This window comes from Parus major, chromosome 4, assembly GCF_001522545.3.
Source record: "Parus major isolate Abel chromosome 4, Parus_major1.1, whole genome shotgun sequence".
Taxonomy (NCBI): Eukaryota; Metazoa; Chordata; class Aves; order Passeriformes; family Paridae; genus Parus; species Parus major.
The window spans coordinates 53,482,687-53,554,775 of NC_031771.1; the positions used below are offsets into that span (position 1 = coordinate 53,482,687).

The 72,089-nt window shown below is 37.4% G+C and overlaps 1 long non-coding RNA gene across 1 annotated transcript; it reads left to right on the forward strand.

Annotated features, from left to right (window-relative positions):
- The first annotated feature begins 7,113 nt into the window (after positions 1 to 7,113).
- On the forward strand, positions 7,114 to 37,231 carry LOC107203544. The gene is made up of 3 exons (XR_004497121.1): positions 7,114 to 7,272; positions 7,760 to 7,857; positions 36,638 to 37,231. It is a non-coding gene; the product is annotated as an uncharacterized LOC107203544 (long non-coding RNA).
- The last annotated feature ends 34,858 nt before the right edge of the window (positions 37,232 to 72,089 follow it).

Sequence of the window (72,089 nt, forward strand, 5' to 3'; positions counted from 1 at the left end):
CAACACCTTTTTCTGTGTATCACAAAGTTATCACAAATTAATAGGATTTCTTTACTTACTAGAAGGATGTGTTAAACTGGGATTAAGATGTGCTGTATGGAGTTATTTTATTATTTTATTATTATATTATTTATTTGTGCAGCAGCTTTTAAAGCCATTATTAGAGATAATAAGATTAATCATAAAAGGATAAGCTCCATTTTGTCAGTCACACAAGGTGTAGCTGGTCTTTATGTGTTTTCATGAGAATTAGACAAATGCTTTAAGGGTCTATAAACCAGCATTTACATGGCTACTGTACATATACAGCCCCAAAGCTCCAGAGAATTGTAACCTGGGAAGAAGTTAGTTCAAAAAATTGTCTGAATTTACTCTTTCCTGGAGGTTGCCTATACAGGAAAAATGTTCTTAGAAAACAAAGGAAAAAATATTTAAAGAACAGAAAGCTTTCAAATAATTTTCTTACATATAAAATACACAAAATATAAAAGTTATTTAAAGAAAATGGAAAGCTGAAGACAGATTTTTTTTTTTGAGGAATTTTGAAAGTTAGCTCTGATGCAACATGTACCCTTGCTATAAATATGACAAAAGGAGAATTTTTGGGCCTTATCTAGGTTTAGTATTTAATTTGTTTGTTTTTTTAAAATGTCCTTCAGCCTGCAGCAGTTTCCTGATCTAGCTCCAAACGTGGACCACAGAAGGTGGTGCAGCTCAAACTGAGATGTTCAATATGCCAGAAAGCAGGGCAAGAGTATTTTAAGTCATTCCTGCAGCTCTATTTGTGAATAACACAATATTTATAACAATAAATGCTTACCATGATAATCAATACAGGGTCTCTTACTGAAATTGTGAATTTCTTTGCAGTTCAGGTTCAGAGTATCCCTGTTCACATGGCTTCAAATACCTCAAGTCGGTAATATTTGAAATTGGCTGCTTGAGCCTCGAGGTGGCAGAAATGTTAGTGGCAAATGCAAAGGTTGATCAAGGCACAGATTAAACTCCTCTCCCACATTCCCACCATGGCTGAATAATCTGATGATATACCACTGATTTCCCTCATTATTTTCCTTTTTTAACATTACACATTGTTAGCTGCTGTACCCATGTAAGGAAAAATTTCAAACTTGAATCTGAATTGAGCTGAAGTTAAATAGAGGTCTGAAGAAAGCCTGAAATAGGAGGTCTGAGGGGAATGAATTGCCCCAGGCTTCATGGGCTTTGCCTGGAATAGCTTCACTGTCCTACTGGGATTCTTTCAGGTGTCCCTGCTCTGAGTAACACATCATGAAGGATTGACTTTTGCCTGATTTGAGAATGTTGTCAGAAACAGTGGGGAATTAAGTATCTGGCAAGGTCCTTTGTTCACCTTACATAACCCACAACAACAATTCATAACTGGTTGCAAAAGCCAACCTACAGTGTGGGTTCTTGTCTGATGTGAGAGAAACTCAGGCAGCTTTCAGGGAAGTGGGAAATAGTGAGGACTACACTATGGTATTGGATGACAAGGTGCTGAAAATTGCCAGGCTAATTAAAATTTCACAAAATTCTTTAAATATCTGATAGGACTATTTTTGTATGTCATATTAACTTAGTAACAAATTATTTGAAAATCATAAAATTAATCAAGGTTTACATTTTTAGGTTAAATTTTTTCAGATCCTTAATATTGTTTTTGTTAACATAAGAAGGCAAAGAATAGAAATGCAACTATTTTAGACTCCAAAATTAACATCACTTGATGTAGTTTATTATGGAATATTATTCTATTATTACTGCTTAGAAGTAATAATGTAATAGTACATTTACTGTTATAATGTCCCACTAGTATTAATGGGAATCTTCTTAATAAATCTTATTAGTCCAAGATGCTGTTACATTTGTTTGACTATTACTGATACAATGTGTTTATTAATTATGATGCTTTCATTTTTATTCATTTTTTGTCCAACTTGTAATGTATAGTTTTGTATTTGAGAATTAGTTATGCAAAATGTTAGGAATGCACCCAGAACAATTAACTTCTCCAACAGTTATTCACACAGGCTTTAGTCTACTAAAATGTTAGCTTTGTTCTTACACTACAATTTTTTTAATATATATTCTTGATTTGATTGCGACAGATGCTGTCACATGTATGACTGTAATAAACACCACACTCATCCTAGTTACGATGGGCTAAAATTCCTTACAGTGTCTAATCTAATTGTTTAACCAAATTTCTATTACTGACTTGTGTTTTATAAAGGTTAAATCATAACCTTTTTAATGCAGGGGTCTTAGGCTTCCTGATTGTGCAGTGACATAATTTGTTTTAGACACTAATTTGCTTTCTCCACAAAGAATCCATGATCCCCTGAGCTTTGTCTTTTACAAACTTTTCTTCAGTCTTATACAAAGCTGATTTTTATGTAGCTGTCTCTGGAGATGGTTTCATGATGTCAGCTGTCTTCTTGTAGGACATGCTATTTTATGTAGTTAAAATAGTTTTGGTAAATAAATGGCAGTGTGCATCATTTGCAAGATAAAAAAATCCAGAAAACTTGTAAGGAATCCAAGGACAACAGGGACAAACCAAAGGCTAATCATAATGAGGAGTCAGAGAAATCCTAGAGGTGCAATAGGTCCATTACCAAGTGGAGATAAATTAATACTTTATAATTATAAAGAAGATATAGAGATATTCAGTAAGACCTTCTGTTCTGTATTTGGAAAGCCATGTGTTTGCATTCCATGAGGATAAGAAAGTGGTTTTCAGGGCACAGATATACATTAAAGGATAAGCACTTTTAGAGTTGCAGATAATTTTTACCAAATAGTCTTTACAGAACTAAAAAGACATCTGGCATGCTGGTACTTTCTAATAAATCTTGAAAGACTAGACAAAATTCAGAATGGATGGGAAAAAATGTAAATATCAAATGAGAAAGGACTTGTTGGATAAGGTAGCCAATGGTACTGTGTTCAGATGGGTGCAAAAGCAGAAGCCTACAGGTCTTTAGTTTTATTTTTCTCCTTGTGTCAAAAGCTTCTGTCATAATAAATTTAAAAGGAGAAGTGATTAAGCCACTGCAAAACACTCAGAGAACACGTGGGTATTCCAGGATTTGAAGTTCTCAGATCAGAGTCATGCACCTTTTTGGGAGGTATGTTTGAGTCAACCATATCTTAAGTATTCCATATTAAATTTGGTGATCAAATGGACTGAACATTGCAGAGATCAAACCAGATGATCTAATGGCCTCTCCTGGGTTTTTGACTTTAACAATATATCAAGTGTATTTCAAGCTGGGAAACAGATCCAATTATCATGTGAATATTATGTGTCTGTTTACTCTGAGGGTGGTAAAAAGTAAAGAGACAGTTTATTTTAAAATCATATTTTCATCCTATTCTTCAATTATAATTTTCATGTCTCTTTACAGACAAGAAATTTTCTTTTCCTGAAAACATGTAATTGTACGTGTGCACGTGTATCTATGTATCTATGGATTTCTTTACAGAAAAAAAATTCCAACATGAAATGCAATTTAAAAAGAAAAAAAGCTTTCAGGGAAAATATTTCTGGCTTTTTATAGCATGCTATGACATGCAGAGCAGTGAAATAATATCTTGAGTTTAGGTTTCCCTTTAAAGCAGGGCATTGATGCAAAATCTACTCACTGGAACAGGATAGTGGGGCTTTTTTGAAGTTACAGGATGCATCTGACCATCACAAAATAAATGTTATATGTTGGACAACAGGGAATATACAATTTTAATACATGGGATAGGATTTGAATCACGTGTTGTGCATTTGAGGCCTTGTCTTTTTTTTTTTCCAACTGTGCTGAATTTATGAAATATATATATGTTATTTCCTCATAGTAATGCATGCAGTAAAGTATAATATATTTAATATGTTTAATTGCAGGCAAATAAATTGGTTCTAAAAGGTATTAACTCTTCTCACAATCCTTCTTTTACTATTTCCTGGTTACACACACTGTATTCCTAGGCATATGTCTTGTAAGCATTAGAGTTCAAAGAGAAGGGAGATAAGATGTATAATGACTTACAGTGACCATATTCTAGTGTGGGAATATTCAAGTCATTAAATTGTTCCTAAGGTATTCTGGACAGATATATGCCTGCCTGCATTTTTTGGTTCAGTTTTGGCTTTTCTTTCATAACACAACTGCTCTCCCTAGTTTATAAAATGTCAAGGTCAAAGGGAGGTGAAGCTGAATGGTGCTGGGAATCTGAGATGCAAATAAGTTTCAGATAATCCATGTGATGCTCAGAGGCCATCTAGTTTCACAGAGCCATTAGCATTCAGGGACGCTCATTAGCACTCAGGCAGCCAGTCAGTATGCATTAGCAAAATGAGATATGTTGATTAAAGTTACAAATTATGTGTTGAATGTTTAGACTTCAAGCCATGGTAGCTTCACATTTATGAGCGTGTATTTCTATATTTCCACATTGAAAAAAATGTTGACTCTTTCAAATTTTCAGTGCTTTTTTTTTTGGGTGTGTGTGAGAATGTGTTTGCATGTGTTTGTGTGTATGGGAGGAGAAGGAAATGTATGCAGTGACGAAAGAGAAGGTGAGAAGTTAAAGCAATTTCAAAATTTGATGTTTTTGTTTGAAGCGCCTTTGAAAATCTTACAGTTAGGACTGTCACTGCTCTGATTTTAACGTGAGAGGCAACATCAAGGAGAGTAGGAAGATTTTAACCTTTAATTTATGTTATCCTATGTACTGGCCTATGAGAGGGAGCTAACCTTGTTTAGACATCAGTGTCTCATTGATTTAATGAGATGCAGAAACTAACAGTTCAAAAAATTCTGACTCATACTTCAAGTAATAATAAGCGTGTATTATCTGGTAATAATGCAGTGGGATCTGGATAAGACTATAGGATTTTGTGGAAAACAATGATATAGTAGTTTAATGTCTATATTATTTAATTTTTACACTGTATCATGCCTGTATTACATGGGTCTACCTTGTGTAAGCATAATAAAAAAGGATACTGTACTTAACATTAGGCCATCAGCATTTTAGATAGCACTGGTAAAATTTATTACCTTTATTGTGCATTATGCATTACTGCAGACGTTCTAGAATAGCTATCCTAAGCAAACACTGTGCGTCATCCCAATACTTTTTACATATTGTGGTTCTGTCAAAGGGTCTGGGAGGGCCAGTTGTTATGCAGATGACTATATTAGATGAAAACAAGTTATGCAATGCTGATATTGTGAAAGTGGCTTATTTGCAGGACTAATAATGAAGTACTTTACTTGCATTCTTATTTGGGAAACATTGACTAATATCTGCAGCTGAAAGGAATCACGGAGAAGAATTATTCTGGGCATGACTCAGCACAGAATTTCTTCGTTTTCTGGGTCTGATTTGAACAGATACTGTAAATCCAGAAGTTGCTTTTAGGAGGAGAAAGGTCTTGCGATATTACTCAACACAAAGGTCCTTGTGGGGAAAACCTTGCTGTGGGTGCAGATTATCTCTGAACACAAGATACTGTATTGAAAAACATCATCATGTAACTTCTGTTTTTCTTTTCCTGTTTATGTTGCCTTAAGAACTTTCTTAGTGGGTTGAGTGGAAGTGTCAGCTCAATATCTGATGTTGAGTTCAGCTCAGTACTTTCCTTCTGACAGTGATGTCTCTGTTCCTGGGCAGATCATCACTTAGCAGCATCCATCAGCTACTTGGGTTGCTGTCAGGAATGCTCTGTTTTACATCCCTCACCAGTTCCCTTGCTATTGCACTTTTGATGATCTGACCTCTTCCTTTAGTTCATTTGTTGTAGTCTGGGCTCATTTGTTTTTTCCATTTTGTTTTCTGTAGCTGTCTTGCTCTCTGTAAGGAGTTTGAGTCTGGGAGAAATCCTCATTGGCAGCAAACAGGACAGTTTTTGAGATGTGATGGGCACAATGCAGGATGCTCAGTTCAGAATTACCATTCGTGCTTTGTTTCATTCATGTTTGGTTGTTTTGGTTGTTTTTTATTTGCATCCCTTGTGTCTGCTTCACTTGAACTCCAGGCTCTGTGCTCCAGAGAGAGGGCTGTTTGTTTCAAGCTTATTCCGTGGGTAATGCAACAAAGTTATCTGCCAACATACAGTGCTGAAAACATAGAATTAAAAAGATACAAAGTATAGGGTAAGCCTGGTGTGTTTTAGGACGTCCACCTGAAGGTCAGATATATGCTTGTACCACCAGGATCAACAGGTATCAATAGATTTTTCCTTTAGCTCACATCATTTAATTTCAGTACTATTTATATATTTTTGTGGCATTTTGTGGCACTGAGTTTCATAATCTGATTTATCTAGTTCCTACTACATATTAAAAACCCCAAACCTCCTTCCTATTGCTGTTCTTTTGTTCTGGTTTTGCCTTAGACAATTGCCAGCCTTTGCTTTATAGTTGTCTCTAAACACCTGGGAGAGTTATGATTCCTTCAGAAGAAAGCACAAGTTGCTCTGTTATTGTTCATAACATTAGAACCAAGACCTGTTTTAAATTAAACTGCTTATAATTACAAAGAATTACTCAGAGTGAATTATTATCCAAATAGTTATCAATAGGATTGACAAATCCTTTTCTTATAAAGCTAAAACTTGTGTGTAGGATGATATTCTGTTTTGGAATCTAGAACCAATCACTAAATAAAACGCTGAAAATTTACCAAACAGACACTTCAGGGTTTTTACAAGCCTTTGAATGTTGGTTTCTAACCTCATAATCATTGGGATAAGCTTTGTGATTATTCCCAAATGAATAAGAAATAAGGCAATTAGAAAGACATATTTGGATGAATTAATTAAGTCTTAATTTTAAAATTTCTATCTTATTCTACTATCATACAGCAAAAGGCTTTATTTTCACAATAAATATACCTGTGAAATTAGTATTAGACATTTTCAGAGATTTTCAGTAGAAACAGAAATCTAGTTTTCTTTGTTGCTGGAAAAGTGTGCTTGTAACTGAAGCAAGTAGAAGTAGTGAATTTTCAGTTAATTCAAAGAAGAAAAACAATGGATCTAAAAGGGTTATATATTATTAAAATACTACTAAAAATTGCAGAATATTATTAAAAATATTCTTTTCTCTACCCAGACATTATTCAGCCATTTTCCAGGGTATGCTGCTCTTAGTGAAGATTTCTGAAAGAGGAATGAGTATGTCTGGAGTGAATTCCTGTTGTTACCCATCTTTACAGAAGAGGATCTGTCACCTACACAGGGGAGCACAGGTAGGTTTTGTATGACAACCAGAGTGTTGTTGGTCAGAACTGGAATTTTGGAATCTGAGAACAAATAAAAATGACTTTGCTTTCTGAAGCTTTCAAAATGAGTTGGGGAGTAAGAAATATAACTAATTTTTCTCTCTTCTGTTTGGTCAGTTTTTATCATGTTTCAAATGGTATACAGAAACATTTCACAGAAAAAAAAAATAAATTCATAAAGGTCAGAAGTACTTCCATACTTGGGAGTTCTGAGAGGTATATTTAAGCCCTGCCAGACTTTTAACCTTTTCTAGCTTACAATAAGTTTGCCATCCTCTTAAAATCCTTTGATTATATGGCTTTTGTTCCCTTGAAAGGGGGACAGGGCTGCCTGGTTACTCAAGCAGATGCCAGGCTTCTGATTTGCATTTGATGAAAGCCACTTGTGAAAGCAGAATCAATGCTCAGATTTACAAACAGTAAATGTGGGTATTGGCTTGTCATTTCTTCCTAGGTTGTTGTCCTATAAAGCTGTTCAAGTTCCTCTCTTCACAAGAACATCTTCCTGCTCTCCCTGCTGCCCATAAACATTATGTTAGATCGAGATGAAGGGTGAGTAATTCTTTTTACTTCCATTATCTGTTTTTTTTTTTTTTTTTTAATTGAACAGCAAAAAATGAAAAGCGGAAAAAAAAAGAATGAAAATGCAGCTATTTAGAATAATGCATTATAAGCTGATGAACCACAATAACCAAAGTGTGTGTCTGAAGGGGCCTAATTACAGAACACCAGAGGCACAAGAGGGAGCTTATTGTGGACAACAAAATAGTGCTCTATTAACACTGTAACTGTACTGAGTACAGCATCAGCATTAATTTTTGTGGTTATATCCAGGTAGAGACTAGTACAGAATGTATCAAGAACAGCAGAAATGAGTCTGAAAGGGTTATATATCAAATCAAAGCTAGCAGTGAGAGTGGCTTTATTTTGAATGAGGCAAACTGAAAGCAAGATGGCAGTGATTGAACCAGTGTTTCTAAAATAAGAGTGTTTCTGACTAGTCTGTGTGTAAACTCCTAGTGATTAATGCCTAAGGTGTGTGTATATATATATGTTGAAGTTCATGAGTAAGAGAATTATCAAGGATGATTTGAAGTCCGATCTATTTGAGTCTTTTTGTGCCATGAGATCAGCTGTTACAGACTGTATCAAGACCAGTGCCCAGTAAGAAGAGTTGTGGATGTGTCTTTTCTCCTGTTAAAGAGTGTCTATGATTTTTGCTTTGGATATGTGGTGTTACATTATTATTTCATGCCTAAGACATCAGTAGAAAAAGCACATCATCAATAATGTGACCTAATAAAAGGACCAGAGGAGAGGTGTTAGAGTTTCCCTTTAACATGAACTTGAAAGAATCCAAGTTGCCCTGGCTTGGGTGTCCTACTTCACTGTTGCTCCATAAAACTTTGTTCGCTGTGGTAAAACATAGCCATTCTAAAACTGAAAGCTTCACATGTTAAAGACTTTTTATAGTGCAGGAGGTCAAATAGAAAACACCCACAATCAACAGGACTGAATATAAATCTTAAGGTGTTCAAAAGCTCATTCTTTGTCTTGGCTATTTCTGTTTCTGTGTGTTGGGCTGGGCAGGGCAGGGCAGTGCATGGGCTTATGAGCCAGACATAAATGAGCTGCTGAACCATAACTCTTACAGCAGTCTGGTGTAGCTTCACCCTCTTGGGCTAACTCAGCTTTCTTCCTGTGGTACAGCTGCTGTGTCAACACAAGATGAGTCAGCTTTCGTAGATTTATATCCAAGCAGCATCACTGAACTGCCTTCTGCGTCCGATCATGTCTGGCTAGTGCTTCTTTGGGTATCTGTAAATGTAATTCTAGATGGCTATATATGTGGGAAGTTTCAACAGATTTATAAATTAATACCTTACTAGTGTCAACTTTTATTTTCCAAACTTGTGTGTGCATCAAATATGCCAAAATATTTTTCAAATGTAATATTACAGATAAAGTGTTTTTACACTTTGTTTTATAGTGCAAATATTTTATGGATTTATTTTTCAAAATCATAGTTTCTCATTAAAAAATAATTATTGCTGTAATGCCAGACAGGACTCCTTGACAAATAAAAAAAAGAAGCCAACAAAATTATCTTATTTAGTGACTACTTGCCACTTAATACAGAGGGAGATCAGGTAGCCTGTTGTGTGGGGTAGGTAGCCATATTTGGAAACTTAAAGTAAGAATACCTCCACAGAAGCTCCAGGTTTATGCATTGTCATTGTTGGGATTTTGTTTGCACCTTTAATTTTCTAAACTTGTTAAATAGGAGGCAAGGTTGCATTACTTGATTTCTTCTAGGCCTGTATTTTAGTCCTCAAGTACAATTCTGGTTTAAAGCCTGACTGCAGGTATCAGGACATGAATTTGATTGGCTCAGTCATATGAAATTTCATGTTTTGTCTGTTTTTTTTAGTTTCAGAGAGTGTAAAGTGGAAAATTTTCGTCCTGAAGTCAGGTTTATGGTATAGCTATATCCATTCCAATGCAGGAGTACATGAGCTAATGTGTTAAGAGCCAAGTGGAGCCTGTAGTGAGAACTGGACTGGTGTGTGAGGAAATTTGACTTGATATATGAGTGTAAATAATCAGTAGTTACAGTGAACCTGCTTGGCTCAAGGAGTTGCTGTCGTCTTCTTCAGTGAGATTTGAATCTACTTATGTTCATTTATTTGGGAGCAGATCATACCCTAAGTAAACTATTTATACCTGCTCAGTTTTTAGGTTGAGGGCATTCTAAAACTTTCAGGACCAAAGTTTGGAACAGCCTTGGACAGCTGTGGTCAGGAAACAAATAAAGGTACAGTTTCCATGCAGATATATGGTCAGGAGGCAGGAATGGATAAGAACTATTTCCAGGTGGACAAAATCTCATTGTATTCATGAGAACCAGTTTTCTGACAGTACCATAGCAGCTGTGTCTTCTTTTCACTTTCCTCTACTGTCTTCCAGTCACACCAAGTACTGAACTTTCTTCTTAACAGAGTTAACAGATTTCACTAGAAACTTCACTCTCATATGGTTCTCACCTTTTTTTTCTCATTGACTAAAATTTGAATGCTTCTTAATGGCCTTCCCAAATTAGAATTCTTTCTTGCTATTGTTTTTGCATACTATTGTGTATACCTCTTTCAGACCTTATTATTCCCATTTCATACCCCCTCTGCATGTGCCTATTACCTGGCTGCTGCTTTGTGACTTTATGGGCCAGTGCAGGGCAATGCTTCCTTGCAATTGAAAACAGTCTTATATATTGGCACTGCCCACCACACTCCCTCTTCAAGTCTCTCATTAAATCCATTTCTTTCACTTTATTGCCCTTCACTGCATCTGCTTATGCCCAATCCAGTTCTCAGTTGTGGGTTTGTCTGAAAAAGAAAAAAACCCAAACACCTATAACTATAAAGAAAAAAAAAAATACACAGAACACCATCCTGCAAGTAAAAATTTTAGCGTGGTCTGTATGCTCCCTTATCGCATGATCACTCATCATTTTTTCATTATTGTCTTCCCAATATTCCACACTGTTCAGACCAGGGATCTGACTTTCTGAGTCATCCATAAAGTGCAATCTTTTCCAATACATTGTGAAAACCAACAGACTTTTTGTTGAGAACCCAGCTGTTTATGTATTCAGAAAGAGTTACAGTGGGAGTTCATTTTCTGTGATCTCTTTTGTTTCAGATGGAACAGATGGCTGGGGAAAATAAACATCTGTATGTGAACTATTACATGTTCACATGTAAGTGTGTGACAGTGTAAAGGGAAACATGGACATCAATATTTATCCACAAACTATTTCTGAGGGAAGATTGGAAAAAATTTGTTTTAACACATGAATAGTAGAAATATGCTGAGAGTTGACAAAAAAGAAGAACTCACTGGATATTTCTGTAGTCAGTAATGAGTGATGTGCTGTGCCCCACAGTACACAAAAATCTACAGACATAACTGTTCAGGAACATGGGATTTCTTTATAATCATTTTTTGTAAGAATTCTTGTAAGCTAAGCAAAGAGGAAGTTGAGGACAGTCTATTACCTGCTGATCATCTCTTGTCCTTGCCTCTACTTTTTTTGATATGCGAAAATTACAGTACAGCAATTTGAAACATCCTCATAATTGCATCAGCTGATATTTTTGTGATCATGCCTGAGAATTTCTGTTACACTCAGTATTTGAGCTATGACTTCTTTACTGAAATGACTTTCCAGCTGTACTTTGATTTCCTCCTCTCTGGTTTAGGGGACAGTTCATGTAGAATGCAGATATTTTAGTTAGTAGGTCTTTTGTAGTCCTTCTACCATCACATTTTAAAAAGGGACAATTTCTGATCAATACTGAATAGCATAGGGAAGGTTTATAAGGGAAGATATTATATTCTGTTACACATACTGATACCTCTGCAGGGATGTGGGTGAAATATAGGTAAGTCTTGGGTTGAAAAGGCTTCACTATAATGTATTCACTAGTTATTCCACATTCTCCTTTCCATTTCTCCATGCCTGAGGTTTTGTATTGTGTCTGTTTTGTTTGACTAACACATAACTGTATTGTAGAAATTGTCACAAGTTGAGAAGAAGGATTAGACTTCTGGTTGTGGAATAATTGGTGCTTTTGGCTCTTGGAAAATTGTTGGAGGCTATTTAGTCTTATTTGGTAGTTACTACTTGGATGATGGGGAGGAAGTTCTTTCCTTGTTCTAAGAACACTGCAAGGAACAGAGGATTTTGTTACTTTTTATTTTCTTTCTGTCTATTTTTCTAATGAATATAATGTGAACTCTGAGTTTTATACAAATACATGACAGTCTGCAAGCCTGGAATCTCTACTTCTGTGTTGTTTGAGTCAACATTTATAGATAAACACAATAATAAAAATTATTAGCAGTGAAAAAAAATAAATTGTGCAATCTCACTTTTTATAATTTCAAGATAAAACCCTCTTGTGATAAATGTGGCAGCTGAAACTCCTAAGAACATGTCTTAGATTGTAGTGTCTTGGATGAAATCCCAATTCTACATAAGTCAACAGCAGAGTGCCAATTGACAATGACAAAGCTGGGAATTCAATAAAGCTTCAATTTCTAACACACTTAATGACCAGTTCTAGGCACAGGTATATTTAAATGAGGGCCCTCAAAATGGAAGGTTGAATATGCTTGTTTAGTGCACATATTCTGAATTGAATTTATGTAGAAATATAATGCGCCCTTAATTTTTACATGACTAAGTTTTTTTTACTGAGATGAACTTACTGAATTCATAAGTCATTTTCATTGCAGACCTAATCTTTTCATGTCAGTTGAGTCTGGTCAAGGAGATTTATTTCAATGATAAAACCAAGAACCCAGGATTTTAGAAACTAGGGTATCCCAATATCAGATCTAAAGGCCTCAAGGTTTTTGTCTGCAGAGAGAGTTCAATTTTTTTCAAACAACTTACCTTGTTCTATTGCAATAAATTGAAATTCTAAAGTGGTGTTAACACTGTTGTAATAAATCAGTCTTGTCTTGAGGTAGTAAAGAACAAAGAACAATTTAGGGCATTAAAAGACCATTAGGTAACACCAGAGGAGTCAAGCTCCTGTTCTTGAAATCTATGACAGTTTACTTATCTCCAATTTACCTTGGACTCATTTTCAACTTTATCTAGTTCATTAGCAAGAGACAAAAAATTCCATTTGGCTCTCTTTTCATATAGGATTTCTGGAAAGAATTTGATATGTAAGTTCAGTATCCTTGGTGCTCATTTCTTTTTACTTTAGGTCTTTGAGAAATCTGAGTGTTAAAATATCCAGTAACAGAAATAAAGGAAGAGCAAATGGATGAAAGTTGCCTTTGGTGCATTTATCATACTTACTTTACATTTTCAAAACTTTTTATCTGTTTCTGATTAAGTCCACCCAGCTAAACTTGTTTGTTTAAGTTCTGTAGTCAAAGGAGAAATTAAAAACATACAAGTAATTCTAGGTGGATGCTGTCCAAGATTGAAATCAGCTTTAGAAAGAAAAAAAGGCATGAAATTCAGGACTTGGAAAGGAGTACACCATGCCAAGGCAGTCATTTAGGCATATAAAGCACTTTTCTTTAAACCTTAATGAGCAAAGTTGGAATCTGTCTCAGATTTTTCCTAAGTAAGGTTTTTCCTTCTTTAGCTGTTCTTGACTAAATTGCATTAAACAATTATATTGCGTGTCTGCCACACAGCTGCAGTGTTAGGATGCACTTATGTTCCATAGTGTACAAATAGCACAAGGAGGACTTCCCATTTTGTGTGTGATTGTCAGCTGTCAAGAAATAAGAAAATAAGAAAAGACTAAAGAATACAAAAAGTTTTAGCAAAGCAAGCAGGATAAAATTAAATGTAGTGTTATTGTGGGTGTACTTCTCTGCAACAAATCTTTATTCAGTATACTTTTACTTGAAAGCAGAATTGAAAAATGTAAAAGAACAGAAAACAATAATTTAAATGGAAAACACTGTGTTATTTTAAAAAATAAGACGTTAATTTCAGATTGTCATCTGCCTTTGCTCTTTAATAATACTTTTTATTTCAGTCTTCTCTCTTTATTTTTTTAATCACATTTTTCTCTCAATGTACTTGATTGTAGTTTGGATTGCAAGAACAAGAATTTGTCTAAAATTCTTGGGAAATGAGGTAGGACCAAAACAGTACTAGAAGCAGACAAACAAAAATCTACATTTTAGAGTTCGTTGGATGTTCTACCCATTCAAAAACCAGAATAAAGTGTAGGATCAGGAGCCAAATTCATGCTTGATCTAGAAGTATTTAAATCTGAGGGTTGCAAGCCAGAGAACTCCCTCTTTTCTCAGCTACTTGAGTGATCATGGTGATATAATTAGCTATTATCCACAGAAACAGAATTTTTATTAATCCAAACAAATCCAAGACCACAGCAGATGTGAGAAGCACAAGTATCTCTTATTGCACATGAGAATTATTGAGGAGAGGAGCTCTAGAAGCTGGAGTTTGAGTGGACAAGAGTAGCCTGTTGTAGTCTGTTTTAGGAGCGAGGAAGGAATGGATTACATCAATCTGAGCTACAGCTGGAAAGCGATCCCTTTACCTTGCAAAGCAAACACAGGAGGAGAAAGTTCACTCATCTTCAGGTGTCTGTAGACAGCATGACCACACCTTATCTGACTACACCTCAGTCATGGGAAAGATTTCAACGTAATGCAGAATTAGGTTCTAATTTGAAATTGGAGGCAACTTTGTAATATTTCCTGCAGGCAAAAATGTTACTTACGAATGATCTAAATGGCAAACAGAAACTTAGACCTCATTCAAGCTTTGTTTCTCAGTGGCTGACTAGGCCTGGGTGCTTTGGTTTAAATCTGTGGAAAGCAGAGGGACTGGTAAGCTGCTAGCAGTTCATTTTGAAACCTTTCTGGTGGATTTACAGGTGTAGTTTACTCAAAAGTGGTAGGGTCACCACAATTCACAGCATCCAGCCAGGATTCCCTGAGGCATGTGGTAAGTTATTCTAAAGGTCTGAAAGTTTCTGACAATTCTTTTCCCCATAAAAAGTTAAAGACTGTGTCAATGCTAAAGGAAGATCTGTAAGCAAATCCCTAATTATCTGAGAGATCTTGGTACCCTGCTTTTCTGTAAGGATATATTAAATATTCAGATTTTGCCAGATAGGAGGCATTAATGTCAGTCTTGAAAGTCCCCATTTGATGCTGGGCCGATTCAATCCATCAGGCCTAGAGATCTTGTTGGAGTGAGGCTGGAAAGGTACTGCTGAATAAAACTTGGGCTGCTAAAGTACTTTTCTCTTGAAGATTTTAACATGTATTATGCTGATGACTTTGAGTGAAGAATCAGTCTGTGACTCCTTTGAGAGAAAGTGTAAGGATTCTAGGAGAGATAAAGGATATAGTCCTGATTCTGGTTGGACTGGAAAAGGGCTGAGGGGAATCAGATATTGAAAGGGGTACATGAACAGGGTTTAATATTGCCATGATAATCACAACGTATAAAGCAGCTTTGTTCATTTTGAGGTTCTTTGTTTTGTGATTGGTTAAATTCTCTTTTGACTTGTGTAATGTGTAATGGCAAAGTCTTGGATATTTTGAACTAGGAGCCTAAATGAATGTGTAGATATTTAGGAATTAGTTATATAGCATTTTTCTAGCCTATTTATTGGATTATTAATGTTTAACATTTTTTAAAATGAGTGAAGTGCTTCCAAATTTTTTCTGAGGGTTGGCACAGACTGTGTTGGCTATAACTTGATTTGACCCTGAAAACAGACAGCATCAGGAAGGGCAGAATAACTTTGGCAGTTCTGATAGCTGTTAAATTGTTTTGAATGCTTCTTTCCATTGCTCTATATAGCCATTTCTGCGCTAATTTACTTCCCTCGCATGTGCTGCTTTTATGGCAGCTTACAGGTTGTTGAAAGAGATCACCAAATATCTTTGTGGATAGATGTGGTTCTCATAGTTCCATTAAGTATTGAGGTGGTCACAATAATTAAAAGTTCACAAAGTTCACAGACTTTCTTGGTAGAATTTTGCTGCTTAGAAATATGGTCTTGACATTCTGGGTTTAGCCAATGTACCATTCTTCTTCCTGGCTTTTTGCTCACAGTTCTTCATGTCTACCCTCTGCTGCATTAGTGTAGCTGGTTTGGGGTCATGTGGTGAACTAGATCTTCCAGTGGTTTTTCAGCAAAAACAATTTGGGCAGCAACCCATGCATTTAGCACTCAGTCTAGCAGTGATTGCACCACTAAAACCAAAGCATAAATTTTTGCTGATGTCTCTGCTGCTCCTGCATCTCCAAGAAAATATTTTTAAGAAAATATCACCTCCCTGATATAAAAATAGAATTATGACCTTAGTTTGTCAGTGATAGTCTCTAGAACTCCATGAAATATTTCTATTTTTTGCCTTTGCACCTACATACCGTTAACAAATTCTAATTTACATCAAAGAGGAAAACTGATAAAAGAATCATGACTAATGAAATGTATTCCCGAGTATGACCTTTCTTTTCAACCACCAAGCAATAAAGGTTTTTTGCTTGCAAAGCTACATGTTGAACCAGAGAGCAATAAAGTAAGGGGGGGAATAGAGAACTTGTCAGTTTTGTCAATTTTAACAGGCCTACACTCCTCATCAACAAGTTCAATATCAGCTGAGTGTATTTTCAGTACATTACACTCAATTTTGTTGAACTTAATGATAAGATCATTAGGCAAAAAACACATAGGAAAGAATCTAAGAGTTGATGCAAAGAAATAATAGATCTGATTACAAGGTTATGTTCTTGAATCTTAATGCTCTGTTTCATTTGGGGAAAACTTGAATTTTTACACAGAAGGTAAAGGGCTTTCTTATTGAACTATGTATATATCATTTTATGAAAATTCAAGATAATCTCTCTCCCTTCATCACCCTAGTGCATGTGCACCTGGGTTTTTTTGCAATTCAGCATTTCAGATCACAAAACTGAAAAATAGCAGAGGCTATAACCTCTGGATATTTAAGGTACTCACACTGATATAATAGGAGTTGTACAGCAATAAGCTAAACATCTATTTAATACCTGCAACACCTATTCTGTACTATAAAGCTATGACTAACGATTTTTCTGTAATTGGAGCTAACAAGTGTGTGATCACCTCACTTCAGATGCAATTTACAATAATTAGCAAATACATAAATTATGCTGTGAATAGATATTGACCATTCTTTCACTATTGATCAAGAAAGATACCACATGGAGAAGGCTGCAAATCTTAATGCAAGATACAGCTAAGTTGACTTCAACCTAAGGTATAAATAGGAGATGTTACAATATATAGCTGATTATTTTAACCTCAAACATGTCCCAGTGAACTATCTGTAAGGTCACAGCCAGCCTAGGAAGACAGGAATAAAACTAAAGACCTGCCAATTTAAGGCAATGGCTGTCATTGTTGTTCATTTTTGTGGACCCCTAAAGGTTTTTCAGTAGTGATTCTGACTCTTAGAAATTCCATAAAGGTCAAATAATGTCTATATTTCATTTCCCATGGATCCCTTAGCTATACTACAGAGGCTCAGGGCCAGGGTGAAAGCTTCTTATCAAGGACCAGTCACACAGCGGTTTTCTTGAGTTCAGAACTCTATGCTGCTTCTCCATTTAAAAGTAACCACTGTCTTGCTAGCAGATTGAATCAACAAAAACTTTTACTCCTCTTCAAACTTACCTCTATTCTGTACCAAACAGGCCAAGGTAACTGGCCAGTTTCTAGTTATCTTGCAGGCAGTGAGAAAATGCCATAATGAGTGAAACAGGGGAGCTTTCCCTTTCTCTGATCTTTGTGCTTGTTTTGAGGACTTTTCCAGGGCTATTAGATTGGGATAATAAATTGGTCTCTGCTGGAATTTTTTCCTCCCTCTTTGAAGAGGTCGCATACTAGATTGTGGTACAGGTAGGAGCACAAGTGAATTCTAATGGGATATGGGGCAGATCGCTTTTTGTGAGCAGATTACTTTTGGGTATAACAAGACATGTATTTTTGACACTGCCAGTCATTGTGTGGGTTGTTTGTTTTGTTTTTTCATTGATCAAGGCTGCAGCTGTTCTTTTTTGGTACCACACAATTTTTAAACTTTCTCTGCCATTGGTCCCCACTATTCCTTATCTCAGAAATTCAAAGAACATACCGCATTCTTTTGTATTTCTGAACACTTTTCTAGTGCATCTGTCTTGAAAACTCACAGAATCTCTGTAGGTTTTTCTGTCTGTATGGTTCATGATCTCTTTGCTGCTGGTCATGGATGTGTCTCCTTTCACCCAAGCTCTTTCTCAGCTATTTGAGTCATCTGGTTCCTTGCACGAACCAGCATGGGTTCTCCAGTTTGGACATTACAAGCCTGCATCTCTACTGTGCTGCAGCTTGGAGTCACTATCTCTGAGACATGAGCACGAAGTGAAGATAAGGGAGACTGATAAAGGCTTCAACTTCCACTTGTTCCTATGAGACTAAAAAAATATTTCTTCTAGTATATAGTGTGAGATATATTACATAAGGAGTTTGCTCCACTTTTGAAACGTGCATTTGTCTTTTGATCTAGAGTACAGTGATTTTCTGCTAATCTCTTCTGCTTTGGAGTTTGCGCTGGTTTTTCTTCCTTAAAATCACTTTTTTTCCCTTCTCTTCCTCTGAAATGTCTCCTAACATTATTCCTGGGCATCTTATAAACTTCTTTTATTTCAAGTGCAGTGCAGAGCATTTTACAAATCATAAACCTGGTGAAAACCCAGGGAAAAAAGTGATTTTCATGTAGAAAGTGGCATCCTTTCCACCAGGGGCAAAGCCTGTTTCCGTAAGAGTGATAAGGTTACTGTGTGGATAATATAGCACAAAGTAAAGGTGAGGCTGGGACCAGCTACCTAATTGTGGAACATATCCACAGCACTTCCCAAACCATATATTATAAAATGTATAACAATATGTTTTGAGAAGACTAGTCTTTTCAGCATTGCCCTGCAACCACAAGTCATTGATTCAGGTAATGATCAGTAACCAAATAATTTTTTATTCTGCTTTTATTCTATTTAGTATGGCCAGATATAGAAAGATCTACTCTGATGTAGGGTGAGTGGAATAACATACTGTACTATAGCTATGTTGGTGAGACTTTTCTGTATCAACAAGAACCTGGACCATAATAAGGAGCAGTTACACTCTTTTCTGGTAGTTATCCTTTCTGAATGAGATGCAAAAATTAGATTTTTAGAACTAGGGATTGTTCCCTGTACTGTGGACATCATTCATGTGTAGGAATGCTCTGCCCCAGAGCCTTCCTGGGTTTCAGTGAATAATTATCTTCTACTTGTCCAAGCAGTTTCTTTCCTGCTTATGAAAACATCCCTTCCTTTCTTTTTCATTTGCAGAACATTATTCTTTAAAGGAAATGTAGTGTTTCAGTGTAAATTTAAATCGCCCCATAGCTAATGCCGTCTTTTATTTGGTTTATGTCCTGCCACACCCTACAGTTTTTGTGGTGTAATCCAGCCCAGTGCAAATCGGCTCCTCTGGAGCGCGGTTCCTTCAGTCTTTTGGGCACTAGGTGTCACTACTGATCTAGGAGAGAAGCAGAGCTTTGTTCTTATTTCAGTTTTAAATTTGTACGAGGCAGAAAATCATTTGTACATAATAACTTTTGTATTGTCTATAAAACCTCATACCTACGGATTCCATAGCAGGGTCAGTAAGGAGTGATGTCCCCCAAATTTAGCAAGACTTCTGCTGTGCAGTCCCCTTTTGACAGCACAAGGAAGAGTTCGGAACTCTTTTCCCCCCCAGTATGTTAGCTGTTTTGAATACAGAATGATTTTAGCTGCTGTTCAAATCCAGGACCATAAACGTAACAGGGACAATAATATTCCTTTTTCTGAAAAGAGTACAGCAAACTAGGCTGTAATAGATTAAGAAGTCAGACTGTAGATGCAAAAATCAATTGTCAAAGTACACTTCCTGCTTAGAATTTCATTTGGGGCTTCTAGATTCCTGTTCATGTGTTAGAATCAGTAGTTAGAGGGATTAATCAGCCTGCACAAGATATATGGTGATCTCAAGCAAGGCTGGAAAAATCAGACTCCAAACCTGATTAAGTATTGAATGGTCTGGCCTTTTACTATTGTATGTAGGGGAACTAAATTTGAATCTGGACATAAATCTTGTTCACTTGTTCCCTGATAGCTCTTGGTAAATGTGAGGCACCATTTTGGAATGTATGCTGCTATTCTAAGAAAATGAACTTTGGCCTTTTAGTGAAGGAAAACCTGCTTCCTTTGCTGCAGTGCTGTAAAAACATCTCCTACTCATGTCTATTCTCTGCTCTTGGGATTCAACAGAGCTTAAGAAAAATATTTTAATGGAGACTGATTTCTAACCCCTGCTGAACAACTCCAGAAAAAAATATCTAATGATTGCATTCACATTTCTCTTCTAATTATTTAATGGTTAGATATTGGCAGCAAAGTACTCCACTTGAAGGGGAAGGAAGGCCAAGGGTATGTTAAGGGGTCCCTTCACGGAGGAAATGGACTGTGTGTTTTGGTGATCTCCCTTTTTTTTTTCCTGAGTTTTTTCTTTCTGTTTGTTTTTGTTTGTTTTTTTTTTTTTTTTTTTGGTTGGTTGGTTTTTTGTTTGTTTTGTGGAGAAAAGCTGAGTTCTCTGTGCCTGAGACACCTTGTGCTGATCCTATGTGAAGGTGACTGTGTAAGCTGTCAGTGGTTTCATTTTCTCTGCTGGGAGTGGCAAGTTTTCCAGCAGAGGCAAGTGGTAGTTTAGCCCTGCCTGTTGCAGAGGCTTTTGAATACAAAGGTGTTTCCAAGGCACAGAGAAAAGAGCTCAGTCTTCAGCTCATCATGTTGTACCTGCAATGCATGGCTGTAGTGCTTTGGGATTTTTGTATTAGTTATTCAGGAAAATTAACCCCAAGCAGTTCTGCAGCAGGATTCAAAATTTTTTTTGCACCTTACCAGAAATCATTCCTTTATTTGCCTTACTACTTCATCAGCTACCTCAGACTTCCAATAGACTTGTGGTTACACTGTTAATAAAGCACTTTCTGGATAAAAGTTTTCCTGGCTGGTCACTGAATCCATGGGTCCCTGATGGGTACCTTTGCTTGTGCATGGAGTCCTTGGTGATTGGTTTTAGAGGGCAGCACCCAACTCCTCTATTGTGATATGAAAGCTGGAAAGAACAATTAGTAGTACAACTCTCCAAATGTTAAAATGTAGAGTTGCTTTCTAGAATCATGAGTTCATATCCTCAGGGGCTGACTCAGCCCCTTTGTTGGCAGAGGTGCATTAGATTAGGATTGAGAAAATCTTTCTTACTCTTCTGAAAATAACCATAATAACAGAAGTCTTGTATCCATACTGAACAATCTAATGGCTCTTTGTACTTCTCTGTCAAAACAGCCTGTCTTTCTTCCTTTCTGTCATCTTCTTCTAATAGCGACCTTTTTTTACAAATTTAATTGTCTCATTGTTTTTTACATTTTTTAAATGTAAAATTTGTAAATTTTTAAAATTTACAGATTTAGTTGTCTCATTGTGCAGGGTGTTCCTTCAAGAAGTCTCATTCAATATCACAGCCTCTAAGGTAAAATATGTCCCTAAACATTAATTAAAAACATGCAAACCCCAAGAAAGGGAGAAGTTAGACTTCTCTGACAGAAACTGGAGGGAGACACAAGTATGTGAGAACAGTCCCAAAATGATTTTGTGACCTAAAATCTATGGCACTTCAGTTGGTCCAAATTTATGTTCTTTTAAAATTACTTACTTCCCATTTTCCTCATCTAGCTCTCATATGTCCTATGTACATAGAAAACTCTGAATTACCTCCCCAAGGAGCCAAGAAAGTATTTTCTTTAAATCTGCAACAGCACCAGCATGGTGGTTGTCCACATGTGTAATAAGTGCAGAATTACAGGAATGCACCTGTGACATGTGAGCAAACATATAAGTATTTCCACAATGTCTGCAGCTGGGATTTTGTAGTACTCACTGCTTTAACCAGTTTAAATAGAGCAAGGCAAGCTTGAACTTAAAAACCCAAATCTGATTTGCTAAACAAGTTCTGTCCTGACTCTTCATCTATATCCTAAATCTTCCTCCAGCTGTTAGTCAAAACAAATGCATAATTAAGAAGAACTACCACTTATTACTGATTAATTTCCTGATAAAGACATTAAATTAAATTAAAAGGAATTTCCCCAAAAGCCCCCATTAAAAACTGAATCCCTGCACTGACAAGTTATTAGATTTTTTTTCAAAATAGAATAGCAAACAAAACAACGACAGCAACAAAAATAAAAATCTACTTTCGGGGTTTTAGATTTGGGCAGTTTAATTGTTGCTCTGTTTCCCTGATAAGGTGAGACTAGTCCCATGTCACTAGGGGAATGGTATCCTGCTGTGTTTTTCCATCCTCATTTACAATGATTATGTTATCAGGCTAGCCAGGCAAAAGGGTGGAGCAACTATAATTTCAAAGCAGGATTAGGTTGAAATAACGAGGTCACCAAGTTGTGGTTGTCATGGCAACGTCACATCTAAGAATATGGGATGCTTCTAGGAGATGAGGCAAGCGTGGAGTCTCTCTCGCTTTGCACAAAATCCCAGACTATTTCTGTAAAATTGCTTAATTGCTTTTAAACATTTTTTTTTTCCAAAGTGGCTCTTGCTACAACAATGAATAAAAATTGTACTTTTTTTTTACTGACAGTGTCTTAAGGATGTGTTTATCTCTGATCTGCTATTGATCCTGTTTTCTTGTCATCTTCTGTGAATGCATTTGGCTGTCTTTAGAATATCTTTTGTTTTAAATATACAACTTCAGGTATTTCAAACTTTGCTCAGGTGTTTTGATTCCCCTTGAGACTTTACAATCTTTTAGCATACAGGCTTGTCTCTCAGGTCATATCCTGCCCTGGGACCTCCTACACACTCACAAGTATGAATTAGTGTTTTGCTGTTAACTCTTAATTTTCTGTGCTAGTGCTAGTTTTTATCAATTTATTGATGCTGTTTTTTGCTTTTTTAAAAAAGGTTGTCTTGTTTTTTTTCTGGTAGTGTCTGAAAATTCTTATTTTTTAATCCATTATTTGTCAGTGTTTCAAGTTTTATTTGAGTGGTTGCAGAGCCTTGCTTCACCCTGTCACTGCTCATCACAGGCTTTCATGGAAACTTTGTGGTACAAACTTCTGACAAGCACAGTATGAAGCAGCTGTGTAGTTATGTGTGGTTTATTTCATTATGTAAAAGCTTGCATAAAAGATTTTCTTGCATTACTCTTACCTCTGGTTTAATATTGTGCAACATTATGATATAAATTGCTCAACATACAATTCTAATGAAATCATAGTGATTTTTCTGCTTTTTCTTTGCTAAGCATCTACTGCTTTCAGTATAATGTAGTGTTTAAACAGGCCAGGCTAAGGGATTTGTGAAACAAGGGTGTAAGTTACAAAGAGTGTAAAGGCATTGGGATTATTTGCAGTGGGAGGCCATGGGGTTTAGTATTTAGTTTTTAGAAGCATGGAGGCCTTAATTGTCTTACAATATCTTGTCTAAGTTTTTCTTCAGTGACTGGAGCACTTTTGTTTCTGGGAGTCTGAGCTCCACACTCTCTGCAGTCTCTGTGCTGTACAAGTCTCCTTGATGGTCGAAGTTCCATCCCATTATTTGTGTATCAGCACAGTGTTGCCTTTTTCCCAACCTAGAAATGAAACCTGAGATAATTTTAGTAAGGAGGTAATATAAAAGGGGATCTTTATTTGAAAGCTTCTAGAGACAGTTGTGGAAAGATGGCCACAAACCACCCCCCTCCAAGAGGTGAGTACATTTTTATAGTTTTAGGAAATTAGCATAATTGATAAAAATAACCAATCAGGAGGACAAGATGTGATGCAATTCCCCTCCTCCAGGTCAAGCTCCTCTCTGGAGCCCCCCTTCAGCACTATCTGTACTTTGCCCATGAAAATGTATCTCAAAGAGCTGTTCTTGGCCTTGATTCCCAGGAAGAGCTAAAATGGGATAGGGGCCTTGTACCCCCTGGGGCCTGGAGCTCTGGAATTGGTTTTGTCTTTCTGCTTAGGGAAAAGTACTGGGAAAACTAGCCACTAATACGATAGATTACAGAGCTACAAATTTATGTGTGAAGAATACAGAGAACATAAAAAAGAAAAAAGGCAAAACCCAAATGGCATCATAGTTACATGGAACTTAACACAACATAATGGATGTAGAGATCACTACCTTTGCTCAGGTTTTGGTTGAAATCTGCAGGTGGACATTCAGACACCTAGACATGGGGAATGATCACACCAGACTTGTTTCTACAGGTCTTACATGAAACTGTAAGATAAGAATTCCTACAAATAGGAAACAGACAAAAAAAAAATCCCAAAACCCCTGGGGTTTTATAATGCTATAAGAAAGATATCTAGACTGCCATATATACATTTTCTTTGATAGGGCTTTCAGTTAAAACAGAGCAACAACAAGAAAATACGTAGACAGAAAATACCATATTCAACATCATGTTTCAGACAGCTTGGAGAGATGGGCAGAGAACTGTTTAAAATTCAGCAAAGGCAAACGCCCTTGTACCTGGAGAACCAATACCTTGGGCAGAAGCACAGGCTGAGGGCTGACCTGGCAGCTCTGCAGAGAAAGACCTGGGGGTCCAGGACTGGAACATCTCTGTTAAAAGGACAAGCTGAAGGATCTGGGCCTGTTCAACCTCAAGAAGAGATGACTGAGAGGGGACCTCATCAATGTCTGCCAGAATCTGAAGGGAGGGTGGCAGGAGGATGGAGCCAGGCTCTGCTCAGTGCTGCCAAGCAATAGGAAAAGAAAAAATGGGCAGAAACTGATGCCCAGGAAATTCCAGAAATTCCACCTGAATATGACTAAGAATTTCTTTACTATGTGTGTGACCTTGGACTGGAATAAATCATCCAGGGAGGTCGTGGAATCTCCCCCACTGTAAATATTCAAGACCCATCTGAATGCAATCCTGTGCCATGCACTCCAGGATGGCCCTGCTTGAGCAGGGAGGTTGGACCAGGTGATCCACAGTGGTCCCTTCGAATCTCACCCATTCTGTGATTCTGTGATACGAGATGCAAGGTCTAAGGGCAGATGGTGTTTTTAGGGAATGCAATTTTCAACTGACAGAATTCCTTCATAGACACAGTATGGACATTTTTTGCTTCCCTTCCTCCCCTTTTTCTCCACTATCCAGTTAGAGCTTGTGAAAAGGGTGGCATCTTGCACTTTGCTGACATGCTGGGGAGTAGGGACTGTGCAAAGCAGACGATTTCTATCAACAGTGAGACTAATTGCTCAGTTCTGAGAGTAAAATGAAAAAGAAATCTCAGCTTTGGTGTGGAATGCACTGTTTAACCAACTGGTAAAAGAGTACTATTTTCTCTCTGACTTTGGAGGAGGTGTGTGCTATTTTTCACAAAGAATAGGATCTTTCCACGGCAGCCTGGAAGAGCTGTTGAGTAGCCTCACCTGTCTGGACTCTATTTACAGGTCTGCCACCTACAATGGTATATGAAGATAGGAATTCTCCACACCCCTCTTCCTTTTTGAAGATTTCTGTCTTGTCCTAAGAAGAAGTTACAGATTGCCAATGGATTGATTGGTTGAATGTATTTTTTCCTGTAACCTTATGATGTAATATTCTTCACTGTGCTGAAGAACTACCAGGGAGATAAAGAAAAAATTTAAGCCAAATTGTCAGTGGGTGTATCCACCAGATGGTGATGTTCTACCAAATTATTTGCACATTGATCTTGCAGTAAAAAACTTGTCATTTGAGGGAATTCTGATTGCTTAAATTTCAGATGAGAGAGTCTTCCTGTTGCTTGACTGATAACTAGGTTCTGAAAGAGACTATATTTCTGTCTGTGCCCAGAACAATGGACACATAATGGATAAGAAAAATCTGTAGCTTCTGCCATATTGAAACAGGGCAAAAGCTAGCACATTAGAGTCCAGGTTTGCATGGCTGCTTTGCAGTTATGGATGACCATAAGCCCTGTTTGACCATAAGACCGCAGCCTTGTTAGCCATGTAAGGCAGTTTATTTCTGGGGGAAAGCAAGCATGTAAATGAAAGACTGAGGAGGACTTGTACTGCTATATTGTTTCATGGCTCCTCTTTCCTTAGCCTGGAGGAGCATGTGGACGAACGCCAAAGTTTGGTTTGCTGGGTGGGGCCTCATCTGCATCTCAGGCTGGAAAGAAACAGATCTGCTGCATTCACCCTCCCTTTCCTTGGCTGCTTGTTGGGCTGAAGAGCCCTCAGGAAAACTGTGTCACGGAAAGTTACACAATCTAAAGTCTAGCTTTTCCATCTTCGTATACAATAAACATTACTGCACATGCACTGCAGCCATTCAGATTGAAAGAGCTTTGCTATTAAAAATTGTTAGTTATTGATTTAGTTTGAGGAGTAACTGACAGCAAAATTGGATCCTTCAAAAATCTTCTCCAATTTTATCTAACAGAGTAAAAGGTTCTCAGAAACACAAGGAACGTGTTAGAAAAATCAAAATGATAACTTGTTGGTCTGTTTTGTGTTTGTCTGTTTCTCACTGCCAGTGACACCGTTCACAAGCAGAACTCCAGCAAAGCTATTCTGTAGAATATCAACTACCTGTAAATAGAAACAGTGCTGTATTTGATCCAACAAGGTCAAAAGAGCCAATATACCTGGAAAATTCACTATTTATAATGGGAATGCTCTTCCCAGGACAGAATATCAGTGATGATAATGCTAATCTTAAAGTTAGTTTTGCCAAAGAAAATATTTGCTATTGCTTAAATCCCCTCCCCCACCAAAGAAAAACCACAATGAAATCAAAACGCTATTGTACAAAATGTCAATTTCAAATCAGTAAAAATTATTTCTCTCAATGAATGTAAGGATGGTCTGCCTTTTCTGACAGCATTGTACTGATTTGGGAGGGTTTCACTTTAGGGAAAGTCTTTTGAGAATACAAATATAGTTCAGACATCCAGATTAAATTTTGCTCCTTGCCATGCACTTCTTGGTAAAGGTGAATCATCTGTGGCCACAGTGCATTTGAAGGGAAATGGGGTGATGTTCCTTCTTCTTGCCAGCATGATATTAATTGCATGCTGTGGGTGCTGGCCATCTCCCTCAGCACTGTTAATCCAGTTCTCTTCATGTCCTTTTCCTCCCTGTTCTTAGCCAGGACAGCTGGGACTGATTTTTGTGTGGTTGCATTGACACTACAAGCACAAATGTGGTAGTACTCCATATCCCTTACCACAACAGCTGCTTTCTAGAGCTCACCTGTCTGTGCTGAGAGTTTTATAGACTTGGGTTTCTTTTGAAGCTGAAAAAATAAATGACTGCCCTCGCTCCTAGCCAGTATGGATGGGTCACTTTTTGTTATCACTCTGGTTGGAAACTAGCCTGTATTCCACTCTGCACTGCCATTTGTTGAGACTGAAAACCAGCTCAGATTGCTGCCACTGGTCTTTAGAATTCACTGTGTCTTGGACTGAGAATTTCTGTGTAACTTTGCAGGTAGCTTTATGAGTGAAATGGCTCAAGGTACTTGGACTAGACTGTACCAGCTGGGGAAAGCTGTCATATAGGCCTTCCTTTTATACTGTACAAGTCTATGACTTGTTCATTGAATGGGTTTTCTCCTGTGGCCAAGTGTTTGATGGATGACACTGAACATTTAGAGAAGTGTGAGAGAACTTGCTGAGTTTTCCAAGTTCTGTAGCATTCATTAGGAAATTACTGAGGAACTTGCAAAATCTGAAAAATCCAACAGATATTCTGATGCACTCTTGCTATGTGTAGGTGGATGGCACTGTGCTTGCCCTGTGCAAGCTGAGAGTGCTGCCAATTTATTCTACTACACACATGGAGTGTTTGAGTGGTGGCCAGAAATGCTTGTAAACTCTTTGGGATTCTTCAGTATTTGCCTTCAGGTATTTGGTTTTGTTGCATTCTTTGATGGGAACTGTGATCAAAACCTAGTTGTTCTGTGAGCAGCTGTCCTCTTTTCTATGGATTGTGTCTAATGATTGGATTCCCTTCTGTCTAGAACCAGTGAAGTTCTGACAGTAGCTTTTCCCACAAGAAAAAAATCACTTGTGGAGATTTCCTCTTGTTTAGTAAGGATTTAGTTTACATAGTTCAACACTGGTCTCCTCTAACCAGACATTAATTTTAACAAAATGTATAGAAAAATAATATCTCTGAAACCATTGCCCTTCTGTCAAATGTTTGAGATTTGCCAAACTTCTGTATGAAAGAAGAGGGCAGACTGAGAGATCAGTCGCCAGACTGTGATTGTATTGTCTTGTTTCCTATAAAACTAAGCTAACAGGGAAGCATTAGATGGATAATCTTCAAACCTGTCCCAGACAAGGGAATCTTGCAGAGGAAATGGTGCTTGTAGTGTCATACAGACTTATCTTTGTGAAACGTATGCTGGTTTGGCACCTAGACTTTAGTGAAACTGCCCAACTAAATTGTTAGTGGGAGCTGTGCCATCTGAGCAGATGGGCATGTGTAGGCAGTCAGTAGTCATGTTTGTTCTTCATTTATGGGAATTTAGACCGGGATTTGAAATACCATGAAGCATAAAAGAGAAAATTCCGGGTAAGTTATCCTCAGGTTTACATCTGAACTAGGTATCCTTGTGCTGTTGCAGAGGGAACATCCTCCTGGTAAGCAAGTCTAGGGCAGCACATCTGCCCGGATACTTCACACATCTCAGTATTCAGATTTTTCTGTTAATTCTGTCCTACCAATCCATTTTCTCTGGAAAATGACTCTTTAGACCGTGTTTTTGCTTTTGAATCCTTTTAACGACTTTCCCATATCAGTTTCATTTCCAGCTTCCTTGCAATCATAACTGAGTGATTCCAGCTGTGCCTGGAATTCTGCTCACTTCTTTCCAAATCATCGTGCCCATTTGCTGGGCAAAGTTACTTCTTAAAGCGTGTGGGTATGTACACACATGGCCGTGAAGCAGGCTAGGCTGGAAACCTACAAAGTGTCACCTGCACCCCAATGACTACCTAACTGCATTCTCCTCCTTGCTGTAAACACAAGCAATTTTCTTCCAAATTCTAACCTTTTTGAGTGTGTGCATTACTGAGCCAGGCACAGATAAAGTTACAGAGTGCTAGATATCTATCTACGTGTAACCTTACAGTAACGTCCATGCGCATTTAGTCCAAGCTTTCTTCAAAAGATTTAGCCACCACCTCCACTATAGCACCTGGTGATTTTGTGTCATCTATGCTAAGATTTTGGACAGAATGATTATGTCAAACAGGTCTGATTTTTTTCACTTTCTGTCTTGATGTGGGTAATACAAGAAAATCTTTACATGCACACCTGGCCTTACTGAAAGCACACATGTTCTGCAATATTGTCAGATAATAGCAGCATCGAGTGATGAAAGTTTGAGCCTGGCCTTTCATCTGTTTCTGCTGTGTGGTATTACTTTGAATGTCTGCACTAAGAGTTCTGTCTTATTTAGATTAAGTCTTACAAGACAGGGACAGTGTTTTTCCCATTGTGTCACACAACCTCAGCAACCTTGATGGTATTCAAGAAATAAACAATTTAAGGACAATGCTGTTGAGAGATCTGCATCATGTAGAGTGTTTCTGACCCATTTGATGCAGAGGAAATTCTATGCAGGAAGTTAAAGGGTTGGCTAAGGTCAGAGCTGGTGTTTACAGAGTATCTGGCATCTTTCTTAGGCACATGTTAAAACAGTGTTCTTCAGATTCCAGAGGAAACCAACAGGCAATATGCATCACCTGCTACACACCTACAAGTGTCTAGAGATTTTTTCTCAGATATGGCTTTCCATGGTTATTTCTCTGTCTATTTGTTTGGAAACTTTCTCTCCAGTTTATGGGAAATCATGCTAGACTAGGGGAAAACCATATGTTTTGTGACTTAAAAGGGACCTATATAAACATGCTTTTCTCAATTCCTTGCTAATAAATGAATGGATGCACACTTGCACAAGTGAAGTACATGAACAGAACAGCTGTTCTGTTACAAGTTAGGGAAGGGGAGAAGAGCCCAGATGTCCAGAACAGGGTAGTCTGAGCAGTCAGTCGACAGCCTTAATAATTTTCTAGGCAGGGACAACTTGAGAGCTGCCAGAATAACTGCCAGTGGATCTCACCAAGGAGCCAAATACCCTGGCTGAGACTATAATATACAGACTGGCATCTGGGCTCTCTGATTGTCATTAGTCCCTGAACATGACACAGAAGGAAGTGGATAATAGTAATTGAAATGCTCACTGCAGCATTTTAAAAGTAATTATTTTGAATATTTTCCTAAAAAAAAATCTAGCAATTAAGAAAATAATTAAACACATTTTTTTTGAGAAGGCAAAGGCAGTGCTACCAAAGCATTGCCAAATAAAGACTCCTTCTAAGGGTTTGTGGTTCAAATGACTGTGTATTATTTCCTTTGCTTAGATGTTTCACTCCACACTTCTCTCCTGCTACTCAGGCACCAAGATAACTTCCATTTATTCCCATAGGCTAAGTCACTGCTATTTGTATGGAGAGAGGCATAATACAGTTAAAGACAAACTGTGGATGTGTGTGACTGCACCTCAGTTTTCTCTTATGTGCCCTGGGATGCTCTTGTGCTACAAAACTGATGTATCCATTGGTCTTATCTTCAAGAATGTTTGTTCTCTCACAAACTTTGTTATTTCCCTTTTGTGAGCAGTCTTGGATGGTGTGAGAGCCAACAGCCTTAGCATGGTTTGAGAGGAATTAGTTCATCCCTGCATCTTTACTTTCTGGTGTGTTATAAAGTGGAACATATTAGACACTAACATTCCTAGCAATAGGTTTCCCATGAAGTTGTGTTAAAATATCTGAAAACCTTGACATTAATGTGTGCCTCTAGGTATTATACCTGGACACATGTGGCATGTCTTAGTAGTGAGCATCTGGGAAAGTTGGCCAAAGGTTGGTTGAATAAAGAGTAAGACCCAGCTGTCCAAAAAGCTGATGTACGCATTGCCATTTTATATACTTGTCACTTGACAGTGTCTGAACCTGCATGGAGGTTTCTGATTCTGCTGCTGGGAAGGTTTGGAGAACTTTGTCATTCTCAGCCATAGGTGTAGGGGCTTACACACATGCTGCTTTAACCAAGTGGAGAATGGTTTTTCTATCTAGGGACCTGGGATTCTGTCTTTTGTCATCAAAACACAAATATTGTTTTATTTTTCTCCTAATGTCTGTAAACACTATACTGCAGTTTCTTCCTAAGAAGAATAGGAAGAAAAACTGAGCTGCTGCAGTGTCTAGGACTGCTGCTTTACTGTACAATCCACCAGTAAAAGGGACCTGAAGATACAGGGATCGATCTCCTCTATGTAAGCTGGTCCACATAGATGAGATCTCCTTTTTATGTATGCTTTTTTTTTTTTCCTCTGGAACGAAAGAGTTGGTAGTTGTGATTAATAAGTTTTTGAGCTAAATACCTTGCTTTTAGTATGGCCACAGGGGATGAAGCATGAAAAACAGTAACAGCATGCTACAGAGGAGTCATTGAAAGGATCACTGGAATTATTTTTTGAATGGCTTTCTATTGTTGGATGTTCTACTTGAAAAAAAAATTAACCCTTGCAGTAATATTAGGTTTGCAATGTGTTTTTCCAAAACTATTTGTATTTTGTTTAATGCTTATAGTTTCAAAAGTGCACAGCGTAGGTGCTGCAGGTTTTGTAGATTCAACAAGCAGAGCAGTATAGAAGGTGAAGTTTTGTCATTTCAATAAAATAATGGACACTCTTGCCTCTTTGAGTTCTGTAAAGGAAAAATAATTTGAATGCTTAATATTTAAATGGTTTCTCTTTGCAGAGAGTAAGGTCTTTTTCAACATAAAGTTAGTGCTTATATCACAGGAGTGTACTAATCAGCTGTAGAGCCTTTCACCTCTCTGTCCCCAACACAAGAATATAAGAAAAAATTCACTGTACAAGACCAGAGATACATTTGTTAGTCTGATATCCCACATAAGAGGGATGTACAGATGACTAAGAAATAAACATAAAATAATGTTTAACAGTAATCAGACAGTATAGATGTAATAGATGCAAGAGGTGACTAAGAAATAAACAGAAATAGATGACAAAGGAATAAACAGGAACTAAAATCAATCTACTATAATATTTCTTCTCCATTCCTATTGGTCACCTTTCCTCTTGTTAAATGTTTCTATGGGCCCTTAGCTCTGAGTGCAGCTTTTCAGGAACAAAGACCCCTGTTCACTGTTCTATACAGGCTTCTTCTGCCAAACTACTCCAAAACTTTGGCCCCTGTATTTTCCTAGGCATCTTTCAACTTTTAAAAGGCTTCTATCAACTCTGTCTCTGCAGTCTATGAAAGGAATTAATTCTGTAGTAAGCACCATTGCTAGCCTGCTGTCCTCTTCTACTTCAGAGGTTAGGAAGAATTTACCCTCTGATTATGGGATTCAGCTTTGATTCGGGTGAAATCTCACCAAAGAATACTTGAACATAAACTGCTTTTTCAATGGTGGTTCACCAAGAGATCGTATTTCATGCTCAGAGATACATCAAAATTCTTTGTCCTGTAATAAATACAATCTAAATTTAACACATCAAAGAGTGATGGAAGTGTTAGTAATTGAAGATTTCCTTATTCCAATTGGATCCTCTCCTATTTCTTGGAGCAGAATGTGAACTGTGTGGGCAGAACTTGATTTGCAGGAAATAAACTTTATAAACTCTCTCCAAGCCCAGTGTTTCTGTGTGGAAAAGGAAGCCACACATTGTCTGAGGTTCAGCTCAGAGCAGCAGTCATGTCATGAGAAGCCTGAAAAGGCAGTATTCCTGTCTTCTCTGGCTAGAAAAACACTGGCCTTTCCTATCCCTCTGCCTCAACCCGACCTTTTGGGTAAGATTAAATTAACAGTGGTGACAGATTTATAGTAATCTTTTAGATTTTGAGAACAGAATATAATCAGATAATTTAAAATTTTTCTCTGAGGAAAAGAAAACCTTTTTTATATTTAATGGAAGTTCAGATTTTCTCAAAATAACAACTGTTAAGGAACTGGAACAAAAAAACCCCAGATAAGCAGATGATTGAGTATCTATTGGTAAAAAATTCCAAGCATTTTCAGTATCACTTGGCCTTTGCTTTTTTTTAGTCCTCAGAAGGAACAATAGATGCCAAATCTGTATTTCTTAGAATGGGAAAGGAGCATGCATGGGGTGAAATGGGCAGGTGTGGTGATGGGTTTAGCAATGAGGGGCTGGAATATAAAATAAGAGCAGTGATTCAAAGAAAAGACCAGGATAAAGGAGAAAATGAATATATTTCACTTTCATCAACTATGCCAATATAAATCCTATTCAGATGGGGACAAACTTGGCATTATAATTCCTAACTTCCATGAAGTTAAAATTTGGGCCTGTGTAGGGTTAGAAACCATAACAAGCAGTAGTTGAGAGAGTTTGTTTTTCACATGCTACCTCTGAGACTCCTTAAAACACCATGTGAGGTTCTCCTTGGGGTTCTGCCAGCTTTGGCATAAACCCTGACACAAATGCATGGAACTAGGTCTGCTGGGAGGAAAGGTTACAGCATTACAAAACTGCTGCAATATCCTTTGCACCATGGGCTGTTGCAAAAGGTCACTGCAAACCAAGGGGTGGACAGTTTTAAAGGTAGGAAAGCATGACTTGCAGGTACGCAGAATCCAAAAACATCTTGTACAACCCTCCTGCAAAAGCATAGTCAGCTAGAACAAGCTGTCAGAGTTATGTCCAGATGACTTTTGAATATCTCCAGGAATGGAGACTCTACAACCTACTTGGGCAACTTGTTCCAGTGCTCAGTCACCCTCACAGTAAAAAAAGTGTTTCCTGAGGCTCAGAGGGAACGCTCTGGGGTTTTGCTCATTGCCTTTTGTCCTGTCATTATTCACCAGTGGCTCTTTCTTCTTTATAGTCTCATTTTAGATATTTGTAGACATTGATGAAATCCCCTCTGAGCCTTCTGTTCCATAGATTAAACAGTTGCAGCTGTCTTAGCCTTTCCTCATATGAGAAATGCTCCAGTGCCTTCATCATCTTTGTACTACTTCACTTGGCTCTCTCCAGCAGCTCCATGTCTTGTACTGAGGAGTACAGAAAGACACAGCACTCAGGTGTGACCTCTCCAGTGCAGAGCAGGGTGGAAGGAACACCTCCCTCCACCTTCTGGTAACATTCTTCCTAATGCAGTGAAGGAAATGTAATGGTTCTTTGCTGCATGGGCACAGTGCTGCCTCTTGTTCAACTTGGTGTCCACCAGGAGCCTCAGGCCCTTTTCTGCGAAGTTGCTGCCCTGGCAGTTTGCTCCTGGCATATGCTGGTATCTCCTGCTGACAGTGTTCTGCTGGAACACCTGAGCTCTCACCAGTCTATTTATCGCACTGACATCACACACCCTTATCCTGTGGCTCTTCTGGAAGAAGTTGTAATTTTCATCAAGGCACCTGCCTTTAATAAAAAACCTTCATCCTTGGAGGCAGCTTTAGTTGTCTTGGTAGCCTATAGAATGATGAAAGATCAGGGATTTTTTACCTTTTATGGGTAAGTTACTTGGCAGATGTTCCCACTGCATCTTGATTCTTGGGCCTAAGAATGCCATGCATGGTTTTGCAACACCTAGGGCAGACAACAGGAACAGATGACTTTAACTCAGTTGCCAAATAGAGAAACTTTGCCCAGGACTAAAAGAAAGCACACTCTTTAAGAGAAGGAAAACTAATGAAGTAGGTCATGACACAGAAATGTGAGTGGCCTTTTGCTAACATAGCACAAAATGGGGCTGTGCAGATGATGCAATCTGAGAAAAGTGAAAGAATGTTGTAGTACAGTCTGCTTTTAGATTTTGATAGGAATTCTCATGTTAAATCACACAGAGAGAATTTCAATCTGTGTCATTGCTTAGCAAAGACCTAGACTTCTTGTCAGAGAACGAAAACAAAAATCCCATCCAGTTCTTATATCAAATTGCTTGCAAAAGCCAAAGAAAGAAAAAGAGACTGTGGCTATGGTTCCATGATCATTAATATCATATCTATGTTCTGGAGAAACATCCTGTAAGACAAATTAGATCTGGATCAGTCACAAGCACACAATTGCATTTCTGTCTATTTAGTCAGAACATGGTATTAGGTTTGTGCCAGCTTTCTTATTTTTACACTGACTTTACGATGACTGTAGAAAGGCAGGCAATATTTGATCCACAATAAAACCAGCTAATGCAAATATTTTTAAATATGAACTGCCAGAGTGAGTATAAGCTTTTATATAAAGTCTGAAAGTACAGGTTTTTAAAATTTGTTTACTTTGGAATCCTTAAGTTACATATATTGTCTCATATAACTACAGTATGATTTGTTTCCAAAACAAAGGCCTTACTGAAAGACCTACCAGTTGTATTATGTGCATTTCTGGTAAAAAAGAATTATTACCTCATCTCTTGGTACCTTTCTACCTGTCCTGTTCACAGAACTGGATGCAGGGTACGCAGATGAAAAGCTCAGTCCAACACCCCAACTAGTACTGGGTTTACAACAATGGTGAGATTGAACTAAGAGGGCTCAGCCATCATAACCTCACCTGGCTACTAAAAATACTACTAAGATGCCTTACTCCAGAGTGCGTTTATTGAGGTTATAAAAAAATGTCTGAACCAGATGAAGCACCTTAGCTGTGGTATTTAGCTCTCCTATTATTACTGTTCCTATTAGCCTCATAGCCCTGCCCTTTCTTCTTTGCCTTCTGTTTTGACCTTTGTGCTAAAAAGTTCTCTTTTGTGACACTGCCATGTACTCATAACCTGGAAAGCAACCAAAAACAATGTCTTAAGCAGGTTGATGTTGGTGGAGGTCACTCAAGTCCCATGGTAGCAGTAGTAGTCCTTTGTGCACTGTCTGCCTTTGTCACTAGGGAGGTTGTCAAAAAAACTGTATTTTCTGCCTCTTCTTTTGCTTCACATTTAGGTGTGTGTTTGTCTGGTTTTGTTTTCAAGCAAGCAACACTGAACTTTAACAGCAATTCCCATCCGTATCAACTGTTGCTAAAAGGACAGTTCTTACCATCTTTAATATCACCTGAAAGATTACTAGGACACATTCCCTTTAAAAATGTCTTTACAAGTAAAGGGCAGAGGAATAGGAGGTAGTTAATATGAAAGTGTGAGTTAATACTTTAAAATTTCAGTTCTTTGAGTTTTGTTTTTTTTTTTGCATTTTATCTTTGAGAAAAGGTTAGTGATTCTTAATAGTTCCTGTTGCTGGGGACTAAGACATTGAAGATCAGAATCTCTGCTTAGTTTAGACTGTAGAAAGATAGGCAGTACCCAGGTCTATTTCTTCCAGAAAAATCAGACTAAAATAATTTGTCTCAACTCTGGACTTCAGGACATAAGCAGGTCTCTCTAGTTCCATGTTCTCACCATGTACTAAAAATGCCCCTTGAATTGTCATAGATAAAAACCCCTCTATATTTCATTTAACCTGAAATGAATGTTCTAAGTAAAAAAAACTTCCCTGGAACTTTAGTTCCAGCTTGTTCTCTAACTCCCATGTCTGCTTCAACCCCCAGTTCAATCTGTGTAACAACCCCCAGCTGATACTTTCCAAAAGCATAAATCAAGATCCAAAAATCTTAATTTTTTTTTTTTTCAGTGTTGCAGCTGACAACAAAAAGTCTCTCAGGAGCTGGATTTTCCCTCCTTGCAACTCAGGAAAAGCAGAGGGAGAGAAAAAAAAGCAGTCTCAACATTACTTTTTCACCTTATTATTATCTATCTTTATTTCACCATTATTAGTTAGATCTAATTCTTGTCATGTTGACATGGAAATCAGAAGACGAAATCTAGCTGAGTGAAGCACAAGGGAAGGGGTTAATGCTTATTGTTCTCTCTTTGTGTTAACCTAATCATATGTTAACTACAATTAAATAAAATCTGCCCTGCTACCAATATTTGATTTTGTTATAAGAAAAGCAAAGATGTAAACCTGTCTGTGTATAGCAGTCTACAGAGTAAAATTACTGAGAAAAAAATAAAGAAAGAAGGCACTAGAAAAGAGTTGATCGACTATACAGAATGCCTTATTAGTGAGAATTAGCTGTCAGATAATTTTGTACCAGTCTTATCTTTTTTATTTCCAGATGCAAAGGTTTAGGTGTGTAAAGGAGGTCTCAAAATCCTTCATGCTTCTTCTGTTTACCTCTTTTCTTTCTCTGTTTCTCATTTCTAACTCAGAGTAGGCCTTTGGCTCCACCCTTTGATCATTAAAGAGAGAAAAAGGTTGAATTTCTGTTTGTTTGTTTTTCTTATGTTAGAAGTGTTTGACCTTCCTCAGTTTTATAGAAATATCTATATTGAGGCCAGACAGATTGTGAATCTTGAAATACCCCTGCTATAAATCAGTCAAGATATGTGACCTTCTGTAGCTGGCAGCACAGGAGAACTTTTCAACATCATGTGAGACTTACCAAGATCAGCAGCCATCACACAGCAACTCCTAATTCCTGTCCCAAATTATGAGATACCTGTTCACAGCTGAGAAGGCTGTGAGAGCCTCCCCTGTTTTAACTGGCTGGCCTCTGTTTATCATGAAGGAGGTAGCCAGAAGTGAAGTATTGAAAATTTAACAAAGACTTTGTTTATCTGAAGTATTCACTTATCATTGGAGACAAGTAGGTGCTAATAAGTACCAGAAAAACACCAAGAGTTTAAATAGTATTAACAAATAATCCCTCCTTCCTTAATTGGTGTATGCTGCACAGGAACTGAGTTTTGAATGTACAAGCAAATGTTAAAAGTTGTTTTCAAGCCTTACTCTCTCCTCAATAAGACATCAAAATGTTGTCACCCTATCCTTTTTACTTTATTTTGTAGTTCAATACTTTGATCATTCCCCTCTGACATAGTTCCTGCTGTACCAGATTAGCTAGCAGCAAGTTGCTAGCTAGATGAAAAAACCCTTTAATGGGTTCTGTTTAGTACTTCATCTGTAAATCATTTATGTAAAGAAAATGTAACCAAGTCAAAAACTGGCAGATAATTTCTTAGACATTTGTGCTGGTTATGGAATTATTAACCAGCTTTCTCTTATGCTAAATACTCTTTCAAATGTTGATTTTGTTTAAAGGAAAACATATGGAAGAGAATTTGAGGAAGCTATTTTTTTTTGAGAAAATAGTATACCTCTTAAACACAGGAAATGCACTGCCTCTAATCCACTGAAAGCCGGTAAAGCAAATGATGTGTTGAAATAAGGAAAAAGACCATTTGAGTTGGATAGATGGGAGTTGGAATAAGTAGCTGTAGAACTGTTTAGAAGACAAAAAGTAAGAGGTGAAAGGAGGGGCCAGAAAATTTTTTAGCATCATAGCAAGAGACCTTTAAGAAAAGCATATTTCAGTACACAAAGGATGTGGGTGAAGAAACCATAGGTGTTATTGCTTGGTTGAGACTATTTCTACTTTACTTTTTTTTGGTACAAGCTAGAACCCTGGAGGAAGAGAGTTGGGATTATTGAAGAAACAAGAGGAAAGGTCCTTCTGAGGACTCCAATCTGATTAAATGTTAGGAACCAGAAAGGTGAGTTTTAAGGTCACTTCAGAGAGGAGAAGTGTCACTAGTGGAGACTCCCAGAGGTCAGTGCTAGCACTATTCCTATCCAACACCTTCATTAATGACCTGAAGAAGGGAGCTCGCAATGAAATCTACAAGTTCATGGACTTTAAGGATTTCAAATGGCACACTCATGAAAAAGAACTCTTAAAACACCTTGCAAAACTGAGGCCAAAATTGTGTCAAATGAACTTTCTTATAGATAAATGTACAGCAACACAACTGCAGAAAACTGAATTTTAATGTACATACTGCTGATCTTGTAATTGTGACACAGAAAAGAGAACTTGAGAGTTATCACTGTTTCAGTTCTCTGAGGCAATTGGTTCAATACAAAATGTGAGCCAGGAAAGCAAAAAAATTTCAGACATGATCAGAAAGAATTTTGAGATCAAGACAGGGTATCATTTTACTGCTATGTTAAGCCTTAGAGAACCCTCAACTGAAGTGCAGTAGGTCATTCTGAGCTCTCTGGAGGACACAGAGCAATTATGGAAGAGGGCAACTGAAATTATTGAGGGGCTGACAGCTGTTGTATTGCAAGGACAGACTAAAAAGACTAGGACCTTCCAACTAGGAGAGGTAAAAACTGAACATATTACGCCTGATGTTTGCAGGGAATGCATTTGTTATTCAACGAATGCAGCAACAGCTGATCTAGGGATATTCACTGAAAGTAGCAACAGATAAAAGCTGAGGAAAGAGGAATTTTTTACATCATGGATGGTGAACTCATTAAACTGTTGCCTTGGGAGGTTGTGGAGAGAAGACAGATGGAATCATCAGGTGGAAAACAGGCTTGGAGAAAATTCCAAGGCCAAGGCAGATGCTAAAGACAGAGACAGGGAAGAACCTCTGAAATCTCTGATCCAAAGATAGCATCTGCTGGGAGATCGAGAGAGGAATGAGGTACAAGCAGTGGCCAGCCTGATGTGCTCTCCTGTGCCAGGAACAGTGTCTGATGTGGTTGAAGACAGAGTAGGTGTGACCCATCAGGACACCTCCTGTGCTTTTGTGTTCGACTTGGGTGTAAGGGAGGTTTCTCCTGACAACTCTTTGAGGCTTTGCTCTGGCTACAACCTATAAAACACATATGGCAGTCTTGTCATCGTTCTCCAGCTGAACACACAGGGGATGCAGTATTTCACAGGTTAAAGAGTGACTGTACTTGGGTAGATGTAGCAAGAAGAAATGCCTTCAGCAGTGCAAAGATCAGAGTGATTTTAGTTGTAAAACAGCAGGTAAGTAGTTCCAGTGAGTGCTTTAAACTTGGTAGGTTTTAAAGTTCAAAGCAAAAAGATTTCCCTTGTTTATATGGGTTATACATATATTTCTGTCTCCTGTGTATCCACTGATACTGTCATGTTTCTTTTCAGAAAGTATTTAGTATCTTTTGTGGTTTGGACTGCACAGATGAACTTTTTTCCTGAATATTTTTGGGTCTGGATTTTGTTGTTGTGAATGTCTACTTTGCAACTGTGGCTTTTACTAAGTAAATGACACCATACAAGGTGTCTCAAAATGAGAGTGTTTTGTAAATTAAAAATATAAAATTTAATTTGGAGTTTTATTTATACCAGTCTTCAGAGCAGCCATGCCTTGCTACAGCCATAAAAGTTCCTTTCTGTTCTTGATATTTTTGCCTTTCAAATAATATTGCTCTTTGGAACATTCTCTTTAGTGCTACACTTCATGTGTTACTGCTTGGGCAAAAAAAGATATTTTCACATCTTCCACATTTGCAGATGATTTGCTGCCAAAAGAGTTTCACTATTTTATAAATGTGCAGATCCCAATGGTTGTCACAGGGTTGCACAAAAGTGTGCATTTCAACTTATTAACATTTGAATTTGATTCAAGAGATTGATTATTTTGTTAGTCACTAAGGGACCTCTACTTTGAAAGTTAGATAGATCATGCCTCGTTTTTTTCACTCTGTTTTTGTGCAACTTGCAGCATATCAGTTTTACTGTTAATTGAGTTATAATTAAGAAATGTTCAAAATTGGTTGAGTGCATGTTTATATGGTGGATTTTCACTAGCACAGCTCTGTTAGCCAGGTGAGTTGTGCTCTGCTGGCTGATACTACTCCAACTCACAAGTCTGGATTTCTCTGAAATGAGACAAGATGCTACTGGCTTTATTTTTTCACATTACCTCATTGTTGTAATGAGCAGAGGGAGCATAAAGGAACACAGATCTTTGTTATGGGTGCTCCAGTTCACATTCTTCTATATTTGCTTAAATTGTTAACAAAGACAAGCTTGTGCTAATCTGTGAACTTCAGGTTGCTTTTGTTGTCTCTGCTGGGGTTGTTCCCTCTGCCAGGTGGGTGAGGTAAAGAGCTGCTGGCAATAATGTCTTAAATCATTGCAGCAGTTTCCTTTGCCTGAGATTCAGTCTGTTATATCTTAAAAAATTGGATTTTTATTAGTGCTACTTTTTTAACTCTTGTAAGAATAAGGCTGTGCTTGATTCAGTCTGAAAATACAGCAACATCTGCTGTAGAAGCTTTACAGTGATACAGAGTGTGTTATACTTCATAGTATCCAGGCACATATAATCTGTTTATAGAACAGTAATGTCATACTAATATAGCTATGGTCTAATTGATGTGTAGATATGCTCTGATTGAATTAGCTGCAGAGTGGCACACCCAGGATAGGAGAACAGGGATTATACTTTGATTGGATTATTTCTCACTTTCATTATTCTTACTTTTAGGAGTTTCAAGCTGCTAATTCCACTTCAAAACCTCATAACTGTATTTCACATAATTTCCCATCATCCAGCAGCCAGAATAAAATGGATTCCACTTCAAAAGGTGTTCATTAAATACTCTTATACACCAAAAAGTCCAAGAGAAAATGTCAAAATACTGGGCAGAAGAAAGAAACCTTGTTGCCTCCTTTTCTGATTCTTGTGAGGCTTTTCTGTATCATGTAAGCAGTATTCACTAGAATAACTGGACTGCAACTGTGATGTTATGTGTCCATCTGTGAAGGCTTACAGGCCTGTTTTAGCCTTCTGCAGAAAGGCATGACCATGGCAGCTCACACCAGGGCTCACCCTTGAGATGCTGACTAAATCAGCAGGTAGATGGTGTCACATTCTGTGTTGCTGCAGCTTGGTTACCAGTGCCACCTGAATTAGCTAGTTTTGTTCTAACATATAATAAGAGTTACAAAATACCTTGGGTCAAATTCAGTTGGAGGTCCAAGAGTCTGGTGAGCTGTCTGCTTTTGCAGCACAAAGAAAGCCAGAAACGTGTTTCATAATTTTTTCCTATTAATGTCCTTAAATTCTTAGATTTTTAGACAGTTTTGCTTTGTTGCTGGATACACTCCGTTGTAGCTTCAGGGCACAGTAGTGAACGTCTCATTGTGCAGGTTCAACAGCACCAAGACGTTTCTTTGGTGCAGATACCCTGTCCCCTGTGCTGGAATGCTTTTCACACAAGTCAGCCCCTAGCTGAGAGCCTTGGAGTGGGCACTGCCTGCCAGGGCCTGAAACAATAGCTCTGACAGATGTGACAAGCTCATTCATTTCAGCACTATTAATCCTGATACTTAGCTATACTGTAAATTCATGTGCTTTTAACTATTTCACTGCTCATTAGAAATATGTTGGAGCAGGATTAGAAACAGCTGCAAAACCTATGAGCCACAGCTCATTTGATACCAGTAGTCCCAGAGTTGGAGATGAGCCACCTCTTTACCTCAGTCAAGAAGGAGCCAATTGTCTCATTGAGACCATAAGGTTTGTCACTACTGTGTTCTTCTGTTCTATAACTATAGTTATAGAACAGAAGAACTATAGAACTATAGTTATAGGGAAATAATGGCAACTACAGTTGCCATTATTTTCTTCTGGTGAGCAATGGTTAAGAAACACATTGACACATACGGAGTTTTTGAGCTGCTGAAAATGAGAAGCCTATCAAGCTGATTGAAACAGTCATATCCAGGTGATGGGAACTTGTCACCATGGAGCTCAGATCCTGTTGAGAATGTCTTCACTAAAAGCAGCATATGATTTCTACAATAGTAGAAGAAGAGAGATTATTCTGAGATTAAACCTGGAAAGGACTATGCTCTGATGCTGCCAATGGGTTGTACCACAATAATATGGTTTTGCCCTTGGGGAAGTGCCTAACAGAAAAGAGGTGACCACAAATGACAACAGGACATCCAATGAGTTTTTTCTAGGAAAATAGTGTAGCTGCTAAAGCAAAGTATATAGTACTAGACTGACTATGCTCACTTCCAGGACACTGCACAGGGTTAAACTCTTAGCCTAGTCCAGTACAGTTTATCTGCTTTCCCTCTATGCTTTCTACAGAGCTGTATAGTGTGATGATAAAACAGAGAAAGCTGTTGTTTCCTTTTGATCACCCTTATTTGTAATGTGAAAAGACAAGCCTTATTTTTATTCTTCACGGTGCTCTTCAGTAATGCCTGTTTTGAAAAGGCTACACAGAGTCACTGCAGATTTCCATCTCTGTGCCCTACCTCCACACTGATCAATTTTTCTCATACCTGTAGAAGAGGCATTGCTGCTTTTCCTTTATTGTTGCTTTAGTACATAGGTATAAGCAAAGAAATTCATTACTAACCATGAATCAGAGTACTTGTCTTGTTTTGGGTTTGTTTCTTATCTGGTTATTTATGATCAGTGTTTAATTTTCTTTCTTAATTGATGCACTTGTAATACTGGGAAAATTCATGTGGACCTCTTCCCCTTTTGATAAACCAGAAACAAAGAAGTAAAGTTACGAAATATGTCCAGGGTCACAATTGTAAGGCATGTGGTTTTAATTAAGTTTTAACTAATTCCCTTTATCTTGTCATAGTAATTATGACTGTACAAGTCATGTCACATTAATATGTGAAAGCAGCACTTTGGCATGGCTGGTCAAGGAACAAAGCCTTTATGACCTGCCTTGTTAAATTAAACCAGAGAGACTGATCAACTTGTATTTTGCTACCTCCTTTGATAAATTACGTTAAAGATGAAGAAAAGTGCCAAAGGGCCAGCACACATTGGTGCTAAATATTGCTGAACTACAGCAGCAAACAAATTGAGAGAAGAGTTCTTGTAGACCTTTTAAACACTCTGGGCTTTGATAATGAAAAATGAAATGTCATGTAACAAAGAAGTGGCTTAAGTGAATTGATAATGCTTGAACAAATCTAAACTTTTTTCTTTTTGTATGATATAGTTGGATACTCTAGAGTTTCAACTAATTTCTCTATCTTCTGTTTAAGCAGAGACTGTCTTATACAGAGTACATCTATGAGGTTAGCTAGGGTGTGGCTCCACAGTACATTCACTGATTTCTGCTACCAAATCATCCAGACACTTACTGAGAATGAGTGCAATGTACTCTTCTCAGACTTTGGTAGGGCATAAAAGTGTTTGGAGAAAGCTGCTTTTCACCATCACAGGAAAGTTGTTTGAAAGGAGTAACATACTATAAATTTGTGTTCTATCTCACTTTGCAGTAGATTTCCTATATAGGCAAGCTCATATCAGCAACCTTGTAGCTTAGCTAAGTCATCTTCAGTTTTGGCATCTGTGCTGACTTATGTATGTTTGAACTATAGCAATTCATCTCTTTATTACAATGTGAAATCATGCTCATAAAAACTAGAAAAAGGATGAATACCTTGTGTCAAATTCTTGATGGTGACAGTCTGCTTCATTGCCTCACCCCATACCCCACCTCATGTGCACACTTTGAAGGAGCAAAAGAGAAGAGTCATTTTTCCCATGCTATGCCAACAACTACTGGAGGGGTGCCACACAACCCCTCTGATTGCTATGTCAATCTTTATCTTCTTGAGTAATTTTTTATTGTCAATAACTGTTTGCTTCTGCTGTTTATGCATTAAGCTGCTGTAAGGACAATTTTTGAAATCCTGGCTGGATTCTCAGCTGAGGTCTATGGCCTTTTCATAGCAGAGACTTTAATCAGTTTTGAAATTCAGTTCCCTTTTCCATGAGGAATATGCTGAGTAATAGCAGCACATCATTGCCGCAACAAATCTGCAGAAAGATTCAGAAAGACAGCCCTGTTTTCTTTCCTCATTTCTGCATTTATTTCTTTCTAATGTCTTGGGAACAAAATGGACCAAAAATTTTTCTCTTTCATACAAAGACAGCTAGGAAAAGGGTATGCTTTAGGTCCTCTTGTCTGTAGGAACAGTCACTGTTGGATGGTGCTCTTCAAAAAAAGAGGAGATGGATTATGTAGGAAATTACATGACTCCATTTTTCTACATACAAATTTTAACATTATGGTCTTAACTTTTACCTACATATAGAAAAACATTGCAGGCAAAGATGGACTGACTTTGGAGAGTAAGTAATCAGGAAAATGACAAGAGGCTTATTTAAGTCTGTTTGAGGTGGCCACCTGCTTGTCCACAGCAAGACTGGGAAATTGTCTATAATTGCCATGCCAGTAAAAACATGAAACATAGCAGTACATTTTGAGGGCACTCAGAGCATCCAAGACTTGCATGATTATTTGTTAAAAAACATAGCAAAGACCATAGAATCCAAATAGAGGAATATATAGTAATTTAGAGACACTTGGGTTAAACTTTACAAAGACTGAGAAAAAAAGTAGTTGATGTGAACTTCCAAAAAGTAACATTTTCCCACCATTTCAGTTAGCATTTCTTAAACTGTAAGACACCAAGTATCTCTTGGCTGCAAAATAGACCCAACATCTTATCTAAAAATATTTTTTAAAATAAATTAATTATGCAGGAAAGTAAGTATACACTTTGACACTAGACTTATTTATAGGTATTTGTATGTTTGGCATTTAAAAAACTGACTGCTCAGGAAATATTTAATCAGACTCTCCTATATTTTTTCTGTATATCATTTGAAAGTTAAATGGCCCAAGAGCAATTTTTGCCATGGTCAACAGAATAACTGAATGTTTTCTGAGAAAACATTATCTTGGGAGTATTTACAAATCTCTGTAAATGAAGTGTCTATAAAGGTACTTTCTCCTGAAATAAAATATAATTGTATTTTTTTACTAAGTTTTCAAAACAATGTGCAAAAATATCATTCTGCTTCTCTCAGACCTCTTCTCTACTTCCAGATTCTCAACTAGCAATGCACAGCAAACCCTCACACTTACTGATGTTGTTTATTGCTGCACAATCCGCAAACAGGAAGCACCTGGGAGATTAAATCTCAGAGTGGGTTGTTAAAAGTGCAAGAAGTCTGAGACCCTGAGAAGGCAGAAGGTAACTGCTGATATACTGAGACCATATGAAGTATCAGAATTATGGATCAAGCTAGTGATTTGGCAGGGTTCTTGCTTGACTAGAGGATTTTGCTGACAATTAGTGGGAAGTAGTGATTCAGAAAAGGTGAAAAATCTGTCTCTGCTTGTGAAGACGGAAGACCTGACTACATCCTGGATGTACCCTAGAATGCATTGCTAGACTTTCATAAATCATGCTTCTAGTGTTTTTATGCTTGTTTACTGTTAACTCTGATGAAAAGGTATAGAAGTTGCTTTTTGCTCCCCAGATAATCTCCCACTAATTATTGAAATGTGAAGGTTTGTGGACACTCTTCAGCAGTTGGCGGGAAAGAAGTACATGTTAGGAGAGTTTTCAAAAGCATCCATATAATTATTTGGATTACTTTTCTTTTTTCCTTTTTTTCCTTGTGCTTGAGTTTTAAGTGAATAGGCTTTTTAGTTTTGTTTCAGCTTGCTTTCTATTACAGAAAGAATTTTCACCATCTGACCCTGAATTAATCTAAGCTATGAAAGACTTTAATCAGATGCTGCAATGTGCCCATTTCCTGCAGGCTCCTAACATGAATTGGAACCTGCTGGAAACAGAAGCTGACTTTCTTGGTAATTCGTTGTTCAAAGTGAGCAGGAGATCTCAGGAGTGGCACCTTTTATTCCTCAGCAGGAGTGGAACCCCTACTTTACTGGACCAAAAAAAAAGAAAAAAAAAAGGCAGAAACACTAAGAGTGAAATAAAAGGTTAAGGAAATAAAGTCTGAAAGTAAGAAGGGGGTTGGGTTGAGGTTTTATGCTAGTCTGATGGAGCCTGCTCTTCAGGATCATGCCTTTTACTTCAGACACTCCTACCTGCTTGCAGAGATTTTCAGTGTAGAGGGTCTGCAGTGAAAGGTGTGCCAGCATTGCCCTGCTTCCAACCTTACAGCAAAAATAGGTTGTTAATAGTTAATTATAATAATATTATTTTTAATTTTATTAATCTTAATCTATATTATTAATCTTGTTTCCATCACAGAGCAACTAATACTTCCTCAACCCTAACTGCACCCTAAGTCACCAAAGGAAGCCAAACTCATATCTGGAAGTTAAAGAATCTGAATACTGAATAATCTACATTCTAATTTGTATGAATTATAATAATATATAATAATAAATTATAATAATATAATAATATTATAATCATATTATTATATTATTATAAATACTGATATTAAACACTTTCTGCCCATCTGCCATAAAATTAGAGAACATTTTCTTTGTAATGTAAAGAAAAATAATCTATACTTTCAAGGGTTTAGTGAGCTTGTGACATGATTGGAATTTTTCCTTTGGAAGAAGAAAACCAGGATGCAGTTTCCTAATGTAATCTTTATTCCAGTGCATTTCACTGTTCCTCAAAAAGGAAAAAGATCTGCTTTTCCAGTCCCCAGTTCAAGCAATATTTGTTCAGGAACACCTACCCCTCTAAAATAGAAACTAACACAAAACAAACCCAACAACAAAAAACCCAACCCAGATTTTACAGCTTGGAGAATAGGAAACATAAAATTTCTATTTCAGAGCCTGGCCAGTGTGAGATAAAAACAGTGGAACGAGAAGTAAGGGGTGCAAAAAGAACACTTGTGTCTGCACATTTAGTGAAAAGGAAATAACAATAATAGCATTCTAATTGTAAGATATTCCTTTTAATCTGTAAGGGTTACCACTGACGTTGGTCAAAGATTAGCCTAGGAAAAAGCACTCCCTGCATGTCCTGCTTACTCAGCTCACTGCAGCAGCTGTTCCAATAAGCAATTTGATGTTTAGCACCTGAGAATTTGCTCTCTCCTTCAGCCAGGATTGCAAGCTCAACAAAATTTATAAAAGCATGAAGTTTCATAACTCTTTCTCCCTAATGCAATAGCCATAGAAAGTCTGGGTTATGGTGCATTCATTAGCTTTCTAGCAAAATTAATTTTTATATTTTAAGGCTTTCCTTTTTTTACACAATGAAAATTTTTTCTGTGTGTCCATAAGGAAGGATCGGAAAGAAAAAGAAGGGATGGGGAAAGAGTACAAAAGAAAGATGGTACTGATTACCTCCAAATGTCTTGATAAAGATATTCTTAGCTTGTTGCCTACAGTAAGCAGTTTACTATTTTATCCATCTAATTTAATATTATTTACAGCTAAAAATTATGGATAGAAAATTAGTCTTCATCATATTTTTGAGGTTTATTTTAAAAATGAAAAGTGTTTATTTCTCACATTCTCAGAATTTGAATTCATATAACTTACAGCTACTCTCAAATAGACTTGTCTCCAAGTTTCTGGGTTTACTCTTCCAGTTCTTTCAGCTCCAGCAGATTTCAAATTAATGTCATTATAATAATTTTATCTTAAATTCCTTGAGTCATGGGACTTATTGTTGCTGCTTTCTCATTATTGCTTCAGAAATGTTGGCTAAAATATACTGAAAGATTTGAGGAACAAAACTTTAAAGCCACTTAGGGAAAGACTTGTGCTCTAAAGAAATATTTGTAACTTTATTTCTGTGTTGCATGGATTCTTCCCAGAGTGGAATTGCTTTCTTAGGTATGAAAAACTGTTCACCAATCCAATTTTTCCTGGTTTTTCTTCTAGGCCAGTTCTTGGCTGCTTTTATTTGGGCTCTTTGGGCTCTTGCCACCTGAGATTTGTGGGACTGGGTACATGGAGTTCATAGCCTGAGAAACAGAAAAGATTTTGTGAAAGCAAGATTTGCCAGAGCAGTTTCTCCTAAGTGCCCCTCAAAGTGTGGTTAGATCTTTTTCAAGTGGATGTACTACTAAATCTGAGTACAAAAGGGAACTCTGTGTTTGTTTCCAAGCATTTAACCTCTGTGGCATTAAACTTTGGTGAGATAGGTGGAGGAAAAGGGAAATGGGAAGGAGAGGGACAAGGTTAAAATTCTCTCTCACTGGATGCAGCAGTTACTTCTCGAATGTTGCATTGCTTTTTTCTGAACTGCTTAGCAGCCACCAGAAGTACAAAGTTAGACCATGAAAAGTTCTGATGGGGATGAGAGAATTAAAAACCTAGTAATGAATCATCAGTTTCTTTTATGATTTACTGCTAAAAAGGAATATTTCTTCAGCTCTACAAGCAAGAAGACGTTGTTATCTCTCTAATTGTTGCTCTTGGAAAAATCTTGGTGTGCACCAGAATAGATCAAAGCAAACCCATCCTCATATTGGAATTAAGAAATGGGTTTGTAGATTGCCAACTGATTTGCCAGGATTACTGTGAGCTTCTGGGCCTGTTTCCTGTAAGGTTCTAAGGCACTGAGGAGGAAGGATTTGAAAGGTGAAGGTGAGCTTTTCAATGACAGCAAGGTGGGTGCAGGTGGAGAATATAAGCCAAGAAGGTGAAAAGGATCCTAACTATAGAGGATCTCCTCTCTGAAGACAGATTTAGGACTACTTATTACCCTATTTTCAACAGGCACAACATGGTATGAAGATAATTTTACACGATTATGAACTTGCATGGTATTTATGAGGAAATTTATATTAATTTCCTCAAGACAAAGACATCTTGGATACTTTTCAACAGAAATTAATTGCAAAATGCATCTAAAGCTCTTTTTAGTTCATTCTTACTGGAAGATACCACAGATCTGTAATTTGCTTGAAATTACTCTGTCTTCTGTTTCCTCTGTAGACTTCAGTGAGAATTTGCATTTTTAATTGTTTTGGTCACAGCAAAACACTTTCTGTTATGCCTCATATAAAAAAGGACTACTGTCTAAAAAATTCTGAGAGGAAATTAGGAAGTCAAGACTTTTTGTTTGGCATTCTGTTAGAACAAAAGGGATGAAGTTACAGGGAGAATTATCATCTTCACTATTTGTGCACTTTCAAGCATGACATTCTTAAATGTAGTAGCTTGGATGGGAAAAGATGATCCTTAAACAAGAATCAGCAACAGTGTGTGTTAGTACACTGCTTATGTGTGTAGTAGTGTTGTGTGAATATTGGTGACTGTGGTATTAGGATAGCATTTGACAGATCATGTCCTATCTAATTTCTGGATGTGTCATTTTTCTTTTGTGGCTCATTCCATTCTTTCCCTTTTGTCTATTCAGACTATAACTTTGTTAGAGTTAGGGGATTGTGCAGTCATCATAATAAAAGACAATGATGAAACTATGAAAACTCTATTCCTTCAGAGGTTTTTTTAGACAGTGCTGCCATATGTGAAGTCATCCAGCATTCAGGAACAATCTTGTTTTACTTCTTCAGTGCCTTTGGAGTCAAAAGCATTTTGACTCATTAATAATGAGAGCCAGAAAATTTTAAAGAACTTTTATCTGCATATAGACATATGCAGATAAAAGTTCTTTAAAATTTTTGGACCTCATTATTAATTCTGTGGACATGTGTATGCTATCTCTATGTTCAGTGTTTTGTGATCATGCTACACTATTAAAAATACAGACTGCTGCAGAGGGGGCTGTCAGTCGAGGCAGGCAATATAAACAACACAAAGAGTATGTTTACCAAGCTTGGCAAGATCATTATTCGGGGGACATTTTAGTTAAATTAGGTGAAATGACAACACGCTTGGAATGAAATGAGATTCAATGGCAAGTTGAGATTAATCAAATGAATATGGCATGCCTTCAACTGATAATGAGGTTTATGCAGACGTGTACTGCTTTCTCTGTTCCAGTGATTCCAAGTACACATAACTAGCTGAAATGTGTGAACTGTAGTATTAAAACTAGCTGCAACTTCACTGATCTCTCGTAACAAGAGGTTACTTTTGCTTGAAATGCAACTACTCAGATTCCAGGAAAGAGTTGCTATTCAGTTTAGGAATCTCCTTTCATTTTCTGTCTTCCTGTTCTAAACTTGGAGTTCTCTACGTATGCACATGGTGCCACATGGCACAGGTCAAATGTCAGCATTGTGGCAGCCAGCTTCCTCTAAGGGACCTCTACTAATGATAGCTATTGATCCAGTCCTCAGTATAGCTCCAAGGCAAGATCAGCCTCAATGCTTTTCCCTTCTCCTGCCCTCTCATTTATAGTGGAGCTGCCCTCAGACATGGTTTTCACCCTTGGGGATGGAACCTACTTATTGGTGAAGTACCCTGTGCATTAATTTATCAGATTTTACTGCTACATTTTTATTGCATGTTTGTAGCTAGAACTTTCCACAAGAATAAATCTTTAATATGACATGAAAATATCCACAGGCACCATTCATATTACTTCAGATGTGAAGATCTCGCCCATCAGTAGTACAGTGCTGTGTAGAGCAAAAGAGCTTCTGTGCTCAACATGGGGTAACTTTTATTAGCTGAAAAAGTTTTAGAGTGTTATTACAAAATAACAACTGTCTGGTTATGCTGTGTAGCCTCTCGGTATGTCTGTGGATTATCATAATATTAGAATATAAAAAAAAATAACTTAAAATAATATTTTTCTAAATGGAAAATTATGGAACTTACAATTTGATAAATATGTATTTTTGAATATGATTATGAAAAAACTCAATTTGATATCTGGCTTTTAAGGAATTCAGAGTGATACTAAGTAAACCTTTAGGCTTTGATGCTTCATTTTATGGAGCACATTAAAATTGAAGTAAAAGTGATGCCTAGTATCTGTGAAATGCCTTGCCTCGAATTTTTAAATCAGTGTGTTATCTGTGTATATTCTGTATTATGCATATCTAAAGAAATGTGTACTTAATGGGTTTAAATAATGACTGGAGAAATTAATGGTGAAACCCACACAAATCCACCATCAATTCAGGTGTTCCTGTCTCTCAGTAACAAATGGAGGCTCGGGGGTCTCTGGGAAAGTAACACTGTGTTTTCTGGCTACAGCCAGAGTACTGACAGGACTAGATGGACCTGTGCTGCAAGCATCATTACTCCAGAGCTGGAAATATAACCCCTCACCCAGTGCATGGAAATTAAGGCAAAACCAGTATGGTTTCAGTGAATTAATTATCTCCTTCTGAATGGTGAAATGGAAAATTCTACAACATATTGCAGTTTCAAGATGTTTGCTTGTTTGGAATAGGGATGAAAATGTAACTCCATTTTTTTCACCCACTCCTTTAAAACGGAAAGAAGACAGGTGATATGAAAATCTGAATCTGAGTAATTTGTATTTTCTACCTCTAAAATAATCTTAATCACAGAGATAAGTCTGCATGGTACTTTGGAGACAGAATTAATTATATATATAGTTAAACTAAGGAAGTAATTCAGAAACTAGTCACTGCTGAGTGATTTTCTTCTTAAATGCCTCCTATGCAGTTTGAAATTTAAAATATTTGAACCATGTTTTTGATGATAAGTTCTGCTGAATAAAAAATGTTGTATATAAATTTTTTGTGCTAAATAGCTTGCTGGAAAAACAGAGGAATATCCATCAAACAGTAATGAAATGTAACCTGTTAATTTCAAAAGGTTCCCACACAGAACTTCCTGGAATGTAGTGTAACATCTGTAAATGCTTCTGATGCCTTGGACCCTGTTCTTAGCACAGGCATAAAATTCATCCCAAAAGAGCCTTTTTTACTTAAAATGTGACACAGAGAGATAAACCAAGGGAGAGAGAAAGGAAATGATGGGTGATTTTGAACCATTAATATGTTAGACATGTCAAATGCCCCATGGAGCCATGCAGTGCCTTAACCAAGGATTAATTTAGACTGAACCATAAACTAAAGATAAAACAAAATTGCTGTGAAATGCTAATAAAAAATTTTCTTCCAAAGCTACTCTATCAAGCAAATCTTAAGAGAAGAAAATGTTTCACGGCTGAAGCCTGATTAAAGAGCTAAAATGGAATGAAAGAAATAAAATAATAAAAATCCAAAATAATGCAAAAACATAACTGTCTGTGCTAGGTATGCTAATAACCTTACTGCTAAATCACTGGCTTTCAGATCACTTGTACTTCATAAGTTTTGCCTTTCTGTGAAGATAAAGACATTGAAATAAATGGGATTGAGTTGAGGTGAGGGTGGGGTTAATAATCTGATCAAGAACAAGAAGAGATAAACCTCAGTTTAACTAAGATTCAAATGAATAAATGTAGGGATAGACATTATGGTGGTTAGCACCAGGAAACAGCCTCCTTTTGGGACATGAGTAGCTTTGCCTGGAAATGGTATTGTAACATTTAACCAGGTTGAGAAAAAAAATCCTGAAGTTATTGAACTGGACAGATAAAGCTTCATTTTTTAAGGAGTTCCCAGTGTCCTCAATAAAAAAAAAAACCTCTTAGTACTCTGTCAACAACTCGGCTGTTGGTTGTAAAATGCCAGGAACAGATTCAGTGAATGATTGTTGTTGTGATTGCCAATATGTTTAAAATAGAAAAAGAAAAGACACTGTATAAAAAGCCCAAAATAAGTTCGTAGGGGATTTTTTTCCTAAAAAAAAAAGAGAAGAAAAGCTAAAGAGAAACCAAAATAAAAAGGCAGAAGTAAGAAGTTAGTATGTCTGTAATATTTAGTAATGCTGGGTGTATTTGTTCTGTAAGAGATAAAAACACTCAAACAGAAAAATATGTATAAATAGTAACCTTTCACAAAATTCCAGTACATCTTTAGTTTTTATTTGAAACTCAAAGATTCTGTTGCATGCATGTAAATGACACATTCCCAGCTATAACTTGAGCATCCCTTTACATGCCTTAGCAGACTAAATGAGAAATGCTGAAAGATGGTCTTAGCAAATGTTAATGTTACCCAATGCCTTGACATACACAAAAATGTTTTTGTGCTTGACCCTATAATGTACCCAACAAAAAACCCCAAAAAAATACACTTTGCACCAAAGTTAACTGTGCTGAAAAATCACTAAATCTGACCCAAGACTTGGCCCGATACCCTTTTGGTTAGTATGTGTAAAGGGAGTATGTGTTGCTTGGTGAGATGAAGCCAAAGTGCTCATCCTTTAACTGCTGACCTTCTGAAATACAGGATGATTATTCTACAGAAAGTTAATTACTTTCAAAGAATGAATTAGGTTTGCTTTAATTGTTTTGGTTTTTTGTTTTCCTAACAGTTCTAAAAATTAGAACCTTGTCTTAGTTTGAAAAGACAGGTGTCTGCTAAGGAACACAGGAACCTCCCTTGAAATGGAAAAATGTAAACCCACCCCCTGTCCTCCAAATTATTACAATCTTGAAATCAAGGGTCTCTCAGACAAAGATATTAGAATAGGAAAAACAGTTCTTTACTAGGAAAATGAAAATAAAAATGCAGCAGTACAAAAAATAATGCTGACAGACTATAACTCTGTTACTCAGGGTGTTGGTCAACAGTCTGATTAAATGGTGGCTGCAGTCCTCCTGGGGTGACAGACTGGTTCTGTTGAAGCAATGATCCTGTAGAAGGGTGTAGTTTTCTTCTGAAGGCCCAGAGCTGGTGTAGATGGGTCTGGCCTTCCTCTGGGAATCCAGTGGAGAAAGGCTGATGTGGTGTTCTAAACCTCAGATTATATCCAGGTAGGAATGCTTGGTTCCTCCCCCTGGATGGGACATCTCACAATGGGATGGTGTAATTTTATCAGTCATGCAGTCAGACTCAGTGGCTCATTAACAGAAGATCTCCCCCTGGAGGGAGGAGGATGGGTCATGGAAGAGATAAAGAACACTGCCACACCTGGTTTTAACAGATGGGAATAGAATACATCTTGGTAATCTTGCATTACAATCCAAGATATTATCCACCCCTTATTCTGTTACTGTCTGCATCATACCCAAATCAATACCCTCTTTAAACTCTACTTTATATGCAATGAAACCCTGCACATACTTCCCACTTGAGATTTCATAAAGAAGACTGTTGTGAGACCAATCTCTCTGAATGGATATGGGTGCTCTGGCCCTGAAGAATCAGAGGGCTATAGCTGGAGGCTGTGTGGGACAGTTTTGCCTGGCAGAACACAGACTGCTATGTTCTGAAAAGCAACAAAGGGGAAAGAAGACTCCTGTGAGAAATGATGCACTTCTGTACAGTATCTGCTTCCTTGTTTTTGCAGGAACATCTCTGGGAATGGGGGAGTTTCTTTGTGGCCATTATTTGAGGGATTTTGGGGATTCCTGTGCTCTCTTCCTGGAAACAAAAGAAAACTTTTTTTCTATTAAGTTCAGTTGCTAAATATGCTGACTTCTTAGTTCATGTCATAGAAAGAAGATATTTGTGACATCAGGAGATGAGTAATTCAGGGTTCCTTTGGTTCCTGTTCACACTGTAAAGAAGGTGGTATTTGGCCTAGTATCCTCTTCAAATGTTTTTCTCCTTCCCTGTTTATATCAGACATCAGGTGCTTTCAGTGACCTCCATAAAACAGATTGAGCAGAAGAAAACTGGCTGTGCTGCAGCCACTCCGTGGAAAATCAATCATTTTCCTTGGCAGTGCAGCAAAAAAAAAAAACAAAACCCAGACAAACAAACACAACCTAAACACCATGCTATGCCATACATCAAATTTCACAGAGTTTACCCAGATGGGCAGCCCAGTGGCAGAATTTTTAAGTATCACTTTTGGAAAAGGCCCAAGCAGTGGGACTGTGGTACTAAAGGAAAAGCTTCCTCATCTGGGTCATCCTTCACCTTTGTGTATTCAGGACAGCAGCATTAGAGATCAGAATTAGGATGGACATAATTTGGTTGCTCGCTATATGTATTATATACATTTCAAAAATACCAGATTCAAAAGGATCCAATGTGCCTAAATATTCAGGATGCAATTATTATGAAACCTATTTAGGCCAAGGCATAGGTTCTATAAAACTTGGGTTATATAAAACCTTTATTTGAAAATTCAAATGAAATAGTTCCATAAATTCTACTGGTTAACAAATCCTAAACTATAAAACTTGCAATATTTAGTTCTTAGCTAAACCATTTTTTACTTTGTAGGGATTCAAAATTATAATCTCCTCTCCCTCTCTGTCTCCCTCTCCCTCTCCTCTCCTCTTTCATCACAAACCTGATATCTGTAAAGTCTGGGGACAAAAGGTCTTGGGTGGGGAATGAACTTTGAGTGGACATTTGGTGAATTGAATCTGACCTTCTTTAAGAAAGGTTTTAAAACCTCTGTGTCTAATAAAGTCCTTCCATCAAAACAACAATGTCACTTGCAAAACCAAGATCTCACAATTTTAAAATAATTACAATTCTCTAAAATATTGCTAATAACAGGGTATTTTCACAGCCCCAACTGACAGAAAGGCCAGAAATTCCACATGATTTATTTGAGATTTCATTAGGACTAATCATTTTTATGTAGAAACATTCACATTCTCCAATAGCTGGTGACAGTACAAACACTCAGATAAGAGGAAAAGGGGTTTTAATGCAGAAAGAAGATTTATTTTTTTCATTGTCTTGCCTTTCAGTGTGAATTCTGTAGGCTTTCACAAGTACTGATCACTAACAACATAAGGGACGTGGAAGCCTTGTGCTGGATGAAATAATTTTGAAATGTCTGACTGTGATACATATAAAAGACAAGAATGTGATGACTTTTTTAAAGAAATATTTTAAGTAGAATTATGTTTTCTTAAATATTCCATACCAGAAAAGTGAAACTGAATATGAAATTCATTTGCTTTAGAGCCAAGTCCTTTCTCCAGGGTCATGGCTTTATAGCTAAACTTAATATACAATTATTTCATGGATTCTGGTAAAAAAATCCTTCAGTTTTCTGAAGAGCAGCAAAATTGTTCTTTACTTGTTACCTCAACCCTTTGCTGTAGCTCTGCAGAGGCAGTCTGCATTGAACCTCTTGTTGCCCTCTCCTCTCCACCCAACCCCACCCCACCTCAGCACAAGATTTGATACAAAGAAAGTTCAAAGCAGGGTAACGAGGCAATTTTACATATGCTTAAGGGCACTGCTCCAAGTATAGGCACATAGCATGGCAAAATGTGCAGGTTTTATTTGATAAGAAATGAAATGGGCAGCATAGGCTGACCTGTTGGATCAAGTCCAGTTGTCCTCTCAGCTATGGACAGAAGGCTTTTTAAGTGGTGTTGGGTAGTATGTGTCAGGTGGTGTATCAGGTAGAGCTAGGAAAAAAAACTTAAAGAATGATGCAATAGCTGAAAGGAGGTTGTAGCAAGGTAGGGCTTGGTCTCTCCTCTCAGGTAGCAAATGACAGGATAAGAGGAAATAGCCTCAAGTTGTTCCAAAGAACATTTAGATTGGATATTAGGAAACATTTCTTCCCTGAAAGGGTGGTCAGGCACTGAAACAGGCTGCCCAGGGAAGGGGTGGAATCACCATCCCTGGAAGTGTTTGAAAGCTGCGTGAATGTGGCACTTGGGGACACTTTAGTAGTGAGCAAGGTGGAGCTAGGTTATCAGTTGGACTCAATCTTAGACATCTTTTTCCAACATTAATGATTCTGTGCTTCTCTAAGAGCTGGATGAAGGTGGGGAAAGAACATTAAAATGTCTGAGCTGTTTCTGTTGACTTGTAGTTTTTCCTTCAAAGAGAAAAGAGGCAGCCTCTTTGGTTTGGAGATGGGAGCTACACTAACCTGGGGCATCAGGCCTGCTTCTCTGCTTGACTTGTCATAAATTCCCTTCCACCCCTCCAGTCAGCATGAAAAATTTTGCTTGGTTTGGAGATTTTCTTCTTCTTGCTGCTAGATTAACTTGCCTCTACTTGAGCTTGCACTGGAATCATTGTATTTTGGAGCCTTTATATGGTATGAGCCCACTTCCTCAAAGTGACCTCTTTGTTAATGCCCAGTAAAACATTTCAGTTTTATTGGGAATGGTAAGCTTTCAAAAAGGAGATGCAGCTCAGAAGATGTTTAAGATCTGTCTATGAGGTACTTTGTAATGATGATGCTTTTGGGTATACAAAAAAAAAAAACCAAACCCACTTGTTAGAGAGAAGAGACAAAAAATGGCAGTCAGTCTCATCACTGCATTTTTCCTGCATGAAAAAACAGCAACGTTATGACTGTAAGAGCATAAATTCTTTCCTTTTCTAATAAACAAAGCAGGCATAAGCAAAAGGAAAATCGTTAGGTGGCCCAACATGTGTAATGTTAGACTTGTACACACAGTATATTTCAGATGTACACCACAGGGGTATAATGGGGTGTATTTAAGCAGCAAGCATTGTCACAAGACTGCTCACAGCACAGAGCTTCAAGGACTTATGAGATCCAGTAATATGAAATTAGATGAATAGCACAGTGGTTACCCATATAGAATAAAAAATGAATGTAAGTGAAGCTATTTCAATTTAGGTAAAGTATTAAATGGGGTCCCTGGGGATCATTACTTGAATTTGTACTGTTTCTAATCTATAAAAATGCCCTAGGTGAAAAACCTAACTGCAAACCCATACAGTTTTCTGTGAAATAAACATGGGAGAAGGGAGAGTACAGAACAGTCAATGAACAAATGTAACTTTGAACTAGGTCAGCATATAGCAAACAGAATCTGTTAAAGAATATATAGCCAAGCAGATGGGATCTCAGAGCTGGGTAAATCTGACAGGAATAGAACTGTACTTGGTTAAGAAAAATTTAGAACGGAGCACAAATGAATTGTGGTAGAAGGCAAGAAAGATCTGGTCATGCAGGTAGGCTGAAAGGCCGGAGACTGTGACTCTGGAAAGTATAATGGCAGAAAGTAATATTTCATCTCCAGCAAAGGAAAGCAGAAAAACTTGCAAACTCCAGTTCACTTTTGGAACAAGCAATTCCAAATTAATTTAAACATGAAACCTGATCCAGCTTACTCTGCACCCTGGAGAAAGCTAGGGAAGTTTGAGATGAATGCTGGCAAAATCTACCGCCGACCAATTTAGAAAACCTCCAGTGATCTATCCCAAAAACCTGAGCCAGAATCAGATGTACTCCTTAATGCCTTCCAGAAAAAACTAGCAAGGAGACTTGGAAGAAATAAAAGGAAGTGTTGGAATTTTTATCCCAACATTTAAGAGTGATACATGAAACAGTTTTCCCTATGGATTATTCATCCTACTCTAATTTGCTTAAATGCCTTTCAAAGTTAGAGATTTTCCTATTTGTTTTTGTTTGTTTATTTTTTCTTTCTATTTTTGTTTGTTTGCTTTTGGTTTGGTTTTGGTTTTTTTTGGTTATATGGGATTTATATGTCTGTAATTTTGAAGTAAGACTTGTATTTCTCTCATTTAGTTTTGTCTTAATTAGTAGCTGTGCCAAAAATTGCCTAGAGTTTCCAAAAGTAATTTTCTATTGTTTGTCTCCAGTTGCAAGATTGTCTAAAAAAATCTTAGGTGTATTTTATATGATCAACTGTGTTGTCAGCTATAACTGGGTATTGACTGGCATTCCCACATGACTATGAAAAATGGTTGACCTTTTTTTTGGTTTTTTGTTATACATGGATATTATTTTTTTTTACCAAACCTTGTTTATTATGACAACTTCTCACATCAAACATGAAAATTATTTAAATTATATTATATTCCTTCCCTTCTACCAGTACTTTTTGTTTATCAGGTGCAAAAATGCCTGCATTTTACACACCTGCTCCTTGTTGTGTAACTTAGCTGTAAATAAAGTATGGTCTTGATCTCTCTATGTCTTTTATTTCTTCTCTTTTAAAAATGATGCACAGTGTGTGTGTACTCTGTTTCTCTTTTTATGCCCAGAACAGTGTGTCTTCTGGACTCCTCTTTAGGCATAAAGCAAGAACAACATTTCTACAGGTGATGGAATTATCTATATTTTGTTTTCTGGGGTGAACTTTGTCTGCAGAAGACTGATTCAAACTCTTTTTTAATAATTTTGGTCTATCTGCTTGATAAGACTGAATGTAGAATGAATTTTTAACATGGTAACAACTATTCCTTTCTACTACTGATACTGCATTTTCTTTCTCACGTGGGTGCTTTGTGCTTAGTTCCCTCCCCAGACAGAACAATCATTCCTGTAAGTTGTGTTTTTCACCCATTTCTGTTCCACTGCCAGTTTCTAACAACTCCCTGGTGCATGGGCTGGGTTGATGTACAAGAAAGCAATGTCCTGCTTGGTCTAGTCATGTTACAGACTACTCACCTCTGTTGGAGCAGTGAGCTGACAGAGGTGGTGTTTATTGTCAGCAGCCCATGTTGCTGGAGCTTGCAAACTACTGTGAAGTGATAAAATCAATTTCATCTATTTAATTTAATTCCTTACTTCTTTCTGTTATGGCAGTTTACATTGCCATAATGGCTGCAAACTTTGAAACTCACCCATAACCTTACATTAGTGTTCCTCTGTTGTGTATCCCTAATTATGCCTTCAGTGTCAGAGAATTGGTTACCTTTCATAATCCCCATGTCTTTATTGTGTAGTGGACAGCTATGGCTGTGTTGTAAGTTATAATTGCATAGTTCAGGATTAATTCTGCATTTTTCAGTGAACACTCAGTTTTTCTTCCAAAATGACCAGTTGATCAAAATTATCTCAGTTACAATCTTATCTCATATCTGGTCCTAGTTAGACTTGTAAAACTGGCTTAGATTGATCACAACCCCCTCTGTAATTTCACATTCTTTGGGCCCTGATTAAAAGCACGTACTTCATGTGTTTCATTTTTACAAGGAATGTAGTGCTCCTTGAATTTCTGGTACTGCTTCATTCTTACACTTCTTTAAGATAGCTGAAAACTATTAAACATTTTGCTCTGAGTCAGCCAGTGCTATGTGAAAAATCAGACCACATCCCATGTATCTTCTCATTTTTTGGCTCCTATTCTTTGCAAGTACATCTGAAGTGCTGCGTGAACCTCCTTATGTTTTTCCTTTTTGTAGATGTTTCCAGCTTTCTTCGTGCTTTTAATTCCCTCATTATTCCACAGTGTGCATAATTTAAAGAACCAAAATGTCATTACTGCATCAATTGCTAACCTGAAATCAGAGTCAAGTTTCTTTGCATAGTGCAGGTTATCCCAGCATTTTGAGCTGATGTTGCCACCTTCAGAGAAGTCTTTGTGCTTATCCCTGGCGCTGGGCTGCAGTCCTGCAGCCATCCTTCCGTGTTGCAGTCCTGCAGCCATCCTGCCGTGTTGCAGTCCTGCAGCCATCCTGCCGTGTTGCAGTCCTGCAGCCGTCCTGCCGTGTTGCAGTGTACAGCGGCACAGCCAGACCTGCCGGCCAGCTGGACTGAAAGCTGAGGTTGTCTCTGTGAGCAGGCAGAAGGAAGAGGCAGCAGCATATATCTGGGGAGGAACAAGAGGGATATAACTACACCTTTCTGCATTGGTTTGCAGTTAGATCAGTTTAGACAAACACTGAAATTGCACCTGCAGACCTCCATCATCCAGTTTTGCTTGTAGCTGCTTCTGTGTCACACGTGTGAGGTTGTAGGTACAGCACACTGCCCTTTGCCTGTCTGCCTCTCATTCCTCATCACCTCTTCTTTGAATACCTCTGGACTATGTTACAAACTTAAGCATGGTTAAAGACTGGAAAATCCCTGAGAAGCTTTAGTTTTCTTGGGTTTGAGCTCTTTTTTTCCCCCCTCCAAATTCTAGACAGTATTATTGTACTAGTATTTATTCAAGTAGAAAGATGGCCTCTACACTGAGAGTACAGAAAATTATATTTACCTTTATATGCCTTAGCTTAGAGATATTTATCTGCTAGAGCATGTTTAGAAGTAAAAGAACTCACAGAAAACCAAATTTTCCTCTTTGCTATGCTTGGTCCTTTCAGCACAGCAGAAATGATCCACTACCGAGGTGATGCTTTCCAGAGTAAAGAAAACAAAATTAAATTACAGCTTCTTTTATTCTAACAGTCACATTTCTACTGAAACATGGCTGAATTTATACATGAAATGCACAGATTAAAGTTCCACCACTCAGTACAATCTTAAATTTTATAAAACAACTTTTTTTTTCTATTTTAATTTTCTTCATGAAACTAAATGCATGTCATGGGAAAAGAAAAAAAGAACCAACCTGGTGTTTATAGATGGACATTGGAACTGAAGCAAGAAAAGCAAAACAAATGAAAAGTGTTTTTGTACTGAACTGCTTTCCTCCTTAACCTTAAATCGCAGATCTCTTGACTTTGTTGATATCCAGAGCATGATGGGAAGAGCTGAGATCCACAGCCAGAGTTGCAGCTGGGAATAGCAGCATTTTTTATGAGACTCCTCTGAACAGAGCACCCCATCTCCTTCATAATGCTACAGCTTATTTCTAGGGCCACATGTGAGACACAGCTGCTTGGAAGCCTAAGTGGTGGTTTCTGGCACAGGGGGCTCCTGGAGCAGGAGAGAGAACCCTCTGTGTTGAACTGGGAATGCAGAAGTTGCCAGCATCACAGCAGCAATCAACAAGATGGGCTCTGGAGGAGGATTCCTCCTGCAGAGACACTTAACAGACAACACTGAAGGGAGGTTCCTTACCAGTAAATCAGTGGGATTCTAGGACAGCCTCCCACAAGGACTAGTGCGACAAGAAAGTGAACTGCTTTCAACATCAAGTTTTATAAATGTACGGAAGTGATTTTATACTGTTATTGTATAAAAACAGGGAATAGTGCTCTGTGATTGAAGATGTTTCTGCTAGATTTAAAGTCTAAAGCAAATAAGAAAGACATTTCTTCAATTGAAATATATAGGTGGAATGTGTGAATGGTTTCTCTATGGAAACCTTCAGCACATCTGAATAGGCTTTGTCATAGAAACCTTAATAGAAATTTAACCCTGGAACACTAAAATGCTTATTTTGTATTGATGACTTCAGTAGTGATGGATACATCAGTAACTGCTACAGAATATTAATATCCTGTCATCCTGAATCTATCACATCCTCTTAGGACCTAGACAAATCATCTGCGAACTGCTGGATGACCAGGTTGCTTTTATTTTACCGGCAACCTGTGATGCAGTATTGCAAAAGGCCCACCAGTCTGGCCATTGCAAATGGGACGGGAGTGTAAAATAAACTGCATATAGAAGAAGAAACTCCATGGTGAATTGTGAATCTTCATGTTTAATTAAAAATCATCTTATTTATTTGGGGCTGCTACATAATTTTTACTTCACTGCACTAGAATTACACAGAACAATTAGACAAATAGACAGAACTAGTATTTTGTTGGTGCAATTTTTAGGCATTGGCTATTAAATCTGTCTTCTCTCCTGCAGAGGATTTTCTGCATTGTTTTTTGCCCTCTGGTGAGAAAATCTGCAAGTAAACCTCAAGTATTTACCAAAAGGGAAACTTGACAGATACTGTTTGGATCATTCTGAAGTTAGAAATTGATTTGGAAGACAGAAATTTCTCATCTTTAATTAAATGTATAGTAAAAATATTCTTAAATTTGCATATTAAAACTGATAGTTATTACAACCTTAATTTAAACATTATTTCAATTTAGCCAAATATAGTTTAAGCTGTCTTTTAAAAAATACTGCCATACCATGAGCATCTCAGAATAATCCTTTATATTAACTGCAGAAAGCTTCTAAGAATGCTCTGATAGCAAGACTGTGAAGTGCAAGTTTACATGCAGTGTTGAAGATATTCATTAAAATTGTAATTAGGCTCACGATTAAATTCAGTCGCAGTAGAAACTTTGTGTGTAAGTGTTGCTACAAGAAGAAACCTCCAGCCTGAAAATTAGTTCAACAGTCTGAGCTATTTTAATTATGCAGAGTTGATTATCATTGGAGAAAGAAACCTTTATTACTGCACCAGAATACTGATTCCTTCCACCCCCTGGCACACTGCTTGTTTTTCTGGGTTAGAGTGTGGTCTGTTTTGATAGCCTAATGATGTTCTGTGTAAATAATAGGAAAGTTAATCTGAGTAAGTTCAGGATCCTACTATTAACATTTTATTAAATGACCATTCATATGATAGCACCTATCTTGCTTATCACCTTACAGCGGTAGCTTCTCGTTGTTTATAGAAACTTAGAGAGGTGTTTTTTAATTTGCAGAATTTTACAAAGCTGCATTCCAAGGCAACATCTTGTTTCCATTTTTGCAAACCTAAAGCTAGTGACAGAGATGCTGATGGATGGCTTTAACTGTCTCAAATGTCATAAATATACCTAAATTTGGCAAATCTGGGTATAGCAGAAGGAAATGTCCCTCCCCCTATTCATGTCTAATTTGATTATCGACAGAGTCCCTTATCTTAGCAGCAGATTTTATACATCAGTTGAGAAGAGTGATTCTCTGAAATGGAACTTGACTTTATTTCAAGTGAAAAAGCAGAGGGTACAGCACACACTCTCCTTGCCAACCCTTTCAAGCACATGTCCTAGTATGGTTTGGAGGTGATGAGTAGCTGTGCAAAGATTTTCGGGCAGGGTAATCTGACTGCAGCACTGTGCTTTGGTCCCTCATTTAGTCTGCAGTGGCCAAAGAGTAGTTGTTGCCTGGTCTGAAAGGGTTCTTCAATCCATCCCCTAATTTTCATCCATTGTCCTGGAGTTTAATTTCCAGGCTTCACACACAGATTAGTCATTGCTATTTTGTTTACCAGTACCTTCAGGATTCCTTTTTTTTTAATGTGTTTTTTTTTTCTTCATGTCTGTTGCTTTTCAAATGTGTGTATCTTTTCCAAATGTGCCAGGTTTCTTCCTCTGGATCTTTTTCATATGTGTCTCTGTGATTCTGAGACTCTTGGAGATTAGTAGATATTGAAACTTGGTGATGTAAGCCATATAAGGTATGAACTATTTCCTTAATTTTTCATAAAGGAATGGATATGTCAAAATAAATCGATGTATTTAGTCAGATTTACAAGCTTCAACTACCAATTTAGGTACTCTGATGTCATAAATTCTACTTTTGCCCTACTATCTATATTTCAGTGCCTAGAGAAATATGTATTTTTATTTGAAAATAAAGCATTTAAGGTGGAGTTAGGTTTATACAGGTGACCTAATTCACATGGCAAAATATCAACACATGGAAGAATAGGCAATAGAAAGATGTGGCAAATTTGTTCTGTGGTCTAATATAAACATGCAGTTCTTCATCCACTTGGTATTGTTACTGCTGCTAAAAATAGAGAAAACCCTCATCTAAGACTTCAGACCAAATAGATCTCACTCTGTTGTCACCTCTCTGTTGTAGAGAGAGGCAGCAGCTTTCATAAAACCAGAATACATTACCCTTTTCACCCTATACTTTTTTTTTTATTTTTATTTTTTTAAATGAACTGGTGAGTGTCTGCCTGAAAATGTTTGGTTTATTGGATGCACAAGTTTAAGATTAATTTGTGATTGCTGTAGGTGTTGCTACACGGCTATTTTTTGTATTCGTAATTATTTTCAATAGTGCACTGTAATAGGTGCTATCCACATGTTGCTGGCAGCCTGGCCTGTTATTAATGATGTTCCACATTATTCTTTTGGGAGGGAAGAAAACAGACCTACAACTTTGTGATCTGGTTGAATTCTGTGCTTCTGTCAAAAGTATTTTGAAGGGATAAGGAAGTTTCTGGTACAGAGCCAGCCAGGATGGATATGTGAGGGGTAAGAACCCCAGACAGTGACATGAGTGGCTTTTTGTGATAATTGAATAGTGATTTTACTTGTTTTTTTCATTGGCTTCATGTTGCCAGGAAGTGACTGGATCAACCCTATCTCCACATTAATTAAAGCTGATGAACTTGTTAGGTGCTTTTGCAGTAATAACCCTATCATAGGTACCTAAGAGTGACAGAATGGTTTCTCCTTTCTGAGAAGACTGTTTATGTCCAATTTACTCCACAGAATGGCAGAGGGTATGTGACCTCTTGTTAATTTGGTCAAGGGTAAACATCCAGTATAGGCAAACATAGCTCTTCATCGTTGCTGGCAGGTTTTTTGCCAGGTACGCTGTACTTGCTAGATAGTTCCAAATTAGGTAAGACATGAGTGTGACTGTCCAATGGGTATTCCATGAGATTCTCTGATGTTCTTTTATTATCAGGTGATTTTAAAAAATGGAGGAAGGATGGAGGGGAAATACTGAAGGAGGTAGCAGTGCACATCTCATTCTGAGCCTTGAAGTACTTTCTGAAAGGATTTCAGACTCTTGATCTCGCTGAAAATTATTTTTAAAGACACCTTAGTAGTTCCTTTTTAGAATTTTAAAATTAAATTTTATTTTATACAGTACAAGGTACATGACACTGGTTGTTTTGGGTTTTTAGCTGTTTTACAGAATGTATTTTTTCTTTCATGTTATTTTCTGTCTTGCTATCTGTACTAGAGGAATAAGGGGTAATCATATATTCATCGTGCTTCTGCTTGGTGACAATTGCTGCTGGTATCTTTTGACTACAATGGAGGCTCTCAGTCATGTCATCTCCTTAACATGATTTTTCAAATAAATAAGTTTTTCCTTTATTCTAGCCAATTGCCTGTGTTTATAATAATGTATGTATCTTTCTCCATTGAAATACTGAATGCAGCAAAAATATGAGTTTTAAGAAATATTAATGTGACATGATCAATATGAGCCTTACCAGGTTTGACAGTAACACAAGTGAAGATATTCCTTAGTCTGTCTCTGTCTTCTTAAATAGCTCTCTGCAGATCATGGTGGATGGATTGACATGAAAGTAATTTAAATAGTCATTTTTATTACTGATTCGAAGCCTGAAGCTGGAAAAAATTGTCTCAAGTAATAGACTTTTAAAAGGCTTTTCCTCCCACCACTTTCTGAAAGAAGAGTTAGTTTGTGCCAGTTGATAGCCAATGCATTTGTATTTTGAAAGTTGCAGCTGCCATTGAGTGTTGATTTGCCACAAAATTTTGCCTTTACAATGAAAGAAAGACTTGATAGTTACCCCATACACACTATTTAAGGTACTCATAAAGAAAGAAGCATATATTTGGATTACTATCTGAAGTAGATTCAAGGATTTAATGTTCTACTATTCTAGTGATCTATATTCTGAACACCTTTTGGAAGCAATTGAAATTTAGTTAATAGTATAAAAAGTTCCCGTGAATTTAAAAATTCAGTTAATTTAAATATGCTGAATGTATAAATAAATAAGTTTATGAATATACATTTCACACACACACAAAAAATATTTAACAAAATAAATGTTTTCTCCAATGAAGGAACTGATGTAATACCTTCTGGGGGGACTCAGTCTACCATGATTTGGATCTCATTCATTAATGCCTAGCTCTAGCCCTAGTCAAGGAGGGCGGGATATAAGGTGGGATTTTTTCAGGTGGTTGCTCTGTTTTTCATTATTTAATCACTGAGTTTTCCAGCTGGATAAGTAGTAGTGAAGAGAATATCCCCTCTCCCTGGTCTTCAGAGGCTACTGCAGTAAATTCAGCTTTAAAAAAAAAGCTGTAGTATTAAGGTTTTAATGAGACACCTTCACACTGCTCTTGGACATTTCACAAAGATTGTCATAACTTGAAATTTAAAGTCAGTTTATTTTTTAAATAAAAACATTCATTTTTTAATTATGGTTTTCACATAAACTGCTTAAACATACCTTAATTACTCCTATTAGGTACTCATTTGGTTTATTTTTTTTAGCTATCCTTATACAGACAATAACATTACTGGTATTTACTGGAGTTATTGATAAATTAATGAAAAGATGTAATAGAAATATCACGAGACACATTTTTACCCACCTCTTAACTACAAAAGGGAAAAATGAAACAAAATCAGGCCATGGGCATCTTTTGTTTTCTGTCCTTTTACCTGGATAGCACTGGCTTATGTTGAGGCTGCTGAGGGGTATGTGCTTGTACAGAGATGAGCAAATTTAAAATGGGCACAGAATCTCCATGCTCTAAACTGTTCAGCAAACTGAGCTTTTTCAGTCCCTGTGTCAGGGTACATGGGATATTTAACATGCTAAAGAACTGGGTCCTTGCCTTTCAGCTTGTATTTGTAGTGGAATAGGAACATATAGATTTTACAAGCACCAGTGATGTGCTTCTTACTCAAAGATCCTTCCAGCTTGGGTCTGTGATGATTAAGTGAAAATGTGTCTTGAACCATCTGTTGACAACAACCCTGAATTTGCATGTTGGACAAAAGTGCCCTGCAGCAAGGAAATGGTGGTGGGGGATAGGGTTAAGTGGTAGCAGGCTAAAGTTACTTCCTCATCAAATTTGTGTACAATTTCTGGGCATTGTCAAGAAGTCAGTAAGAGAACTTTTGCTTAAATAACGATGTTTAAAAAAATCACATTTTGAAAATCCATTCTTTGGGCTTAGCATCTTTTGTTGCTGAAGAGAAAAATCCTGAGTAGGTGTTATGGATAAGTATAAAAAAGGGTCTCTAAGATTAAGGCCTCACAGCTGTTTGACAGTATATATTAAAAGATCCCTTTGCCTTTTTAATTTTTGATTTTCCTTTCAAGTTTCTCTTGGTACCTCAGTGGAATTGGAGGAAAATTATTAACACAATACTACAGCTTGCAGTTGCAAGGAATTCTATTTGAGCACTAGACAGGTAGGCTAAAAATGGCTTAAGGGAGTAACAAATATTTTTGGTATGTGTTTTAAGTGCTTGAGAGTGAAGATATCTGAAAAGCATCAGGGGAAATAATGAAGCAGCCGAACCTGTCTGAATATTTATTTTTCCTCAGTCATGTTTATATACTAGCTATTCCTTTTTCTTTTTTTCTTCTTTTTCTCTTTCTTATTTTTATTTTTAAATTTTAAAAGTGTATTGTTGCTGCATACCCAAAATAATCTCCTGGGTTCCCTCCCTTCTCCCTTGCAGTTTTTTCCCTTCTGGACAGAATTTTATATTTTTTTTTTTTTTCATGTTATAAAGAGTGCTGTCTGCCATGAAACTGGTGTAATTTTGGGATTTTTTAAACCAAGAACTATCTTTGAGGAGGCAGTGTAGAAATTTAACTCTCTATGTACAGCATGATGACACAGTGCTGTGAAGGAAATGATTTAGGAATGGTTGCCTCTCAAAGGAGACTGTTCCAGAGCCAGCGGTGAGAGGAGATCGGCTTCACAGAGGTACTGTGGGCTGGCAACAAGGAGTGCTGAGAAAAAAGAGCCCTTTCTCACTTTCCTTGCTAAATACCTCCCTGAGGGGAGACTGGAGGGTTATTTGTGCAAAGGAATATATATATAAATATATATATATAAAATGTATTTCTGAGATATGTTAAACTGCTACTGTAAACAAGGTAATAGTGTAAATTGTATGCACTAGTGAAAGAGAAGAAATACCAAAAGAAAACAATAACTTGCTGTCAGAATTTTAGCTCAAGCTAGGGACTAGAGTTAAAAACCCCCTTCACTCACCTGGCACCTGCCCTAAAGATAGGGGGCTTGAGTACCTGCAGATCAGCAAGATTAAATACAAGTGATACTAGACATGGTATTGCCTGTCTGATTCTTTTATGTTTAAGAGGAGGAGAAAGAAAATGATGGCAGAAGAGTCTGATTCTCCAAACCAATGTCTCTTTGTATCTCGTGGGAGACTCACATGCCAATTCAGCTGTCTCATCTGACACACCTTTTCCTTGCTTCAATTACTTACTACTATTATTTCTCATGCCAGGTTGCCATCTTCACTGACAACCCTGCTCTGGCTGCCTATTTGCGTTAGACACCTGTGGTCTCGCTACTGTTCCCTAATACTTTATAGTCTACCTCAGGTCCTGAAGGAAACTTGTCATCTAAAGGAAAGAAGTCACGCAAGCTGTGTGCCTTCCAAGATTTTTCTTCCTGAAGAAAAAAGTTTAAACCTGTGTCTGAAGCCAATACACTCCCACTAACACTTGTAGGAATGCTTAACTTGCTGGAAATACTGTTTGACATTTCTTCACCTGTGTTGAAGGAGCAGTGACAACTTGACTGATGGATGGAGGAGCCTCGTGGCTCTCTGGCTGTCATTGGCCCTTCTCTATTTACAGTTCAAACACTTCTTTGCTACCCTCTGAGATGAACTCTCAGAAAAATCAGATTTAAAAAATACTGTAGATCTTTGAGCATATGCACACTGTTAGTGAACATTTCTTTTTGTGTGCATGTGTAAATGGAAGTATGCCACTTCCTTTTCTGTTAGAAAGGGACATGACATTCACTGCTCAAGAATCCTGCATCTAGGGCAAAATGCACCTTTTTCTTCTGGAGCTGCTTGCAAACAAAATTTGTTCCTTTTTAAATTCAAATATAGAAAACAATCTTCTTGCTATTAAGAGCTTCCTCTGCACTTTGCCATCTCAAAAAGGCAGGTATCTTTTTTGCCTAAGAATTTAATGAGATGGGTGTCTGAAAGAATTATTTCAGTGCTGAACCAATGATTTTGAAGGGGCAAATTATAGTTGCCAGGCTGCCATTGCACACTGTAAAGCCAAATTAATAGAAGCAAGTAAAACAGCACTTGTAGACAATATGTATAATGCAATGAACTTCTGGAAGTTCTTACCATCCTCTTTCCCTACAACTCTGTTAGTTTCAGAAGATCGGAAAGAATAGGCAGATTTTAGTTGGCTGCTTTCATACTAAAGGTGTCACAAAGCAGTCTGGAAGAAGAAAAGAAAAATAAGCAAGAAAAGACTGAGTTCCAGGATTGTAGTGGGAGATACAGTCAAAATCCTATGTTTGTTGATTGATGTGATTGTGTTAGGCAGCTCAACTTTCCACCTTTAAAAAAAAATCAGAATAAATAAGTATGACAATACAACGCTTTTTAAAAGCTGGAATTTCTCTACTTCTCATTCAGATGATTACTTAGAAAGAATTCACCAGTTTGATTAGAAGCATTGTTACCATGTAGTCTATGACACTTTTCAATTTGTAAAAAGAGGATTTAATAGAATATTGTCATTTTAACCCCTTAAATGCACAGTTCCTTTCAAAACAATCTACACTTGGAAAGACTTTCTAAATTTATGCAATTGTGGAGAAAAAAATAAAATGGAAACATAATTATGTGCTATTTAACAGTGCTACCACTGCTGGAACTAATACTTTCTATCACTGGCAGTCTCCACGATTTTATCAGCTCTGAAAATCTTTGATTTCACCTTCTGGGGAAAGCACAGAAATCAGGCAGAGGAGTAAGGCTGCCTCAGAAGGAGGAGCTGGTTTATGTAGTGAAATTCCAGAAAGGAGGCTGGAACCTCTGGTATGATGTCCATCTCAAATGTCCCCAGTAAGGGACCACAGTGGTGCTGGGCCATTGCAAAGGGAGTGTAACTGTTGCACTTGTGCTGAGGAAAACCTGCACCTCAAAATTATGATTATGATTATGATTATGATTAATAATAATAATGATAATAATAAGAATATCTTTAATTTTGGGTATGTCAGTGAAGTATAACGCCCTGTAAAGGAAGAAGGAGTGAATTACAAGATTGTGGATAGCTAAAATATTTGTTTTCATTGTTTGAGCTTGCAGCCTAAGTCCCTTCTAAAGTGTTTTTAAAGATGCTTTTCAGCATGCCTGGCAAAACTCATACCTCATCAGTAGTCATGAGATGAAGCTGCACTTGTTAGTAAATGGCCTATCTGGGCAAAAGCATTTCATGCCAGAACCTACGCAAATAAACTTCAGTAGAACAACATAGTAAAGGAACATGGCTAGGCCAAGAAATTTCTGTATTGCTGAAACATGAGGGAAACATTACAGACAACTGTTCTGTGCTCCACTGAATAGGATACAGTTTTACTTCAGCCAAATTCCTGAGTGAAAGTTCCAGGTCTTTCTATTGAATAGGGCATGGCTCTATTGAGCTGTTCAGGATTTACATACTTTATTAATTTTTTTAGCAACCTGGTCTCATTGAGAGCATCTCTGCTCTTGGTGGGGGAGTTGGGACTGGGAAATTTTTAAGATCCCTTCCAACTGAAAACATTCATTGTTTTTGTAATTTAAATATCAATAGGAATAGTGTTAGCAGTTATGGTGAAGTCCTCAAAATTTGAGGTATGGAAGAGATGATGTAGGATTAATGTATTTTAGAAGGTTTATCACAGAAGCGATGAGTTTCTCTCAATGATTCCATAAGAGAAGGTGAAAATAATTATAATAAAGAAGAATGGAAATGCACAGTTAATGGAAGAGCAGTTAGATGACTGTCTCATGATTTTTGTTAGCTATTGCAGAGAATGAAAACTAAAGAAGCCTTCTCCTGGGATGTCTTGGGCTTTACTTCTGAATTCTCCTTTAATATCCATAGGCTTTTGTCAAAAAGGGTAAATCAGGAGAAATTAGACACATTCCTGGGCATCAGCACAGGGTCACC